Consider the following 71879-nt stretch of genomic DNA (forward strand, 5'->3'; position numbering starts at 1 on the left):
CAGAGATATTCCCAAAGATCTGTGCCGGCACCAGCTTAATGTTTTTAATGGTGACTCAAACTGCAAAGGTTGTGACTGCTCCCTCCAGCCCGCCTTTGAACGGACAGTCCCCAAGAGCAACTCCCCTCCTCTAAAGATGTTTCTATTAAACTGTAGATCTTTCTCAAAACACGCCACTGAACTGTATTTCTTAGTTTCAGATCTCAAACACGACGTTCTCTTTCTGACAGAGACATGGTTGCATACTGAATCGGACCCCAATCTTGCTCACACCCTCCCTCCCAGCTACTCAATCCATAGAGTAGACCGCAAGAGTGGCAGAGGTGGAGGTATAGCCATTTTAGCCAATAATAAACGTAACTGACGTATTACAGCAGACCCTCTACCAGATTGCGAAAGTCTCACCTTAGCCATTGATGTGTCCCCGACTAGTACCTTTTCAGGTCTCTTCATCTATCGCCCTCCTGGCAATCCCAGACAATTTCTTTAGGCACTCCCTACTACGGTAGCCAGTTTGACGGTTATCTCCTCCAACTTTACTGTACTGGGCAATCTTAATCTCCACCTAGATGATTCTTCGGACAAACTGGCCAATGAGCTGACTAAGAACCTTATGGCGCTTCAGCTCAGGGAGAAAGTACTGACTCCCACTCACTCCAAAGGCCATCTGTTGGACCCTGTCTTTAGTAACTGTAAGGAACTGAGGGTAGGCATTCCCAATCCCTCTCCCGTGGTCCGATCATTTTCTGATCCCTTTTTATCTAGGAAACACCTGGCTCTTTCTCCCCTCCCAATATAACCTCCGTACAGGAACGTAACTGGACGAAACTTCCTACGGACCTATGGAAGCAAGTCCTTGAAACCACCAAACCTGCTAATGAGCCCAATCCCATTCGGGCCTCTGAGAATTTTAACCTCTGGATCCAGGGATCACTGGACGCAGTACTCACTAAAAAATCAAAACATATAATCAGCAGGCAAAATACCGCCCCCTGGTTCTCCCCTAAATGAGATGAAACAATCCTGCAGAAGGCTTGAACGGAAATGGAGAAGAGACTACTCTGTTACCCTTAAAGCCGAATATAGAGGGGCTATTAGAAGCTATAAGGCCGAACTCAGGGCAGCCCAAGCTACTTTTTATGAAGACAAGATCACTCGTTCTGCAAACTTCCCCAAGGAAATCTTTCGTATTGCCAAGTCCCTTACCAAACTACCTGTTAAACAACCCTCGCCGGATGGCAATCTCACTCGCTGTAATAGTCTGGCTGACTTTTTTGCCCAGAAAATCCAAAACATTTATCGGTCCTTTCCTAACTCACTTAACCCCCTCCCGAGTGCACTTACGCCAGAGTCACAACCCTCAACCCAAATCTCCCTCGCTAAATTTCCCCCCATTGATATTACTATGCTGGATTCTACTATAACTAAACTCAAATCCGACTCCCCCACTGATCCCGCCCCTCCACAGATCCTCTTGTTAGCCACTGAAATCATCTCCCCTACTATCCTTGACCTGGTGAACTCCTCCATCTCCTCTGGCATAGTTCCTTTGACATGGAAAATGCGCCATGGTCAAAGCTCTGCTGAAAAAAACAAATTCAAATCCGGATGATTTTTCCAATTACCGCCATATTTCTCTACTTCCCTGGGTGAGCAAGATTGTGGAGAAGCACATAAATACCATCATGGTTGACTTCCTGGAATACAACCATCTTCTCCATCCCTCCCAGACAGGTCTCCGTCCCCAGTTCGGGACCGAAACCGCCCTGCTTGCAGCAGCGAAGGAAGCTAGGAGGATCCTGGATCAAGGGGGTAATGCTGCCATTATCCTCCTTGACCTCAGTGCCGCTTTTGACACTGTAAATCATAACACCTTGATCCGCAGACTAAAACGATCCAGGAGTGTCTGGTATAGCTCTTCACCTTTCTGACTGAACGATCATTCAGGGTCTTTGAAGGAGATGCGGTTTCTAACCAGCTGCCGCTTAACTGTGGGGTTCCCCATGGCTCCTCCCTGAGTCCCACTGTTTAACGTTTACATGAGATCATCCATCCATTTGGCGTAAAAATGGTCACCTACACTGATGACACTCAGCTAGTGGTGGCGCTAAACCACCCTGAGCGGTCACCCAGCACCCTAGGCTGTTGTCTAGAAGAGATTGCCAGATGGATGGACCTCTCCTGCCCTAAACTCAATGGGGACAAAACGGAGCTCATGCTACTGGGCAACGCCGCCATATTTAACTCGGCCTTGCTATGGCCCAATTGCCATGGGCCCGCTCCAGTCCCTAAAGAGATTAAGAGTCTGGGAGTATGGCTAGACCGCTCCCTCATCTTTAAACATCAAGCTGCAAAACTCTCTCCCTCCTGCTTTGGCTTACTGAGAATGCTATGAAAGATCCTCTCCCTCCTCCCTTTCCAGGCCAGAAGGATCATGGTCCAGGCGCTCATCCTCTCCTGCCTCGACTACGGCAACGTCCTTTATCTGGGTGCCCCCCATTCTACCATCAATAAGCTCCAGATTGTTCAAAACTGCGCTGCACGCCTCGTTTTACAGAGCCCGCTGCGGCAGCCAGCGAAACCGGCTATTAAGGCCCTGCACTGGCTTCCGATCAAAGAAAGGATTCAGTTCAAAGCCATGTGATTAGCCCAGAAGGCTTTTTGGAAGACCGGCCCTTCCATCATCCAATCTTTGATTATTCCCGACCAACCCAGAAGGGTCCTCCGCTCCACCACTGCCTTCCTCTTTCTTTCCCCCAGAATAAAGAGAGCTAGAAGTGACAGACGGTCCTTCACCTACAACGCATCAACTCTCTGGAATACTCTCCCTCTTTCCCTCAGACAGGAACCCAATCTGCTGGTCTTTCGGGAGGCTCTTAAAAACTTGGCTCTATAAGAACTGTCTCTAACTTTCATCTTACCGGTTCTGGCCGTGCTATCCGTAGCGCTCGGAGGCCTCAGGGTAGCCTTTGCGCTCTATAAATCCCATTTCATTCATTCATTCATTCATTCATTGTTCCCCCCCTCCCCGATCCATGTCCTTCGTGAAGCTTGTATTTGTTTTTTGTTTTTTTACGTATGCGGTGTCCACTTCATGGGTGTGTGCGTTTTTTTTGCCATGTTGGGGCAACCCTCACACTCCGTGAAACTGTCCTCCGAAGCACACACACTGCGCTGCCTCTCCGGTTCCAGCCAGTGCTCCTGCAGCTGCCCAACACCCGTCTTCGTCACTTTCATGTCAAGGGGGAGGAGGAGGAAGAATCGGTGCACCTCCCTGAGGCGCGGTCACATCGTGATCAATCTAAAAGTACACACGGAAGACTTTTGCATGCATAGCAGTTATTTTTTATTTATATTTAATTAACTTTGTTAAAAAATATTAGGTTCCTTTGAGCCTTTCACATGTTGAGGAAAAACACCTACTACGCAACAGACTTACACCTAGATTAACTGTAAGTAAATACATCTCCTGTTGTGTTACATACATCTGTATAGCGCACTTCTACACTTCTGTCCTCACATGGTTTCAGGCGATGAGACTGGTAACTCCTCCTCGATTTCTACCTCTGACTGAGCCCAACACTCTCACATTACTGACTACTTGTGGGCTCAAGGGACTGGCTATTACATGTTGTTCAATGCATACATAGTACGGAACTCAGCAGCCTGGTTGCTTCTTAGTCTTCCCCTGAGAACACATATCTCCTCTCATCTGAAGGCTCTCCATTGGCTTCCCATAAACAAGCATTTGCAATGCAATAGGTATTGAAATTGCGAGATTTTGAGCTATTGCCATTGTAAATGACAATGCCTTTTATTTATGTTTAAAAAACCTGCAATAAAAAAAGGCATTGTTATGTACAATACCAATAAGTCAAAGTTTTGAAAATGCGAGACCTATTGCATTGCAATTGCTTGTTTTTTTATTATGTCCACTACAGCAGTCATGTTTTCCTGTAAATATCAAAGAATGCAGTAGAGTGTACTTTTTTTCACATCACTATCAATATGCAAGCAAAGATCCTCACATTTCTTGCCTTTGGCATCATCACTAAGCAAAAATTCTGTAAACGATTACCACATGGATAATGTAGCATTCAAGGCCTCTAGGACTGAGAACCACTGGCTAAATGACACAGTTGGGATGACTCTTTCTTTGATGCCACACAAAGCAAAAAATTTGCAAATATTAGCGTTTTAGTTCCTGCACATAACAAAACAGGGCACCAGAATGGACTACAAAGTCAATAGCATTCTTCATTAACTCTGAAGATTTTAAAGATGCTTTCAGCGGGAAGGATCTCTTACAGGGAAGTACTTCAGTTCAGATATCGATTCTGACAGGTCACCACACAACATTTTCATATACCCAGCTAAATTACTGCAAATACAAACAATATCACTCCAATCTTTTTTGAACTTGGTAAGAACTTTTTGCAGCCGAATACCAATTGACACTGAGTTCCATGTTTTTCAAACATCTGTTGTCAAGTTTTCACCACTGTCTCAGATGCTTTGTGACAGCGCTCTTTTTACAAGTATCTGTCACTACACCTTGCGTTGAATGTTTAAAGCCTGGGGTGTTCGGCAATTCACCTACTATCAATACTGATTAACTAGAAAAAAGGGGTGATGTATCAAAGGGTTTCACCCATCCTCTGTCTTTGGGTAAATGTGATGATACATATTGGGAAGGATTCTTATGAAACCAGGCATTTTACCTATCAGTAAACAAATCAAACGTAGGCAAAATATCAAATATGATGTTGATTTTTCCAGATTCTCTATAGTTTATAAAATAATTAAATAAGACCTAAAGAACAAGTTACTCACCTTCGGTAACAATATATCTGTAAGAAACATTGGTTAGTTATAGATTCCTTACCTTAGAATTACCCCCAGGCGTCAGGCTGGATCCGGAAAGTTTTTTTCGTCAGCAGTACCTCTGCACGACGGAAGGTCACGTCGGTCGGCTCCGCGTCCGTCGTTGGCGTCGTGTCGCCAGGATGACGTTGTGGTAGCTACTTAGATGCCGCCCTCTCGCGTTGACGTCAGTTCTGTACACGACTTTCCGTGCCAGAAACACAGAGCCATGCAAGACACTGACCACTGGTGCACAAAACTAGGGCCCTGAGGGGATATCCTTAACCCTAGAAACCAGTTCACAGAACGGGGAGGATGGGTGGGGCGGATAAGGAATCTCTAACTAACTAACTAATGTTTCTTACAGATATATCGTTACCGAAGGTAGTAACTTGTTCATCTGAAAGAAACACGTTAGTTATAGAATCCTTACCTTGGAATAGATACCCCAGCAATACCAACCCCGGTGGTGGGTCTGAGAACCAATCTTACACCAGAAAGTCCTGGAGAACAGAACGGCCAAAGAAGCCGTCTCTCCGGACCTGACTGTCAAGACAGTAGTGTTTTGTAAACGTGTGCAGCGAGGCCCCTGACAGATGTTATTGAGAGGAACGCCATGTCCCAGAGCAGTAGTTGCTGCCGTCGCCCTGGTAAAATAGGCGCGCAGCCCCACTGGAGGCTCCTTCTTTGCCAGGCCTTGATACACAGAACGACCCATCGGGAGATAGTTTGTTTGTGTACAGCACAACTTTTCTTTGCACCCACGTATCCAACAAAGAGCTGGTCATCCACCCGGAACTGTTTTGTGCAATCCAGATAAAAGGAAAGCGCACGTTTTGGGTCAAGACAGTGGAGCCTCTCCTCTTTACAAGGATGCAGAGGTGGAAAGAAGTCTACCCGATGTGAAAAGCAGTGACAACCTTGGGCAAGGAGGATGGACGAGTCCTGAGGACCAATTTATTCGGATGGACGGACAAGAAAGGAGGCTTAGATGAAAGAGCCTGGAGCTCACTCACCCTCCTGGCAGAGGGGGAGGCAACCAGTCTTAAGCATGAGAAGCCTTAAAGGACAGTTGGGAAGCGGCTCAAAGGGAGCGCACATTAAATAGGTTAAAACTAGATTCAAGTCCCACTGAGGCATAACGAAAGGAATAGGAGGAAAGAGGTGAGTTATGCCTTTCAGGGACCGATTTACAACCGGGGACTTGAAAAGAGAAGGCTGATCTGGAAGCCGAAGGAAGGCAGAGATGGCTGAGAGATAGCCCTTGATAGTGCCCAGAGCAGAGCCCTGCTGGGCCAAAGAAAGGAGGAACAAGAGAACCTCAGAAAGAGGGGCAGAGAGGGGATCAAAAGCCTTTGCTGTGCACCATGCCACAAATTTGTTCCACCGACAGGCGTATACCGTCTTAGTGGAGGGGCGCCTGGCTGCCAAGATGACATTGCAGACTTTGGGAGGCAGGTCAAATGACATCAACAGCCGCCGCTCAATCTCCACACAAGGAGGTGGAGGCTGGACAGGGTCGGGTGGAGGACCGTCCCCTGTTGCTGTGTCAGAAGATCCTCACGAAGAGGTAGTCAGATAGGAGGATGGATGGCCATATTGAGCAGCTCGGGATATCAGACTCTTCATGTCCAATCCGGAGCCACAAGAATGACTTGGGCCCAGTCGCGCCTGATCTTCTTCAGCACTCTAGGCAGAAGTGGTATAGGCGGAGAGGCGTACAAAAGACTGCAACTCCACTTGCGACGAAAAGCGTTGCCTAGCGAGTGCCGCCTTGGAAATTCCAACGCTGACATTGCGGGTTCTCTTCGGTGGCAAATAGATCTAACCAAGGCTCTCCCCACTGATGAAAGAGACATTGCACCACCTTTGAGTGATACCATTTATGATCCATCATGCACCTGTGGCTGAGTTTGTCTGCCCTGGTGTTCAGGGAACCTGCCAGGTGTGGAACCACCAGGGATATTCCCTGATGTTCCAGCCATGTCCAGAGGCGCAGAGCCTCCTGACATAGGGTCCACGACCCCACCCGCTCTGTTTGCTGCAGTACCACATGGCGGTGGTGTTGTCGGTGAACACCTGCACTACTCTTCCCCAGACAGAGAGAAGGAATGCTTTTAGTGCAAGACGAATCACCCGAAGATCCAGAAGGTTGATGTGGAGCCCGGACTCCGCCGGAGACCAGATGCCTCTGATCTCCGCCTCTCCCATGTGGCCGCCCCATCCCAGAAGGGACGTGTGTGTCACCACTGTATGTTCTGGTTGGGTAAGGGAGAGGGATCTGCCGTTGACCCAATCCTGGTTCATGAGCCACCTCTGCAATTGTCGTGCAGTGCCCACCGAGATCTGGATGCAATCGGACAGATTCCCCTGATGCTGCGCCCCTGCAACTTCAGGTCCCACTGCAGATCCCGCATATGCCACCTGGCATGATCGACCAGCAGGATGCAGGAGGCCATGAGGCCCAGCAGCCTCAGGGTCATTCTGACTGAAACTCGGGATAGAGGCTGAAAGATCGGAATCATAGCCTGAATATCCCGGAATCGCTGTTCGGGAGAATAGACCCGAAACCGCGTTGTGTCCAGAACCGCACCGATGAAGAGGAGCTTCTGAGAGGGAATCAGGTGTGACTTCGGCACATGATGGAGAACCCCAGCGAATGCTATGTTATGTTATTCGGATTTCTATAGCGCACAGCTGCCCCAGCAAAGGGGCGTCCCGGCGCTGCCACCATCAGAGAGCGGACCTAAACACTAAGACATAGAACGTCAAGAATAGAAAGAGTGACCAAGAAGACTAAGTTGAGGGAAAATGGAAAGTTTTAATGAAGTCCAGCAAACATTCCATCCTACGGATCTGAACAGGCAAGGAGTTCCATAACTTGGCTGCCAGGCGGCGAAAGGACCGGCCCCCTGCGTGAAGACGTTTCACACGGGGAACAGTAACCAAGTGCTGCCCCAAGGAGCGCAGTTGACGCGGGGGAACATATGGAGTAAGCAAGTTACCAAGCAAGCTAGGCGTAGCCAGCTTCAGAATCTTAAAAGAAAAACACTACGTCTTAAATTGAATGCGCTCCGCCATGGGAAGCCAAACAGCAGTGAATCTTGTAAAACTACCTCATACAAGCATGCAAACACTCGCTCCAATGAGCACAATCAAAGATTGCCGACTCTTTTTTTCAATATGTGATGCTTTTAGTAAGCAGCGCAGCATGACGTGCTGCTTATTAAAAGCATCAAATATTGAAAACTACAGTTTGCCGAGCCAAAAAAAAAAAGTTCCCAGACTGTCACGCCGCCAGTGAAGCATCCAGTCCCCGCGTGCACATCTTCTGTCCCTCCGCGTGCACGCTTGGAATCCGTATCGATTCCAAAAGGCCCTCGTATGGGGAGAGCAGCGCATGCGCGCTGCTAACGCCAGGAGAGACCTAAAAACAAGAAAAGAAGGCCTGTGTGCATAGAAAGAAAAACGGTAGACATTTTCTGTAATATGCTATGTGCTTCAGTACTAAAATTATTAAACTTACTAACCATTAAAAGTCAGGGCCCGATTCACAGAACTAACTTAAGACAAAATCCTAAACTTACTACCATTTTGGTATTCACAGAAGGCACTTAATCATTTCGGTATTCACAGAAGGCACTTACTCATTTCGGTATTCACAGAAGTCATTTAGGAGTCCTAAAGTCAGGAGTCCTAACTTTACTACTCCTAAACTAAGAGAAATCCTAACTTTAAGACTTTCTGTATTCACAGAAGGCATTTAGGAGTCCTAAAGTTAGGACTCCTAAACTGAGAGAAATCCTAACTTTAAGACTTTCTGTATTCACAGAAGGCATTTAGGAGTCCTAAAGTTAGGACTCCTAACTTTAGGACTCCTAAATGCCTTCTGTGAATACCGAAAGTCTTAAAGTTAGGATTTTTCTCAGTTTAGGAGTAGTATAGTTAGGAGTCACATAATTCCAGTACACTCAATAACACATAATTACTATCCACATATTTCCACTGCACACCATGCAACATAATTCCACTCCACAAATCCACTCCACCACACACAATTCCACAGCTAACAATTTCAATCCAACCTGCATAATTCCACTCCACACCACCTACATGCACTACATTTGAATCCAGAACATCTGGGTAAAAGACATTGTCATTTACATCTCAACAAATGCGAGACCAATTTGCATTGCAGATGCTTGGTTAACTACAGCCATGATTAGTGTTGAATTGATGTCTTTAAGATCTGACTCTTCCTCAATCCTCAATCTCTCTTGGATGTCTTTATTCATTGTACACATTACTATATGATCTCTAATCAACTTGTCGTGTAAGTTGCCAAATCTGCACTTAATCGCTAGGTTCTTGAGGAAAGAGACATAGGGCCCGATTCACAGAACTAACTTAAGACAAAATCCTAAACTTACTACTTTTGGTATTCACAGAAGTTAGGATTTTGTCTTAAGTTTGTCTTAAGGCAAACTTAAGACAAACTTAAGACAAACTTAAGACAGACTTAAGACAGACTTAAGACAGACTTAAGACAGACTTAAGACAAACTTAAGACAGATTTAAGATAGATTTAAGTTAGGATTTTGTCTTAAGTTTGTCTTAAGTTTGTCTTAAGTCTGTCTTAAGTCTGTCTTAAGTCTGTCTTAAGTCTGTCTTAAGTTTGTCTTAAGTTTGTCTTAAGTTTGTCTTAAGACAAACTTAAGACAAAATCCTAACTTCTGTGAATACCAAAAGTAGTAAGTTTAGGATTTTGTCTTAAGATAGTTCTGTGAATCGGGCCCCTAGTCTTCAATGGATTACTGGTGCTCTTTCTTACGTCGAAAGAAAACATGTCTTGAGACAGTGAGACACACAATGGGTGAATAATGCCCTTCCAGATCCACAACAGGATTTTCAAACAAAGAGTTACCACTTCATTCAGGTTTCTGCATTTAATTGTACACTCTGAGACCTTCAGGGCCCAATCAATGTAAGAGGAATATTTTCTTCCCATCAGGTGATAGTGCACACCCATTATCCTCCAACATTGCAATGTAATTTACGAAATATTCCTTCCACTCTTGCCATTTAACTTTCGGCTCACTAGGATTCGTAAGAAATTCTTTGGGTGTATTTAAAGTTATACCCATATTCAATGTGCTGTTTGAACTTCCTTCCATGGTGGTGTGCAATAGAGTATACAGATAAATGGAGCAAATAAAGCACGAACACAAATAATACATGCAGTGTGGAGAAGTACTTTGGATGATTAATAACTGCGATGGCAAAAGTTACAAAAATTCCAGTCACACACCATATATAATGAAAACAAGTCAGCGGAAAAATAGAAGGAAAAGTAAAACATATAAAAAAAAATTATATACCGTTTCCTCAACTCGCTTCGCATATTTACTAATTTGACATTTCAGAAAATGAATGCGACAACGAAGGGTACCGATACGTGCAAAAACAAGGATGTGTTGCACACAGTAGAGTTCACACTGTACATATAGGAAACAAAATGGCGGTATTCCGGGTCATGTTGCATGACCTTTCGCGTAGGTGCGTACGCGTACCCAGCTTGCAGGAGACTCCGGCACTGGCTGCAGTGACGTGAAGACGCGTTGGCCAGGCTTGCACATGACGGTGTGAAGATGTGCTGGTAAGCTTGCATGAGAAATAACAGACCAATGCAGCGGGCACCAAAAACTTTTAAAAAAAATAAAGCGGTCGGCTTAAACTGAATACTGAGCAATTTAGCAAAAGTAATAATGAATAGCTGAAACTTAATGTACATCATCCACAATGATCTTTAGCTGGTCCAGCCTCTCAGCATCCATTGATGATTTTACAATTTCCTCTTTTATTTCCTTTTCCACAGCAGTACATGTGAATTGTAGAAACTCAACAGGTTTGTGCAGTTGAAACATCAATCGTCACCAAAATTGTGCAGTAATCCCTTGTAGTAATGATCCAGCGAAAGCGTTTTTCTGATTTTACTCACTACTCTAACCATACTGGGGCTTCTACAATTAGTCAGCTCCTCATCACTACACTTTACTACAGAGGCAATGGCCCTCTGATGGATATTTCTCCGCTGATAGAGAAGGGTGGGAATTAGGGTATCCAAATCCAGGTTGGCCACCCAATGACGACCATTAACTGGCAGTCAACTCACAAGTTTGAGATTAGGTTCAAATACACCACCCTTAGGGCCATACTATAGAAATAAAGTATTGCAATAGGTAGACCCAACCTATTGAAGACGTTCAGTCTAACCAGCATTATAAACATTAAAGAGTTATGCAGTTGCGACACAGAATAAGAGAAGCAGAACTTGATTGCCTGAAAACAATCTATGACTCTCTCTGTTACGCATCTAGAATCAATATTAATTAACACAGTTTTAAAGAAAGAACATCAGGACACAATAACAGACTCAGGCAAATTTCGATAAATTGGTTATTGTATTATTGATCCAACATCATTGTATATAAGTAAAATTGTAATCGATTCAGTCTAGAAACTTACAGCATGGAGTATGAAACCACAGATTTAGCCAAAGGTTCTAATCCAGAAGAGGATGGTTTAAATGGTTACAGATTCCTGACACTATTGAGGAAGAGGATGGTTTCTTTATAGAATAAACTCTCCTCGAACAGGAATAAATGATTCCTCCCACCATCAAGGGCACAGAATGTTTTTTAAGATTCACATCAAATAGAAATTACCGGTTCCCACTACCATCAAAGGCAAAAGGATGGCTTGTTAATAGCATTCAAAAAGGTTCTATGCAAATGGCAAAAGGATCAAGTTTAAAGTCCTCTAAGGGTGAGTCCATAAGCAAGAGCTAAAGAAAAAAGACAAAATCTGGTTTCTCACCGGAAAGTCCAAGAAAGTTCAGCAAACAAAGTCACTGACAAGGGCAAAAACATTTGGCATAGAAAAATCTGGCTTATTAGGCAAAGAAGGTTTTAGATCAGTCTGCCAAAAGTAACAACATCAGCAAAAGTAATCCAAAGCAGTAGGATGGTTCTTTAAAGCATAAGTCTCCGCACAAAATGGAAAATAAAGTGTGTCTCGCTGTCAAATTGCTGCCGATCTGCTCCTCATTTGAGGTCTCTCCTTTTATAAGAATTATGACGCTTCACGTGGTCAGTCATCACACCATAAGGGTCAGATAATCATGCGATTAGCCCTTAAGTCGTAAGGTACAATATTTTGATACTCCAGCATGGTTTCACCTACTTGTCATGAGAAACATCTCTTTCCATCCTCCCAGGTTAGTCGACAAGAAAAGGTTAAAACGTTGCAGAGCATGAGATATGTATAAAGTTTAGGTTCTCCCCAATTTACAATTCGGTTAATACTAAAAGAATGTCCTCAGTTAACGAAATGTTGCAAGTACAGAACAAATAAAGCAACATTTGGAGAGACCTAAAAAGAAGTTCCATTGTGTTTGGCTATGAAATAATGCATTCAGCAAAGAACGTGAAAAAAGGAATATATAAACTGACATTTCATTTGCAGTGAAGTAAACTCTTAATTAGAATCAAACATAATGAAATATCAAGCAAATCATATAAAGAAATAAAGGTAAAATTGTCAGTGATTATTATTCAGTAATGGTTATAGCTTTCTTCAAGATGCATACATACTGTAATTGTAAGTGCATTTATATAGTGCTTACTACCCCTGACGAGGCGTTGAAGCGCTTTTTCGGTGAGTAGCCTGCTACTCCGCAACCCATAAAGGATTAGTGTTGAATTAGTATAGTGAAATATGAAAGTAATTTGAGTGGTGGATAGGTTAGTCAGTTATTTGGATTCAGAAGGATAGTGGAGGGATAGAAGAGGGAAAAGGTTTGCATTTATATAGCGCTTGTTACCCCTGATGGGGCGTTGAAGCGCTTTTTTCGGCGAGTAGCACGCTTCTCCGGAACCCATAAAGGATTAGTGGTGAATTAGTATAGTGAAATATAAAAGTAATTTGAGTGGTGGATATTAATCTGTTATTTGGATTGAGAAGGATAGCGGAGGGATAGAAGAGGTCAAAAGGTTTGCATTTATATAGCGCTTGTTACCCCTGATGGGGTGTTGAAGCGCTTTTTTGGCGAGTAACACGCTACTCCGGAACCCATTAAAGGGTTAGTGTTGAATTAGTATAGTGAAATATGAAAGTAATTTGAGTGGTGGATGTACCCTACTCCGGAACCCATAAAGGATTAGTAGTGAATATACTGGAAGGCTGTATTTGTCTACCATGTTAGAGCACACTGTTGACCCTGACCGTCTACTATCACTCCTGGGGTATGTTAAGACGCTGAGCCCCGAGCACAGACGATTTACCACCATGGGCTTGCTGTTGGCCACGTGACACATAGCCCTCTTAAGGAGGAGCAGCAGCAAAATGCCCACCAGAGAGAAGTAAATGGTGGTAAAGCAATGCAAAGTACAATATTCCAGTTACACACCTACAGCGGACCCTTGGTAGGTTGTAACCAGAGCCTGCCTGTGCTAAGATTGTGCCCTGGCATGGGCGGAGAGAATTGTAGCGCCCTTGCTGATGGTGGTGAGTTAAACGAGGCAGCAGGGGATCCCTTTTGTGTTCACGGTTCAGTGCATGGATGAACAGGGAATGGCCCCTGAACACAAACATTCCCGGACCTCCTCCAGCTCATCTAAATCACTAATAGCTTACCTGCCTCACATAGATGATGGTTTTGTGGATGTTTGTCAGCAGGGGACCGAGGGTGAAAGGAGGGCAGGGAGGGGGCTGAAGGGGTGTTAAAGACATTTCCCGCTGAATGATAATGAAGGACACGGAAAAGGCTGGAGCGAGATGGCAGGGGTGCTGCTGTCCGCATAACCTTAATGCACACAGCTCCATGCACCCCTCGGAATACTAGCGCCCTGGGATCAGCTCGCCCATGCTAAAAGCTGGCCCCTGATGTAACTGTCCTGTAAAATACAGCACGGACAAAGCTCATTCTTGCCCTCAAAAAGCCCATCCTGCCTTCAAGGCTGTAAAGTCGGGCCTCAGGCCCACATTATGTTAATGACAGAGACGGACACCAGGATCTGTGGTACAGTAACTCGGCCACGAGCACCTGCACCCGGGCCTTTTTATTATCGGGGTCACGTCACTTGTGACACCCGTGATGGATGGGTGTCGGGTGCAGTGTGTCCAGCCCTCGAGGGAGTGGCTGGGGCTAGAGCTTCCTGTGAGACACTAGAGCGTGTCTCGCAGGACACTACATTCCTCCCCAACTTTATTGAAGGACAAAACATAGAGTCAAGTCCAACCTGTGGGGAAAAACACAGTTGATGAAATACCACAGGGTCCATCAGCTTCTCGAGTCAGGTGGCAGGACGACATCAGATGTTGGCTGGTGGTCTTGGCTTGCAGCAGAACCTTCTCCGCGGGCACTCGTAGTTTAACCTGAGGGACTCAGGGCACGACCGCTGGCTTGGAGACGTCTGCTGCCTACCGTCCGTTCGCTGACAATGACAGGTCTTGCATGGCTTCCTCTTGGCTGACGTCGGTGATGGTCTGTGGTGATATCTACTAGTTCTTTTGGTGGGCTGCGTCATGACCATGGACGGGGGCTGACGTGAGAGTTCACGTAGGTGTTGCTGGACCGACTGTCCCTGTGGAACGCTTGGCTGTGATCGGTACCCTGTCGGTGGGGCAATGTCTCTTCTCGCTCTCCCGCCTGGGGAGGCCCGTTGTCGGGGTTGCTGCGGGACTGTAGGAAGGCTGCGCTGGAGCCGCTGCTTGTGTGCCGCCTGGGGGCAGCTGCAGGACCGCCGAGGAGCCGTTGCTTGGTCGCACGCACAACCCTCACGGGTGGATGAGTCTTGGCTAAGACTTGCACTCGCTGCCGCGGTTCCGGTGTAGGCCAGGTTCACAGGAGGTTTTGGGTTCCATTTAGTCGGCTTGTGTAGCAACGGTTTCGGACTCCAGTCCATCGGTACTCAGGGAGTGGTGCTTGACGCATGTGTCGATGGCTGGCGTGGGTGACGGTTGCCAGCCATGTGGTGATTCGGAATGACAGGTGTTGGTGATTTGCTGGGAGAGTTCGGATGTTAGGATGGACCTGGGCAGCCACGTGCCTCCGCCTTGCTGATGTTGAGTGTCCATGGCGGCTTAACACGTAGAGTGTGTTGATCCTCTCTTGCCTGGCTTGGGGGCCCCTGCCGACTCCATCTTGAGGCGGTGTGAGGACGGACACTCAGGGCAGATCTTCACCCATGGCATCTGCGGACAGGAGCAGGGATGCCACTTGACTTGGACAGCCGACGTTTGGGGGAGTGGCCGTTCACCTGAAGACGTGTTTTGGAGAGACGCGGTTTGCGACTGCTGCGGCTTACGTTCGGTTCTCCTGTGAGGCTGTGTCCAGGGACGGTGGTCCGCCTTGGTGGCTGTCGGATGTGTCAGGGTGAGCTCTTGGCTTGCTGTGAGTCCCTGGTCTACTCCTTTTTCCTGGTCTGTTCAGTCTACCTGTGTCTTCCGGTTTTCCAGGGTGACAGGCTGTCACTCTCCGTTCTTCGAGGGCGTTGTGCTTGGACCTCGAGGCGGCGCTGTCATGGCGCCGGTTTCTGCCTTCGCTCCGGCGCACTCCTTGCTTGCTAGGCGACGTGACGTCCAGTCGCGTGTCGCTGGAGTTGGAGCGCCTGTTGCTGTGGCGGCCGCCACGTGGAGTGTGCGACTCCTTCCTTGCCTGTCGTGGGTCACCGCCGACTCCATCTTGAGGCCGTGTTGAGGAGGACACTGTGTCACGGACACTGTGACGCTTTCGGGCCGCTGCGGGTGCGACTCTTCTCTTTCTCTTGCCTGTTGTGGGTCACCGCCGACTCCATCTTGAGGCTGTGTTGAGGAGGACCCTGTGTTGCTTTCAGCCCACTGCGGGGCTTCGCTGGTGCAGTGGGGACGTGGTCGCTCACTGTGCTGCATTCAGCTGTGTTTCTTTGTTGAGATGTCTCGTTCTTGGATGCTTCCCTCTGGCACTTGGGGTGCCTGTGGTGTGGTTGGCGATTATGCCTGTTCGCCAGTAGGGGCGGGTGATGCGACCTCTTCCCTGGCGGTGGCGTTGGGCAGCCACGTGTGGTGCGTGCTCCGCATCAGTTTTCCTTGCGCTGTTGCTGGGAGCAGTTCCCTGGAGACGTTGCTGTCTTGCCTGGCCCTCCACTTCTTGATCGTGGTGGTGGTTGTCTGTGTGTAGCTCCAAGTTACTTGCCGCTCTTTGTGGGGTCTGTCAGCCTCTTCCCCTACTTTGCCGAGGCGGCAGGCTGTGCGCTGGCTTCGTTGATTCCGGGTTTCGCTGGTGTGGCTGGTGCCACTTTGGGGCTGGAGTGTGGCTCGCTTTCTTCACAAACCTCCTGGCTGTTCGCACGTGCAGGGCGCAGAGGGCCGCTCTCTGAGTATTCCTCTCTGAGGGCACGTCTTACTGTGTCTGGCGCAATCCGTCTCTGCTACTGGGCGTGAGCTGGCAGGTTTCCTGGTGACAGCGGTGCGTACTCTGGGATCTGCTGGCTGCTGTTGACGGTTGGTTCGCCAGGCGCTGGGCAGTGCCCTGGTGCGGCTGGTCTGTGGGGTGCAGCGCCGCTCCGCTCGTCGTAGGTCTGCAGCCGGCGGCCGCGGTGAGCAGGTAGTGTGCTGAACGCTCTTTGGATGCGCTGGTGCAGATCCTCCTGCTAGGATCCTGTTGCAGTCTCTTTTTGCTGATCCAGTCCCTTCCGGCAGGGTAGCGGGGTGTTAGGGCCTCTCCCCCGGTCTATGGTGCTGCCTGGGCTGACCATCGAGGGGCCTGGCTAGCTATCTGCTCCGGCCCGGCAGTAAGTCCGTCCTTCAGCGCGTTGTGCCTGGAGAGCCACCAGTTGGCGCTGTGGTCGTTTTTGATGGCTTGTCCTGGTTGTCGCAGGTTTTGAGCGCTGGAGCAGTGTGCGCAACGTTCTGTGTGTTGTCGACGCATGGCGCTACTTGCCTGTGTGCAGAGGTGGGTCTAGCGTGTACTGTTGGCCACCGGGTGGCGCTGACATCTATGCTGGTGGTAGCGACGGCTGAAACGGAGTCCTCGGTTAGTAGCGGCTCATGGATCGGCATCCGTCCCAGGACTCAGGGATGATGGGACAGCTCCAGCCAGGGCTTTATATACGGTTGTGCGCATAGATTGGGGCAGCGTTTTACCTTCTTGTGGTGGGCAACGCTAACGATGTCCTTCCTGGGTGTGCCCTCGGTGCTGTGATGGCAGCATTGGACTCTCCATTGTCCAGGGATGACCTCCTCCCTTGTTGAGTGCTGTGTTCCACTTGCCAGACGCCTCCGGCTTGTGCCACCCTGAGGTGGTGTGTGGTCTATCTATTCATGCCAGTGACTGTCCTGTCCTGGGGTCAACGGGTGCAGTCAGTGCTCTGCTGGCATATGTGCTTGCAGGGTGCCGATATGCAACCAAGTGTGATGTGGCACTTTGACCACCAGGTAGCGCTGTTGCTATTCGCTGGGCTATGGCACCTTCTTGCTGCATCGGGTCCGGGGGATGTCTGCTCAGAGACAGTAACTTCTGCGAGTGTTCCTTACTACATTTAGTTGGAGGTGCGGTGCCGCTCGTATCCACCAGGTGGCGCTGTTGGCACCTCGTAAGCCCGGGTTCTCCTCGCTGATGCCACGCTCACTTCGAGCTGTCAATGCGGGGCATATAGGGCTGGAAGGCTGCTCATCTCAGCCCCGATCCGGTTGATCTCTGGAATGGCCTCGGTGAGTGCTGGGTCTACCGCTTACATTCCTGTCGAGACAGCCGTGCTAGTACGGCGGGCTGCGCAGCAGATTGCGGGGAGCATGTCAATTTCCCCTGAGCACTGCCGATTGGCTTTAGGAGACGGCAGGGGTACCCTTGTTGTCTCTCACTGCTGCGGAGGTCGCTGCGGACACCCCTTGAAGCTGGAAGCAGGGTCGGCCTGTATTTCCCTACCGCAACGGAGGCCCCTCCGCTGGCAGTCTCGTCTGTAGCCTCGGTGCAGTCAGCACCGTCTCGCCGGCGCTCTTCTCACCTGCTCGCAGCTCCAGCGGCGCCTGTCATACCCCTCATCCCTCCGGCGGCAGTGACAGAGTGCGGTACCTTCAGCTCCGGTGAGTCCTCGTAGTGCCGGTTAATGCAGGGTGCAGCGTGGCATGCGGGGCCAAGGGTGTCGCGGCTCCTTCCCGTCGTGCAGCAGGCGCAGGGAGTGCAGTCTGAGGAACCGTGCTTGGCTCACAGGAGGTAGGGATGCTCCTGGGGCACTGCGTGGTGAGGGTCACGGGCTCTCACCTTCCGGCGGCGATTGCTTGAGTCTGGCGGCGGCACTATCGCCAGGATAGTAAGGGGCTTACGCTCTCTCGGGCATTCCGGTGGCTGCTGCGGGGTGTCCGCCCGCGTCCCCTTTCTTGCCAGCACCGCCGTGGGTGGATGGTATCCAGCCGTTGTGTCGCCCTCCTGACACCGTCCCAGCAGTCACGGATGGCAGCTCCTTTCCCCCTCACGAGGGACGACAGAGCACAGAGCGGCAGGTGTGCGGGGTCAGACCCGCCTCGTCGCCATTGTAAAGTCGGGCCTCAGGCCCACATTATGTTAATGACAGAGACGGACACCAGGATCTGTGGTACAGTAACTCGGCCACGAGCACCTGCACCCGGGCCTTTTTATTATCGGGGTCACGTCACTCGTGACACCCGTGATGGATGGGTGTCGGGTGCAGTGTGTCCAGCCCTCGAGGGAGTGGCTGGGGCTACAGCTTCCTGTGAGACACTAGAGCGTGTCTCGCGGGACACTACAAAGGCCATTACTTATCTTACCGCCCCTTGTGCATCCGGTCACTGGGAGGCAGGGAGTGCTGCGCAGCCTGGAAGAGAGAGGGCACAGCCGGAGTGTAGACGGCCCGGGCCCAGCCGGAGTGAGTCCGGCATTGAGGTCCAGACCTGTGAGGAGCGAGGCACGGGGGGTACACCTCCCGGGCCCAGCATGTGTGAGCACAACCTGTGAGGAGCGAGGCACGGAATGTACACGGCCCGGACTGCCGGAGCCCCGGCAGCCGGGACCGTAAACGCGGGAACTCCCCGGACTGAAGCACGTGCGCACGTTAAAAATAACACTCCGAATATACATATGAATCATTCTAGAATAAATGTTACTAAAATCGTTTTATTTCAATAATCTTTAAATGATCTAATATCACTACTGAAAATACCAGCTATATAAGGCAACAGAAATCCTAAGTCACATCCTTAGAATTTCATTATTTTGTCGCTAAAGGCATTTAAATTATTATTTCCTATAAGTAACCATTACACCTTAAAATTATTTTGCAATCATTTTACTCTTTTTCTACATATTTCAAGCACACTTTTACGGTGCTGGTTCTCATTTCTGTATCATTTTTTAGGTCCAGCCTAGGCAGTGTATGCGCTGCTCTGCAGCACACTGTATTGAGGTATGGCATACAAGCTCCGCCCAATTCCCCGCCCATCTTTTTAATTGACTTCTGTTACTGTCCCTGCTGAATGGTTGCTTTTCATTTATGAATAGGCTTGTTAGTCCGTCCTTGGTACCGCCGTGTCTGCATTTGTTACTTCCTGTAACGACTGGACCTTTTCCTTGTCTTGTTACATGGTCTGCTTTATAAGTCGGTGAGCACTATTTTGTTTAATGAATAATGGGGACAATGGCGGCTGCTTCTTGTATTTGCACCGCGCACACACAGCACTTGTGGGACAATGGTGGCTGCTTCTTTTATGGATCACTATGCGTGCTTTAACTTTAAAAGTGGCTACCCCATCCCCCAGCACTCAGGGTACAATGGTGGCCACTGCTTGTTTTTAAACTTTTTAAGCTGAGCGCGTTGCCCGCTTCAGGGACACCGCATTTTCTTTCAGCTTTTTTTTTGTAACTTTAATGCTGAAAACAGCGCCTGCTTCAGGGACACCGCACTCTTTCATTTTTGTTTTCTAACTTTGATGGTGAGCGCGGCGCCAACTTTTAGGACAGCGTGCTCTAAATCTTTCTTTTCTATTTTTTTTTTTACTTAAATGCTGAGCGCAACGCCCACTTCAGGGACGCCGCGCTCTCTTTAATGCAATAGGTCTAGCATTTTCAAAACGTTGACGTATTGGTATTGTAAATGAAACTGCCTTTAATTATTGCAGGTTTAACACATAAATAAAAGGCATTGTCATTTACAATGTCAATAGCTCAAAATCTCGCAAATGCGAGACCTATTGCATTGCAAATGGTTGTTCTCAATGTGTGCAAAGTGAACATTTAGGTTTATGCGTCTAAAACGATAATATGTCATGTATAGATAATCAGATATCCCAACACTCTCAATCCACCTAGAGGATGTGGCATAAAAGCTAGAACTCTGGGAGAGGATGTGGTCTCAGGCTAGACTGCCGACTTTGGAGCTGGGAAAGCAAGGTTCGAGCTTCGGGTCGACTCCACATCCTGTGATTCTGGGAAAATCACTTAATCTCCCGTACCTACCAAAATATGAATGTATTCTTGTGTAACGTAACTGGTGCTCATGTAAAGCGCTCCAAAACCTTCGGGTTGAGTTTGCGCTATCTAAATCTGAACACACACACACACACAAAACAAGCATTTGCAATGCAATAGGTCTCGCATTTACGCGAGTTTGAGCTATTGACATTACAAATAATGCCTTTTATTTTTGTTTTTAAAACATCAATAAAAGGCATTGTCATTTACAATGCCAATAGCTTAAACTCGCATAAATGCGAGACCTATTGCATTGCAAATGCTTGTCATTAGTTTGTTGGACTTTTCTCTGTTATTTAAGTTCTTCAACTTAGCGTAATCCAATCACTGATTAGTTAGTATGCTGGGGATCGAAATAGTAACTTAACTCGGATGTAAGGCACGATCTGCGCCCAGCCTATAGTAATATACATGCATTAGATCATGACATTGGAGACGAAAACATCTAACGGGAACATTGCACAAACTCAGGGCATATATTGTTGTCCCTGTCCTTCCTCCATTATCGATCAGGTCGGACAAGACATTCATGGAAAAAGCCCGTCCCTCTTAAACAGTCCCTCACAAGACAAGTCTGGGGCCGTCTTCAACCCACAAGGTAACCAGGAGCACAGATGAACGCAACAACCCAAATATGACACCCTCTAAGTTTCACAGCTGGACTCTTTCCCTGCGCAAGCCTTCAGCTCCATACGTGCAACCCGGCGTCTGTGAATAACATGCACACACAAGCCAGGTAACACTCAAAGACACGTATTGCTTACCCTGTAAAACACCGAGGCTCACACTAAGGAATGTCACTGTGCGCTAGGTGCATAAGATTTCGTGGGTAGCCACTAACAGACCCTGCTGATCACAAGCCTTCAATCCAGAGCACTGAATTTGGCAGTCCAATACCACCCCCGACGGACAACTAGCACGAGCCTACTCAGAGCCCTGTCACTACGGAAACACTTACCGCCCTCTTAGTGGTCCCAAGATGGACTTCAGAAAAGCTCAGCAGGCGGCCTAAGCACTAGCACGCAGGTGTCACCCCGCTGTTACAGTGCGAGCCCAGTGCTCAAGGGGGCGGGACGGAGCAGGGTGCAGGAAACGACAAAGTCTGGCGTAATAAAAGCCGGGTGGCTTTCCGCGCCGGAGTGCGCAACAGAAGCTGGTAATAGTCTGACCACCATGGCAAAGTTTCAAGTGCCCTGGTTCATCCAGTAATACATAAATCGTAGGAACGTAACATCAGTGTTGTTACCGAGGCACCTCAACCAATGAACATGTGGGAAATGCTACGCCAGCCAATCAGACCTAGTAAATACACCACGGCCCAATGAGCCTTTGAACTACTAACCAAACCCGCAGTTCACGTACACTAACCAATCGAAAACGTATGCGTTCCCATATCGTTTGCATTGCTTTTGCTTTGCAGTCGTTGAAATGTGCCGGGCCGGGCCCTGTCCCTTTCTTTTGCCACTTCATCCTCATAGTGCGTGAGGAAGCCTGATATCATGGACACCCGTAGTAAATTATCAAGACCTCAACCTATTGTATCTGGTACTCTGGACAATTTTATAATCAGGGCCAACTCTGTAATCCAGGGGGAATTGAATATGCTAGAAAGGCGCTTATCCGATGGGATTGCCAGCACGCGTAGGTCTTCCCTGGGCTTAATTGCTTCTGTAGGCTCCCCTTCGAACCTTGACGATTCACAGGCAGCATTAATGGATAGCATTGATCATACTATTGAATCTGTTTTACATGATCTCAGATCTAGCTCCCCCTCACGTAGAGACACTCTTCATTCTATTCCTGAGTGTACAGACCAAACCACGCACACCTTATCATCTGATTTGACGCCGACTTGTGCCCAGTATTTTAAGGAGGGCGCAGTCCCTAAAAGGAAACGCGTGGGGATTACTAAGAGAGGGAAGAAAGCCAGACTTGATAGATCTCATACTAGCATTGTCAATGCATCCACTTTAACACGTACTAGACCAGCCCAAGTTACCAGTGGTACTTCTAAATCACCATCGGTATTAACTTCAATGATATCTAATACCCCTATACTTGTCCCTGACCGCGATCTCGGACCTGATGAGGGGTATGCCCGACTTACCGATATTATAAATACTGCTTTTAAGGGATTTCTTACCCCACTGTTCGCTAGGTTTGATGTTATTGACGCAAGGCTTAAGGAAATAGAAAGGGCTTTAACACCCCCTGTAACCTCATCAGAGAGCAGAAGCAAATCACATGCTGCACGCGAAATAAGTAAGGCAGACTCACATTTCCCTTCCCTCCCCGTACCCTCTGGCCTAATAAACTCTTCTTCTAGGAAGGATATTTCTCCACCTAGTAATTCAGAACCCACACCTAACTCTTCTTTGCCCACATCTTCTGCTCCCCCAATTTCTACCCCTATACATGCTCAATGTCAATCAAAAACCTTAACTAATATTTCGACTGCAGTACCCGATCCGAGACATATAGTTGCGGGCCAAACTCTTCGGGATCCAGGTGCTCACATTCAAATAAACATGGCCCGAGCAAGTAGGAAAAATGTAATTAATCTCCCCCCGGAAGTTTCACCCTACGTTGTTATTTTAACTGGTGTCCCAGAACTTACTAATCCTGAGTCTGAATCTTATGCTTCCCTAAAAAATAAAGTCATTAATTGGCTTAATATGCATAGGCCTCTTCCCCCAAACATTAGGTCGGAGGTTCTGATGGTTAGGAGGGTTCCTTGGTTGGGAAGCACTACGAAGAATATCAAGGGTGACTGTATTTTGGTTCATTTTAGCAACTCGTTAACTGCTCCCTACATTCTTAACTGGACCGGCAGTATAGGTACCTCCCTCATTAACCCCTTACCACTATCCTCATTTTATCCCCCAATTAATACTTTGTCTCAGGTCGAGATGGATGGCAATTGGTTTAAAGTCGGTCCTAGTTTGCTGAGAGGTAGGCAGAGGCACACCCGCATTGGTGAGCCTCTTCGTGTTGATTATCAAACTTACAATAGGTATGCCTGTCTTGAAGATGTTGATTGACTCGGCCAGGTGGCTCCTACTTTTGCCCCCTCTGTTGATGTGCCACTACTCTCTAAACACCAGTCTTCTTGTTTTGCCCCTATTCTTGCTCCCACTATTATCCCTTCTTCGCTGAATTTTGGTGAGCCAATTGCCTGTAAAACCCCCGCTGCTGTTTCTAATTGTATAGCTAGACACAAAGTCCTTTCTTGGAATATAGCTGGTTTATCTAGTAAACTCGCTTGTCCAATATGGGGCTCCTTTATAGATCTCCATCAAATTTGTTGTTTCCAAGAAACTTGGGCAAGACAAGATTACCATCGAGAGGGTTTCGCCACTTTTTCAATTCCGGCTGTGTGGGGTGGCCGCGGCCGTCCCTCAGGTGGTTTAACTATCTGGGTTGCTACTCATTTGGGATGTAGTGTTACGAATTTCGAAACTGGCTCCGATGATATTTTATGTTTGATATTGGACTGGGGCTTAGATACTAAGCTAGCGGTGATTAATGTGTACGCTAGGCCCGTGAGTTCTTGTGCGGAATCCTGGGTGATTGATGCCCTGTCAAATGTCTTGACCAGGATCCCTGATCGCATAATGCTTCTTATAGCTGGTGATTTTAACTCCCATTTTGAACCACTTGAGGGGCTGGTGGACCAAATAAATTCAGAGGAGGATGAAATCTGGAACATCCCTCAGGTTGCAGGCCCAATGGCTAGGGCTTGGGCCCCACTGGCTATTCAGATTACTTCCCTGACAATGGTCCATTCAATTAGGGCTTGTAATGGACGAACCATCTCAGACAATCCTCCAAGGTCCACCTTTAATAAGTCAGGCAGGGAGGCCAGACTCGATTATATTTTTGTTCAAGCCAAGGAATGGAATAGAGTTCTTGACTTTCAAGTCATTTCAAGGGGGGAGAGCGATCACAACCCTTTGATACTGGATGTTTCTCTATCAGGTCTGAGCCCTCTCGATTTACTGCCACCAGCTAATACGGAGACACTGGGCTCTGCTACTCTTACAAATAACAAACGCAGAATTAAATGGAATAAATTGGTCGATAATCACCAAGAATTATCCCAAGTCTACGCAGTAGTGGCTTTTACACTAAATAATGTTGTAGAAATTGCAGAGCAGTATTCCTCTTTCATTTATTATAAAAAATTGGCTAGAGCCAATCAGGAATTATTTTCTACCCTCTCTGGTCTATTTAATCCAATTGCCACTTGTAAAAAAGGATCTGCAAATCGGCCCCACTGGTACAATAGGACCTGCAGATTGGCCAAGAGTGATTTGCTGGATGCAATAAAAAAGAAAGCTAGTAAGCTTGACATCCAACACAAGAGACAGACTTACAGATCCCTAATACATTATGCTAAATTGGAGTGGGCTTCTGAAAATTGGGATAATTTAACATCTGCTTTACAATCTAGAGATTCACAGAGATTTTGGTTGATTGTGTCTACTGGCACAACCGAACCTCCCGCAATTGTAAAAAATAATATTGCCCCTGAAGTATGGGAAAGCCACTTCAGTTCTCTTTATAAAGGGCTACCATCTGTCTCGGAGGCCCCTCTATATGCTGTACCTAGTCAGGATCAGGTTAATTTCACGTTAAGTGAGATTCAACTTGCAATTTCTCTGCTTCCTGCAGGTAAAGCACCAGGTTTGGATGGGGTACCAGGAGACCTATACAAACATGAACCTAGAGTTTGGGCACCATATTTTACATTATTATTCAATGCAATCCTTGATGGCTTGCCTATCCCTTCTACCTGGCTCGGTGCTGAAGTTGTGCCTATTTTCAAAAAAGGGTCCCCCTTGCTGCCTGGAAATTATAGGCCTATCAGTCTGATAGATGTTGCCCAGAAACTTTTTTCAAGGTTGATTCTTGACCGTATCATGGAATGGATAGAGACCTCTGGGATTCTGAGCAACTATCAGGCTGGTTTCAGAAAGAGCGTTTCCACAACTGACCAGATCTTTAGATTGTGTATGCTCTTCTGGAAAACAGTAAAGATTGAGGGGGGCTCTCTTTACACAGTCTTTGTTGACCTGCGTGCGGCCTTTGATTTAGTCCCACGCACGAAACTTTGGACTGTGTTACAAGATTTAGGTCTTCCGGGCCCTCTTCTGCATATACTAGTTCGCCTTCATACCAATAATTATGCGAGGGTAAGATGTGGTAGAGATGGTACACTATCAGCTAGTTTCCCCGTTGAAAGAGGGGTAAGGCAGGGATGTGTTTTGGCTCCTACTTTGTTTTGTTTGTATGTAAATGGTCTCATTTCTCATCTAAACGATGTGCCAAACAGAGATGCTCCACGGCTTGCGGGCATTGGCATTTCTGCCATTATGTTCGCCGACGACACCCTGCTTTTAGCTAAGACCCCTATGGGTCTCCAACGTGTCCTCGATGGTTTCGTCTCATTTTGCATTGATCGAGGGCTAGAGATTAATACGGCTAAGACAAAATTTATGATTTTTAATCCCCCCAGGTCTCTTCGTCCTAATCCCACCATAAACGGTATTAGCCTAGAGAGAGTCCACACCTTTGAGTACTTGGGTTTAACCCTGAATGAAAAAATGTCTTGGTCCCACCACCAGATAAAATCAAATTTAAAGTTAACCCAAAGGGTGGGGGGAATTCTGAAATTATGGAATCAATCCATGACTCATCCTATCGGTCCGTCTCTGGAAATCTATAAAATGCAGGCACGTGGGGCCTTAACATATGGCGGCGAACTCTGGGGCATTGATTGTGCCCCGGAAATTGCCGCTACAGAAAACAAATTCTTACGGAATTTCGCTGCCCTGCCATCTAGTACGCCGCTTTTCCCCCTAAGGCTCGACATGGGATTGAGACCGATAAAGGGGGAACTTGGTGTGAAGCCCCTAACTTTTTGGAGGCGTCTTTGGACAACCCCAGAACTCTTGAGCTATCGTTCCGAACTTACGGAACTTTACTTACACCCAGCTTTAGGCAACATTCCATGGCTTAAGTACATTAAATACGAACTTTCTAGGCTGGGCCTTCTGGCCCTGTGGACAAAACCTCTAGAGGCCTGTGCAACTATATCTCGTAAAGAATTGGTTGCATTATATTATAACTCTAATCTCTCTGTATCTTTTGCAAGTGATAAACTTGGACCAATGACCACCACCTTCCTAACTACGAAGGATTACTATAAATTGGAAACAGTGTTGAATGATATTAATCCTATTCCCTTGAGAAAATTATTTTTACAATGGAGATACAACGCGCTTCCAATTAGAGCCCTCACCAGCAAATGGCACCCCCCTACTCTAAAAAATTGTCCTGCTTGCTCTAGTGAGCTAGAGGACGATATTCATTTAATGTTTTTTTGTCCTGAATATACTAAATCTAGGAAAAAGTGGATTATTCCCATCTGCAGGAACTGGGGCTTCAGGCATTACTTAGATGCCTAAAGGCTGCTGAAAAGTGATTTATCTTCTCCCACTGTATTTGCCATTAGTAAGTATCTAGCAGCGGTATGGAATATTAGAAGAATCCATTTGCCGAAATGAAATTCAAAATTGCTTACTATGTGGTTTTTGGTTTATCCTGAAGCATTCCTGTAATTGCTGCTGTATCCACTCTTGACTATAGATGTTTTTTATTTTAAATCCTGTTTTTTTTTTCTGTTTTTTCTGATTGTAACTGTATGATTCTTTTATGATTCTCTGAGTCGAAATAAAGATTTAAGAAAGAAAGAAATGTGAAACCCCGAGCTGTGGTCCTTGCAGGACTTTAAGTGGGAAAAACAAGCGTGGTTGTCTTTTAATAACAAAAAAAAAGTGGACAAAAAAAGTAGTTACTGACGTGAACAAGCGCGACCCGGGCGGCCCGCGCTCACAATGACAAAGAAAGAGTGCATCCCAGCTAATGAAGGAGGCGGTGTAACGCCACAAGTGAGCGATTGGGGGACCAAAAGAGTGGACAGGGCGGTAACAAGGAGGGACTAGTAAGCCTCCTTTTCAATCGTGAGCCAGCCTTTAGCATGGAAGATGACGCCAGCGAATGAAAAAGATGGGTGGGGCTTCAAGTCCGCCTCTGAAAGGTTCGGAATAGTATTGATTCCAAGAAGCCATGGCCCTCGCAAGGCGAGACCTAAAAAACTGCCGACCTCGAAGGTGGGGAACCGGGTTTGAGTCTGGCAGTGACGCTTGACATCCTACTATTCTGGGAAAAACACTTACTCTCTGTTGTACGTGAAGTAACGTACCAGTTGTCTGACCAAACCCCGTAGTCCTATTTCCAGCTTGGACGCCGCCTGACGTCACTGGCCAATCCGATGTCGAGGATGGCTGTGACGTCAGGGGGCGGGTAGGGAGACGGAGAAGAGCGCGAGGACGCGAGCCGGCGGTTTTTACTCCCGCTGCTCCTCGTGGGCCGTAACTATACATGTAAAGAAATAAACGTTCCAGTAGTAACATAATCCTGTCTCGCCTCCCTCATTGTTACCACTACAAATGGCGACGAGGGTTACAACCATCGTTACGGCCCGCGAGTGATTCATTTGCTGCCTGATGTCCCCATGTGCTGAAACTGCACGCTGGTCTCGCCTCGCTGATTCCCATGCTCCAGATTCCTTGCTGGTGATTACTGCTGCCTGCCTTTGCCTCCTGCCTCGTGGCCCTGCTGGTGTGCTGCTGGGTGCTGCCTGCTGTACTGTGGTGCTGTTTTGCCCCGACGACTCCGTGAGCTGCACTGGTGAGCTGCTGTGGAGGGAGCGCTTTCTCTGCTGGTACTATATGCTTCCAATCTCCTGAGGCTGTGTTGATTGCTGCGGCGTCTGACCCCTGCCTCCCTGCGACCGGGGTGTCCTTCCGAGCTTGGTGGGGATTGTCCAGGATCTGCGCCGCTGTCCCACGTGTGCCTGCTCTCCTGCTATGGCGCAACCCATCAACATATGTGTGCCGCCCCTCTTTCTGGACTCCCCTGGTAAGCCGTGTATGAAGTGGAAGGGGTGGCTGCGCGCATTTGAGAATTACATCGTCTCCATTGACGGCGAGGGGTATAGCGCTGCACGCAAGAAGTCGCTTCTATTCGGACTGTTGGGGAAAGCAGGCCAGGAGGTTTTTGACAGCTTGCCCGTCTATACGGACCCTCCGGGGGCCCTTGCCCCTCTGGACGTGTACCAGGAGGCGGTTAAGCGGCTCGAACTACAATACTCTGAGGAGGGTAATATCATGGTGGGGCGCCATAAATTCGCATTGCGGAAGCAGGAGGAAGGTGAGACTATCGAGGAGTATATTGCCTGTCTACGTGTGTTGGCACAAGACTGTGAATTCGGGGAGATGACTGATACTTACCTCAGGGAACAGGTGGTGTTCTACTGCCATTCCAAAAAGGTGCAGGAACAGTTGCTTTCTTGCAGGAATCCGTCGCTGAAGGATGTGGTGGCCATTGCGAAGGCCGTTGAACGTTCCATGCTGTCCACGAAAGAACTTGCGAACACGAGCCAGGCTTCTAATGTGTTCTTTGTGCAGGACAAACATAGAGGTGCATCTAGAACCCCAGACAGGGTGGCGAGCGAGAAAGGGGGGGGGGGCAGGAAGCCACTCGCTTGTTTTAGATGTGGGTCAAGGGACCACCTGGCGGATAGCAGGACATGCCCGGCGCTGTCCAAAAGTTGTTCTAAGTGCAGGAAAGTGGGCCACTTCGCGGCAGTATGCAAAGCCAGGAGACCTGGTGGGGGCATGAAAGTGAGCTCGGTGAGCGACTGCGATGCTGATACAGATGCGGACATTGTATTGTCCATTGATGCTGAAGATGGGAGAGTGAAGGGGCCTATTGGCTCCGTTCTGATTGGTGCAGTTGAGCTGCCGTTTACGGCCGATTCTGGTTCCCCCATTACCCTGATTTCTGACACCACGTATGAGTTGAAGTGGCAAGGTGTGAAATTGCATGAGACGGATGTGAATCCGAAGGCTTTTGGGGAGCAAGACATAGAGATGATGGGGTACTTCTGGGACTTCCTCCCCTTCAGGGGGCGAACAGTGAGAACGAAGATCTATGTGGCTGAGAAAGGGAGGAGCCTGGTGGGGTGGAAGGATCTGGCCAAGCTGGGGGTGATGCTAGTCCCGGGGGCGGACGATCCCATAGTCCTGAGGGATGATTGGGTCAGCTACGTGCAGCCGGATGATTTGCCTGAGGGTTTAGCTGAGGTCATCGGCAAATTTGAGTCTGTTTTTGAAAACAAAGTAGGGTGTGTGAGAGGATTCGTGCACGCTATAAGATTGAAGGAGGATGCCGTGCCGATAAAACACAAGGTCAGGTCAGTTCCCCTCTCTGTCAGGGGGGAGCTAAAGGCTGTTCTAGATAGGTTGAAGTCGGAGGGAGTGATAGAGGAAGCAGGCGCATCAGAGTGGGTGTCCGCAATCGTGGTGTCCAAGAAGAAGAGGACAGGGGACATTCGGCTGTGTGTGGACCTGCGATCTTTGAACAGAAACATTCTGGTGAACTGCCACCCTCTACCCAACATCCAAGAGATCCTGTCTTCTACATCTGGGTCGCGGTTTTTCACCTTGATAGATCTGAAGTCCGCATACCACCAGGTATGCCTCACGGAGGAGTCCAAGGCACTTACCACCTTTGTTACCCCGTTCGGAGCCTACAGGTACGTCCGCCTTCCGTTCGGCCTCGCCTCAGCTTCCGGTGTCTTCCAAAGGTTGATGGATTTGCTCTTCGGCGACATGAAGGGTGTTGAAGCCTTCCAGGACGACATTCTAGTCCACACGGCGGGTGAAGAGGAGCACCTGGAGCTGCTGGGAGAAGTGCTGGGGGTACTGCGCGACAAAGGGATGATAGTCTCCAAGGACAAGTGCAAGTTCATGGAGGGCAGGATCGACTACTTGGGGCACATGCTGACCGCGGAGGGCATTGCGCCTAAAGATGATTTGGTGAAGGCCATACGTGATGCCCCGTGTCACGGAGACAAAGACGCCCTACGATCGTTCCTGGGGCTCAGCGAATACTACTCCAAATTCATGCAGGGATATGCGACCATCGTGGAGCCCCTAAGGAAGCTACTGAGGAAGAACGAAAAATTCACGTGGGCGCATGCCCAACAAGCTGCTTTTGATGCCGTCAAGCAGGCCATCGTGGCTGCTCCCGTGCTACAGCCATACAACAGGGCATTCCGGAATGTGATCACAGTCGACGCAAGCGCCAAGGGTATCGGTGCGGTGTTTTGCCAGCTCCATGGGAAGACGGAGAACACGGTCGCTTTCATTTCCCGGTCACTGAGTGACGCCGAGAAGCATTACAGCACCATCGAGAGAGAGACGCTTGCATGCGTATGGGCCGTGGAGAAACTGAGGAACTATCTGTGGGGCATGGAGTTCGAACTGGTCACGGACCACAAGCCCTTAATCTACATGATGGACGGCGAAGGCCGCGGCAACGGGAAGGCCAGCTCAAGGCTTTTGCGGCTGATGTCCAGGCTGCAGGAGTATCATTTCGTCATTAGACACATCAAGGGCGGCCTCAATTGCAGGGCGGATTGCTTGTCGCGCTTGCCGGTCAGCGGCGAGGGGGACGGATCCATGGATGACACGGAGTGCGTAGTGGCGCTGGTGGACGCTACGGCCATCTGCGAAGGATCCATTTCGGAGGAGGAATGGATGGCGGCCCAAGAGAACGACGTGACTATGCGTAGGGTGATGGATCATATAATGGCTCGCTGGCCCCCGATCCGGAACTTGAACGGTGCGCTCAGGAGTTTCCAGCAGGTTAGCCCCGAACTCTCCATCGAGGGCGGCTTCGTGAAAAGACATGAGCTGTTTGTGCCGCCGGAAGGGTTGAGAGATAAACTAATCCGGTTAGCTCACAAAGGTCACCCGGGCGCTACCGCCACAAGGAACCTACTCAAACAATACTACTGGTGGCCAGGGATATGCGGCGATGTCAGCAGTTTTATCGACCGATGCGGACAATGCTTGAGGGCCGACAAGCACTGGAAGACGGCGAAAAGTACGCTGCAGCTGGTGGACATTCCTGCCGGTCCATGGATCAAGGTCGCTATTGACTTCGCGGGCCCGTTTACCCTGCTGCCTGACGATTGCAGACATCTCATTGTTCTCACGGATTACTTTTCCAAATGGATCCACTACAAGTTCGTCAGGGAGGTTACCACTGAACGAGTGATCAAGGAGCTGAAGAGGGTCTTCGCTAGTGAAGGACAGCCGAAGATTTTGATGTCCGACAACGGCACACAGCTGGTCTCCAGGCAGATGAAGGACTTCCTGTCCAGATTGGGGATCAAGCAGGAGAAAACCCCGCTCTACAGCCCTAAGAGCAATGGACAGGTCGAGCGGATGAATAGGTTCCTGAAGGAGGGTGTGCAACAGGCAATTGCCTCCAACTTGGATGTAAAGGCATTTCTGGCGGACAAGGTGCACACATTTCACAACACGCCCAATGCTGTCACGGGGCACACTCCGTTCTACCTGATGAGAGGGAGAAGGTGTATGAGTGAGCTTACTCCCAAACTTGATAGGTGGTATGACATGAGGGAGGAACCTGAAGATGTATCCGATGAGAGGCTGAGGGTCAAAGAAAGAATTGTGGCCAAACAGGAAAGCAACAAGCGGTACGCTGATGTGGTGAATAGAGCCAAAGTCAAAGAGGTAGCGCAGGGGGATTGGGTGTTGGTGAAGAAACCAACCAAAGTGTTGAAGGGAGAGTCTGTTTTCCAGACCCCTGCACGTGTGCAAGGAGTGACTAAGGGAGCTGTCTGTTTGGAAGGAGGGGGATGGCGGAGCAAGGACGACATTGTCAGGCTCAAGGCAGGTCAAGAGGAAATCATCATGAGAGGCAGCCAGGTGCATGAGACTGAGAGCGATGATAGTATGTACGAGTGGCAGGTGCAAGAAGACAATGACGGGACCACTGAGGACGGTGTGAGTGCGTGCCACGGCCTAGGGGATGCCGAAGGCCATAGCGACAGCAGCCCCATTTCAGTGAGGAATGACAGTCATAATGTGATGAGTGCAAGCCAAGGCGGTACGGGCAACCGCAGCGGGGGGGCCAATCTGCAAATCACTCCCCGCAGACCTACAAGGCATATCAGGGCGCCAAAAAGGTTCGAAGATTTTGTTATGAGATGATTGTTATGTATAGTTCTATATTTTGTTAAGAAAGGGAGATGTTGTACGTGAAGTAACGTACCAGTTGTCTGACCAAACCCCGTAGTCCTATTTCCAGCTTGGACGCCGCCTGACGTCACTGGCCAATCCGATGTCGAGGATGGCTGTGACGTCAGGGGGCGGGTAGGGAGACGGAGAAGAGCGCGAGGACGCGAGCCGGCGGTTTTTACTCCCGCTGCTCCTCGTGGGCCGTAACTATACATGTAAAGAAATAAACGTTCCAGTAGTAACATAATCCTGTCTCGCCTCCCTCATTGTTACCACTACACTCTCCCATGGCTAACAAAATGAATGTGTCCTGTGTAACACAACTAATGCTCATGTAAAGCGTCTTGATATGTTCGGATGCAGTTCGCGCTATATAAAACTCAATATATATATATTAATATATGCTAGATAGAATCTAAAATGTGTATTTACCTAAAACGTTCTAGTTTACTTACACACACAATATTTGAGTGTCCAGAAAAAATAGGAGCTCAGTGGTAAACAGGCAGAATAGTGACGCTTTTCATCCTTATACTTTAAATGATGTGTCTCACATAAAGATAAGTTTTTAGGTATACCGCCCACCTCGGAAGCAGCCTCAATTCCAGCGCGTAGTACACTGCATCTGCCTGTAGGGCGCGCGCGCACAGAAGCCGCCATGACAGAGGCTCGGTTACGAGAGCACCCGCCATCTTCTCAAGGGACAAATAGGCAGCCCTTTGAGACATTACAATCACATTGTTCGTATATATTCTACTTATTAAGATTCTATATTCAAAATAGAATGTTGGGAGCATACATATACTTAAATTTTTGTAAAAAATAAAACGCTCTCAAATCGCATGAAGTAAAAAGTATGACGAATTATTAATTAAGTCTATATTTTGTATAATTCGTGTAGCTCACGGCAGTAGTTGCAAAATAATACGCAAAACCGCTTCACCCATATGCTGGTCCGCAACCAGAGTAAATTGTGAATACGCTTTTTTCGAATTCTGTTTTTCGCTCTGTAAAGTTTCTTTCCTGCCCAGGATGGTAACGTCACTATTCACGTCCTTTGATTGGCTACCAGCATCGCTGCTTACCATTGGTCGTATCATTTCATATCCCACAATTCCGTGTTTTGCTTCTTCCTTTCTGCCATTTTCCTTAACTAGGTTGGTTGTTTTTGCTCTGCGTTTCGATCTGTACAATCTATCGCCATCCTCTTCTCATGTCAGCCAGAGGGGCACAGAAACCCAGGAGAAGGTGTCATGGGGGATACTACGCATGTTTCCGCCACCTCATCGGACACCAATTGTCCTGTGGTCCCAGGGTTCCTGCGGGAGTGGTGGTGGGACAGAAGAACTGTAAATCCAGCGCTAGGGGAAGGCGGTGCTACCGGCCACGACTCCTGCAGGCACCGGCTGCTTGACGGGCAGCCGCTTGGATTCACAACGCTGGTTGTGAGTACGAGGGGACAGAGACTTTGTTCACCTTTAATTCGGTGTACTGTCGGTCGAAATGGTTCTGAGGAATATATAGTCTCCATTTTCCACGTGGCTGGCAGTCTTTGGTTTGCTTACATAAACACACGTTTTTTGCTGCCTGATTTAAAGCTATCGGTGCTCTTATGCTCCTTACGCGATGCGTTTCAAAATGCTTCCCATTTTGAAGTGTCAGCCTAATTTAAGGCCAACTGTGGGCTACCGCTGACAGCTCAACTGTTTTTGGGGGTTGTAAAGCTCAGTCCTGAATACCTCTCTAGCTCTTTATACAGGCTGGCGTCATCCCAAAGTGGTACATAGTATATGAAAGTATGTCTGCACGTTGAGGGCCCCAGTATTTGGAATCGACAAACTTCCGGGGCGAATACCAATGGTCCGGTGGTTCGTGCTTACCTCCCAATGTTATTTGCGTGCTTAAGTTCTGCGTAGTTTGAGAAGCGTCTTCTCTCGCCGAAAGTGATATTTGGTACATATGCTGAGCTCTTTACATGGTCTACAGTCAAATGATGACCACTCCGGAATCTCTGTACCTTATTGATGATCCTTTTTGAACCCTTTTCCAGCTGATGACTGTAGACCTTGTGGGTGAGAGTGCTTCGAGATTATTTCACTATAATAGCTGTTTTAACTTGGTTTGAAATTCCTTCCTCTTATTGTTTGTCTTCAGGAAAATAAGCAGCCATGGCGCCCAGTCGAAATGGAATGATATTGAAACCTCATTTCCACAAGGACTGGCAGCGACGAGTCGCAACCTGGTTCAACCAACCTGCCAGGAAAATACGGAGGTACTGAATAAATAAAATTGCTGACTTTGTTGTTGTGACGAGATCCCTTTTGGTTCTCGTTTGTTATGTTTTTATTTAAATCCGAATTCTTGCCGTCAAAGGCAGCCCTTGGCTCTTTTTTTACCGTGTGGTTGTGCGTAGGCGGTTGCATGATAAGCATTTGATTGTGGTTAGCCAGCGTGTTTAAGAGGAGATATTGATATTCGATTCTTTTGAACAGGCGGAAGGCCCGTCAGGCAAAGGCTCGGCTGATTGCGCCCCGTCCCATCTCTGGGCCCATTAGACCTATCGTGAGATGTCCCACCATCAGATATCACACCAAAGTCCGCGCTGGCAGGGGGTTCAGCTTGGAAGAGCTAAAGGTAAGAACCCGGTGGCAGTGGCTTTCACGTAGGCAACCTGTGGATTAATGTAACACTTGTTCTGAGGCCCAGATCAAAGTTAAGCAGTTTAATTTGAAATGTATAAGCGGTGCAATATTTCCGTTTGTGTGGCCATATTAAGTAAGTCTATACAGTCCTGCTTCAGATGAAAGTACCATGTGACTACGATGGTTCTTGAATTGTTTTGGGTTATTTATAGTTTTCTCAATAAGAGTTGGACTTGTTTTAACTTGCTTTGGGTTCACACCCGGTCTGCACACTGTCCGATTATCTATTCCATCTCACTACAGCTTTGACCTGTGCACGATTACATGTCCAGACTAGCCTTACCATGACACTAGTTGTCAATGCTTCATCTGTCGCCTTATAACTGGAAGCTTGGTTCGACCAAGGTTTACACTTAGCACGATCTTCTGACTCCCTTTACTTACACCATCACGCCCTCCCCGCACTGACCTCGTTCGGCGCCAGGCGTGTGTAGTACTCTTTGTAGACCATTCTTGATTAAGTACACATTCCTAGTTCAGGCCTCGTCAGACAGTAGCCCATGAGCTATTGGTAGCTTTCCAGCTACTTCCGAGTAGCTCTCCTTGCTTGGTTGAATTAATGTGTATACCACAATAGTAGTGTTTTCAAGACCTCATAATTTCCCAAATACACTTGCATCTAATATTTGACTGATTCTACAGCATTAGAGACCATTAATAATGTCTTGGTGCCAGTGGCGTTGAATACGTGGCAGTTTACCAAAGCCAAAGAACACTTATCTATTCTTGTCTGACCTAGTCACTATTGGCACTAATGATAATGGTAGCGCAGGATGTTTGAAACGTTGGAGATCCCCGTCCTAAAATGCCAAATAATGCTCACCTTGCAATAGCTGCTGCGCAGTCACGTGATGATCAACTCCGGAATCGCTGTATGTCAGTGATGATACCTTGAACCCTTTTATCTGATGACTGACTGGCAGTAAGGAGAGCGTCTGTCTAGGGTCCGCGCGGAGGAGATCCTGCTCATAACTTTCTCTTCTCTCCTCAGTTGGCTGGCATCAATAAGAAGGTGGCCCGCACCATCGGTATATCCGTGGACCCCCGTCGACGTAACCGAAGTGCCGAATCCCTCCAGTGCAACGTGCAAAGACTGAAGGAGTACCGCTCCAAACTGATCATCTTCCCAAGGAAGGCTTCGGTTCCGAAGAAGGGAGACAGCTCAGTAAGTAGTGCCATCTCGAAGTCTTGGCCCCTTATCGAATGGTTGACTTTTCGCCTCGCGCTGCTCTTGCGTTTACCGGATTTATTCTCATACTAGGAGGTATAGGAGAGGGGGGTGCTGTGGCTTGTCTCTAGCCCCCACCCCCACACACCCCACACACACACTTCTTGAGTGGCTAAATAATAATCAGTATTGGCAAAGCCAAAAGCTCTGGCCTTGGCGAGCACGAGCAGTGCCACAAAGTTGAAACGACAAACTGAAACAAACGCTTTCACCTAAATGTGACAGTCATGCTTGCAATAAAAATCACCCATCCCATTCAATTTTAACAGATAAGTGATTGCATGCAGGCAAGTGTATTTAGAAAGTTTTTTTATTGTAACGTATCTCAAGAAAACGTGTATCTCAAGAAAACGTGTAAAGCATTTGTAGGCTTTTGTTATCTAAGCACAATTTAAACGCTGATAATGCCAATAGTCTGTCTTACAATTGAAGTGCCTTTTCATTTACTGGTGAGTTTAATTACCAAATCTCTTTATGAGCATTCTTGCATCCTCGCGCATCAATGTATCCACACAATTGTTGCATTTCGTCAATCAAGCATTTATAGAGCGCACTACTCGCCCGTGAGGGTCTCAAGGCGCTGGGGGTGTGCTGCTACTGATAGAACAGCCAGGTCTTGAAGTCTTCTGAAGGTCAGCAGGTCCTGGGCCTGTCGCAGGTGGGTGGGGAGGGTGTTCCATGTCTTTGCGGCGAGATGGGAGAATGATCTGCCACCGGTGGTCCTTCGGTGGATGTGTGGAACGGTGGCATGGTCGGCAGAGTGAAGGTGAGTAGTTTGAGGTATGCTGGTCCAGCGTTGTGGAGTGCTTTGTGGGTGTGGAGCTTGAAGGTGATCCTCTTGTTGGCAGGGAGCCAGTGCAGGTCTCAGGTGGGCAGTGATGTGGCGGGGGATGTCAAGGACGAGGCGTGCGGAGGCGTTCTGTATGCATTGAAGTCTTTTCTGGAGTTTGGCCATGGTTTCCGGTAGAGGGCGTTTCCATAGTCCAGCCTGCTGCTGACAAGGGCTTGGGTGACAATCCCTCTGGTTCTAGTGGGGATCCGTCTGTAGATCTTGCGAAGCATTCTGAGGGTGATGAAGCAGCAGGAGGAGGAGACAGCGTTGACTTGCTGGGTCATAGATAGTGTTGAATCCAGGATGAACCCCAGGTTGCATGCGTGGTTGTTTGATGTAGATGCAGCTCCCAGCGTGGCCGGCCACCAGGAGTTGTCCCAGGCAGAGGGGGTGGAGTCGAGGATGAGGACCTCAGTCTTGTCAAGAGTTCGGTTTCAGACGACTGGTCTTCATCCATTCTGCGACTGCCTTCATTCCTTCGTGGAGGTTGGTTTTGGCAGTGGTCGATAATTAAACGCACACCAATTAAACAAGCTTCTGCAAGATAAAATAAAGGAAATAAAAAAAAAGCTACAGCGTGAACTTGGTGGACGTTTGTAAGCGAATACGTGTTAGAAATAATACACATTGTATAGTGATTAACAGCTATACTTCAAATTGTCAGACGTTTCGAAGTGTGCTGGTTATCTTGGAATGGTGATACACTAGGTGTACCCATCAAGATGGTTGCTCTGTTTAGAGTCCGTGACAACGTGAGATGCAGGGCACTTCAGAATAAAATAACAGCATAGTAGGATTTTCTACAAAGCGGCCAGCCTTTCTAAAAAATAGACCGGGCCAATAAAATTACTAAAGTGCCTGGCTAGCTCTAAAGCATATTTGCATGCGCAATTCTATCACGCGGGGGTGCTATAACGCTTACGATTTAAAATGGGCTGACCCATTCTGAAGAGGGTTCAGCCAAAGTCCGTGCATGCACTTTATAAAACAAATTGCTGCAAGAGCCTGGCAAATGGCTAAAGCTGCCTGGCCAGATTTAAACACTAATGCATACACCAGTAAATGCTGTGCATAAAATTGCAAACCTGTATTGAATTATTGTTGGCAAAAACAAAATGTAACTCCACCTAACAGATTCTCAAATTAAAATCTTCTAACCTCAGGCTAGCAAACCTAGAATTCGTAAGTACTACAGTAATTTGTCAGACCCATATAATAAAATGGCTCTGTACAGGTTTGATCCTTCAAGAATTATTGGTTAACTTTTTTTTTAACTGTAAATCTGTCCGGCCTACTTGCCTTTGTCGTACCTTTTCATAGGACCATAACATCTAACAGTTTTTACCCAATGAGCTTGTCGGGCCCATATACTTTCATTGCCCTCTTGTTATAACCAACGCTGACCTACTGCATCGACCATAAGCATTTACAAAATGCAGGCATACTTCATAACATTACAAATAAGTGAGCATAATCCTCCATATTTCCTTTTTATAACATTGGAAACTGCATTTTATACTGATTGTAACCGAGCAGAATTGCAATGATTTTAATGAATTGTGTGATAAAAACATACTCGAGTCCAAAATTTGGAGCTAAAGCACCTCTAGTACTGCTTCAAACTGTTTTCTGGTGAGCACATAAGGCATGGGAACAGCAGCGCTGTGAAGCCAGACTTTAAAATAAATAAATAAATAAATAAATAAAAAATAACAGAACATCAATTATACGATATTGGCCTCTCAATGGTACTGAATCGTTGGGTGGACATGCATATGCAATCATACTAAATGGTGTCACTCTATTAGAGTTGATTGCTCGCGTGGTCTGGCCTTATTTTGGGCCAAAGTGAAAGGACAAAATGAGGGCTGCCCTCCCCCTCTTTTTTAAATTTTATTTATAAATTAAGAGACGGGCATGCGAGTTCTATGGCGGCATTGTTAAAATATTTCAGTATGACTAACAGTTTATTTTTTTAGCCGCACGTGTGCCACCAGGGTGCATACCATGGTTTATGTACTACTGCTCTCTCGCCTTTTCTATTAATTGATAGTGCATGGTATCTTCACAGCACTTGCAGCAAGGGGAATGTAGAAGATAATCCACACTTAGATTTGTGGTGATGTGACTAGCCATTCACGCTGCTACTTGCGTCCGCTTCAGAAGTTAGATGCCCATTGGATGAGTTGTCAGCTGAATTGTGTATATGGATAGCTACCAGAATTTTATTGTAGGATCAGTTGGCTAGTTATGCTACCGTTGGCAAAATGCAGAGTTTACGGTCTAGAACAGTTCAGAACCTTTTCTGTCGACCCTCCCACTTAATCATAACTGGAACGTGGAGACCCCCAACTGAATCATTGGAATCTCCAGTGAGTCTTCACTTGAAGCCGCGGCACCCCGTTCCAGGCTTTTTTTATCATTTGAACCTCAAAAGTTCACATTAAGAATACCGATCAAGCATTAATTAAATCTAAAAATGGTGAAATATTCATAAATATTAAACTTTTTTAACTTGAATGGGAAGGTTTGAGCTTTTCTAAATGGCATTGAGGCCACTCATCGTCCGTACTATAATCAATTTGATACACCCACTTTGTTCCCATAAACCAATTTGGGGGGACGAACGTAATTTTTTACTTTCAAGTTTCAAATTCCTGCACTTTTACAAAACATTTTAAAATTTTAGTTTTTGCTTCTTTATTCTGTTAATGTTTAAATTTTCTAAGCTGTTGTGGTCCTCCCATGAGTAGGCTACACACACCCGGAGGACCCAGGTTAAGAACCACTGGTCTGGAAAATGAAATCTGGCTGTTATGGCATGAACCCTCCTTTCTCTGAACCACTGTAAGCTGTGGCTGTTTATTGGTCAAAAGGCTTGGTAGTCCCTTCTTAGTACCGCCTTGTCATATTCTAACCTACCATGGTGACACCCCCTGTTACGTGTGTTGCTTGATAAACTTTAGTTGCAGCCTTCGAGTACTAATTATTAAATTATAGCACAGATTTGCAATGCAATAGGTCTCGCATTTGCGAGAGTTTAAGCTATTGACATTGTAAATGACAATGCCTTTTTTGCAGCGTGAATCTTTCTGGATTCACTATGCTGTGCATTATTCCGCGATCTTGTGGTTGGGTCCGGATTCGTAGTCTTTTCTTTGTTTTTTTTTTTTTTTTTTTTTTTTTTTTTTTTTTTTTTTTTTTGTAGCCCAGGTGGGTGTCGACGTCCACCATTTGGTGCACCTCCCGTGACGTCGTCGTGCTTCCTGCGGAAGTCCCACCTTTGGGGCGCCATCTTCAGATTCTTTTTTCCGCCGTTGGGTCTGGATCGTCATCGGGAAGCTCCAGAATTACACTCGAAGGAAGAAGGAAGAAAAGTTTCGTCAATGAAATCTCTCGATCTTCTAGTGATTCTATCAGGAGCGCGAAGAAAAGAGGACCAGCGCCCCTTTTCTTCGACGGCCTTGGAGAATGCACGCTCAGAGACCCTGAGCGCAATGGACAAGACGCCATTCAAGTTCTGCCCAAACTGCCACCACAAGTTCGCGCAGAAAGACCAGCATCCGGTCTGCAACCTCTGCCTACCGGTCGATCACCAGAGTATCGACTGCAACGCCTGCTCAGCCTTCGCGCTGAAGACACTCAGGGTGAGAGGGCGGCAGAGAAGAGCCAACGCCAACATGGATGGCAAGGGGAAGCCCCCGACGCTCTACGATCTGGGCCTCCACGGACGACGAGGACAACGTCGCCGAAAACTTCACGGTCGTAGAGACCGACAAGAAAAAAGAAGCCGAGGTAAGAGAATCGTCGAGCGCAAAACAGAAAGTACCTCGACAACACGAGGGTGACTCGAGAAAAACTGAGTCAAAGTCCACGAAGGGAGCCCCGGCGCCGAAAACTTCGACGTCCAAAGGGGGAACCACGGACAAGAGGCCGAGCGGATCCTTAGAAAAGGACTCCCTGGTGCCGAAAGACGCCGAAAGGCAAGGGTCGTCAAACATCCCATGAAACGGGCCGATCGACGCAGAAAGAACGTTCGACGCAAGCTTCATCGAAAAGACCCGCGGTCGACGCCGAAAGCATCTCCGAGATGGAGAAAAAGAAGAGGCGGCTCGAGGCCGAAATGGAGAACATCCTTCAAAGGAAGAAGGAGTTCGACGCCGGGATGAAGGAATTCAAGATTCCAACGGTTTCATCGGCGGACGTCGGTGAGGTCGAAGACGAGTTCGACGCCGAAGGGCTGACAAGGGATCTCGAAGAGGAAGAAGAGCCCTATTATGAGGGAGAAGCCGAGGAAGAAGACCAACGGTCGTTCTACGAATCGGCGGCATCTACCAGCAACGACGTCGAATGGCACGATCTCGACACCGAAAACCCGGAGGAGCCCGTGGACACGTACCCTTCGAGGCCTTCGCCACCCGACGACATCGGGGTCTACAATATGGTGGTCAGGAGCGCAGCAATGGCCTTCGGCGTCAAACTCGACGAGGAGAAACCGAAAGCCGATTTTCTCGTCGAGACACTGCTCCCCATCCAGACAAGGAGCCAGTTCCTCACCATGCTACAAAGCGTGATGAATCAGGGGAGAGAAGCCTTCAAGGAACCTGCGACCTGCCGGTCGATCACGCCCAGGACAGAGAAGAAATATAAGCACTCCTCCCTGGACCCCCCTTACATCAAGGGTAGCGTGACCGCGGACTCCATCATAGCCTCCACGGCCAGGAGAAGGGCCAACGTACCAGCAACTTCGGGCCCACCTCCGGATAAGGAGAGCAGGAGGATTGACCTCACAGGAAGAAAGGTCGAGAGGAACGCCGCAATGCACTGGCGCATGGCGAATTCAAATGCACTCCTCAATAGACACCAATACCAGCACTGGGATGAGATGGGGGAGCTAGTAAAGCACCTCCCCGAAGAATACCGCCAGAGAGCCTCTCACCTGATAGACGAAGGCAAGAACATCGCCAACTCCTGTATAAAGACGGCGTTGGATGGGGCAGAGACTTCAGCAAGACTCATGGCCATAGGGGTCACAGAGAGGAGGCATGCATGGCTAAGAATCTCGGGATTCAAACCGGAAGTGCAGAACAACATCCTTGGTACCCCCTTCAATGGAGAGACACTGTTCGGAGCAACAGTGGACGAGAAGCTCACCCAGCTGAAAAAAGAAAACGAGACGGCGAGGTCCATGGGGGCCCTACAGCTGAGGGGAATGAGGCGAGGAAATCCCTCGGAGACCCTACGGTAGGGGAGGAAGCCAGCAGGGGACGTCGCACCAGGCGTTCCAACAAAGTCAGCAGGGTGAAGGTCACGGACAAAGTCAGCAGAAGCAAAACTGGCAATATCAACCTCGGGGCCAGTCCTTTCGCGGGGCCAGTCCTTTCGCGGGAGAGGGAACGGACGTGGCCAAAGGAGGAGAGGGGGCGAACAGCCCTCGTCGAAGTGACTCAGCACGCAAGAGGACGCCTACCCTCGTCAGGACCCCAAGGGTGAGGCGCAAAAAAGTGTCATCAGGGGGAAGAGAAGATTCAAGAGCCTACGAGCATACGACACCAGTAGGCGGAAGGCTGAGGTTCTACCTTCAGGAGTGGCGGCATATAACCACAGACAAGTGGATACGGAACATTGTGCAGTACGGATACTGCGTAGATTTGGAGTAAAGACCTCCAAACAGGAAACCAAAGGGAAGACTGAGATCGGCCCAAGAACTGGCAATACTCAGAGAAGAAACGCGGAAACTCCTACAAAAGGGAGCCATAGAGACAGTGCCGTTCAGAGAACGCAAGAAAGGGGTCTACTCAAACTACTTCGTGGTTCCGAAGGTAGACGGAGACCTCAGACCCATACTAGACCTCCGTTACCTAAACAAGTTCATCAGAACGCAAAGGTTCAAAATGACTTCACTGCAGGAGGTTCTGCCACAGATAAGAGAAGGGGACTTCATGGTCACCGTGGACCTCAAGGATGCCTACCTTCACATCCCAATAAACAGAAGGCACAAGGGCCTTCTAAGATTCAACATCGAACAGGAACACTACCAGTTCACAACCCTGGCCTTCGGATTAAAATCAGCACCAAGGGTCTTTACAAAATGCCTGTCGGCGGTACCGGCACACCTACGAAGGCAGGGAATACATGTCTACCCCTACTTGGACGACTGGCTGGTCAAGGCAAACTCACGCGAAAAGTGCGAGAGGCATGCAAAACGCGTAACACACCCTCACGAATCTGGGATTCTCGATCCACTGGGGAAAATCATCGATGGAACGGAACAGGTGAAGATTTTCATGGGGGCAAAGATCAACTCCCGCAACAGTACAGTAGTGCCCAGCGACAGGAGGACAGAGGCTCTACTGAAGGAGGCGAAGCTCTACCAGAAGGGGCGAGCTCTGACAGTGAGGGCTGTGAGCAAGATGATGGGGATGATGGCGTCCTGTATCCAGCTGGTGCCGAATGTACGCCTGCACATGAGACCATTCCAGGAATGGCTACAACAGCAATGGTCACAAGCAAACGGAAGTTGGGAGGATCTAGTGGTTGTTACGCACGCAGTGCAGGAGGAGATAACTTGGTGGAACAGAGACAACATAACAACAGGGAGAAGCCTGACACCACCAATCCCAACAGTGACCATTACCACAGACGCATCGCAGAAGGGATGGGGAGCGCACATGGACAACCTCAGAGTGAGGGGTCTATGGGCCCCAGCAGATGCGGTCCGCCATATCAACTACCTCGAGTTGAAAACAATCCTGCTAGCCCTGAAGGCATTCCAGAGACACCTGTTCAACAAGAGGGTGTTGGTCCAAACAGACAACACCACGGCGATGTTCTACATCAACAAACAAGGGGGGACACAGTCGTTCCCACTCTCATCCCTAGCTCAGGAGATTTGGAGATGGGCCATACCTCTCAGGATAGATCTACTGGCAATTCACCTACCGGGGAAGGACAATGTGGAGGCAGACTGGCTAAGCAGGCAGACCTCAGCATCACACGAGTGGGAGCTCAATGGCCAGGAAACGGAGAAACTCTTCCGGAGATGGGGGACTCCCACAATAGACCTATTTGCAACACGCCACAATGCAAAATGCCAAAGCTTCGCGTCCAGGCAACCAGATCAGCAATCCAAGGGAAATGCCCTATGGATAAGCTGGTCGAGGACATTTGCCTACGCCTTTCCACCGATACCCCTGTTGCACAGAGTGCTCGACAAGTGCAGAACCAGCAACATGACTCTGATCCTGGTGGCTCCGCAGTGGGCGAGGCAGACATGGTTCTCACAAATTCAAGAAATGGCACAAGGCGACCCATACAGGTTCGAGAGGAGGAAGGACCTGCTCTCAATGCAAAACGGAGAGGTCCTGCACCCAGAGCCAGAGACCCTCAACCTGGCGGCATGGCTCCTGAAGACCTAGAGTTCGCACACCTAAGATTGCCGCCGAGCACGATGCGAGTGCTACGGGAGGCGAGGAAATCAACTACACGAAAATGCTACAGCGCAAAATGGAAGAGGTTCACTGTGTGGTGCCGGAAAAAGGGCCTGCAAAACAGAATGACAAGAGACTCAACAGTACTGAGGTACCTCACACACCTTCTAAAGAGTAACCTCTGCTCGAGCTCACTAAGGGTACACCTAGCGGCAATCGTGGCCTACACCAGAGGTGAAAAAGGTGGAAGTTTCTTCAGCTCGCAGGTGGTGAGGAGATTCATGGAAGGAGCCAAAAGGATGGCCCCCCCGAAAAGGTTGCCGCCGCCGGCATGGAATCTGAATGTGGTCCTGACGGAGCTCATGAAGGCACCGTTTGAACCCATTCACAAGGCCACACTGCAGATGTTGACTATGAAAACTGCCTTTCTGGTGGCCATAACCTCACTACGCAGGGTGAGCGAGCTTCAAGCACTAACGCTGCAGGAACCCTACATTCAGATTCACAAGGATAGAATAGTCCTGAGAACGGACCCGCACTTCATGCCCAAGGTAGTGTCGGCGTTCCACATGAATCAGAGTATCCAGAACCAAGTTTCTTCCAAAACCCGACTACAAACGCAGAAAAGGCACTGCACACCCTCGATGCCAGAAAAGCGGTGATGCACTACATTGAGAGAACCAAGGAACTCAGGGAGTCGAAACAGCTGTTTGTGTCCTTTGCTACTAGCTTCATGGGTAGGCCAGTGACTAAGGGCACCATCGCAAGGTGGATTGCCCTCACTATTCAATTCTGCCACAAACAGGCTGGACAAGAGCTAGCGGAGGGGCCGCAGGCTCACTCCACAAGGAAGAAAGGGGCCACCGTGGCCTTCCTGGCGAACACGCCCATCCAGGACATATGCCTCGCGGCAACTTGGGCATCTGTGCACACGTTCACGAAACACTACTGCGTGGACATTCAGATGAACAAGGAAGCACAGGTTGGACAGAAGGTGCTTCAGCACATTTTCAACGACCAACGCTCATCTACCACCCAGCCGCCACAGAATTAGGAAAACCGCTACAAAGTCTATGCACAGCATAGTGAATCCAGAAAGATTCACGCTGCAAAACGAATAGTTTCTTACCTGTCGGTGTAGTTTTGCAGCTTGAAGATCTTTCTGGATTCACTAGCGAACCCACCCACCTCCGCCAGGAAGATGAGGCTGGAGGAAGAGGGGGTAAAATGGAAAAGATCAAAGAAATGAAAACATACAGAAAAATGGAGAAGAATCAATCCATCGCCTAGGGTTAAAAAAAAAAAAGAGAGGAAAAAAGAACCCGAAGATGGCGCCCCAAAGGTGGGACGACGTCACGGGAGGTGCACCAAATGTTGGACGTCGACGCCCACCTGGGCTACAGAAAAAAAAAAACAAAGAAAAGACTACGAATCCGGACCCAACCACAAGATCGCGGAATAATGCACAGCATAGTGAATCCAGAAAGATCTTCAAGCTGCAAAACTACACCGACAGGTAAACTATTCGTTATGTTTTAAAAACGCAAATAAAAGGCATTGTCCTTTACAATGCAAATAGTTCTAACTCTAAATCTCGAGACCTATTGCATTGAAAATTGTTTAAAAAATTTTTTTAGGTGGCTTGTGATAGCTTTCCTAAACCCACAATGCACTTGGTCAGACTCCACCTGAGTCTCCCCTCCTCGAGCAGATATGTTTCTTTAACCTGTGACAGCTACGCAACACGAAGCAAACTGCACCAGATAGTTCTAGAACATTTGATACAAGATCTCACCATAGTATCACTGCATCTCAGCCAGCTGTGACAAACCTGGAGCCAGTTGTATAAAAATTACTCTGATGGAGGAAATTATGGAGAATACTTAATTTGCACCCCCCAGGGAAACTAGTTGCATTACTCAATGCATCGCCTGGTTTCGACAGTCTTCTTTTTCTCTAGTCTCGGAAGGTCTGAACAAAGAGCTGTTCTATTTGTGTCGTCGTGCAACTCCTGAATTGATACCAAAGCCTTAGATGGCTCCTTGGATTTCAAGTACCGTCATCCAGAATGGAGCACAATGTCCTGGAAAGGGCACACAAGGATCTCTTCCCCAATATATCTCACCGTCCCTAAGCCTCTCTGTAAAAGTTGTTACCAACCACATCTTTAGTAAATGTCTGTGCTGCGTGGAGGAGATCCTCAGATGCAACATGGAGACTCCTCCATCTCTAGTAAAAGAAAATAACTGGGCTGCAGATAACTCCTCACACCAGGGCCCCAGTTCTCTCTTCACACCAGGACTCTAGTATGACCACCAGCTGCACTGGCCACTGGGGATACTTATATACTCAAGTTGTAGATTCAGCAGCGCTGACTTGCCCTTGTGTCCCTTACGCCCATCCCAGCTTTTGAGCCACAATCTCAGTGCTTGCTGAAACTGTAAGCGCAGATGTGAGTACCGTTGTAGGCTGAAAAAGCAAAGGCTGGAAGCCCCCCTAATGACTAGGAGCCACTGCACAATCCTGTAGATTTTCATTCTGTAGATGCTGCGATTTGCCAAGCTTAATTGAGATCACTGACATAACCTCTTACTGCAGCCAAATACAACTTCTTCCGGGCAGAAAGAAAAGCAGGGGGCAGGGGTGACAGAAAATCACAGGATATGGAAGGGGCCTGTCGGACTATACCATAAAAACACGAGAACCACCCTAAAATACCATTGAAGACTTTTTATTCCGTTTTATATAGCGCAAACTCGACCCGGATGTATTAGCGCGTTTGATATGAGCACCAGTTAGTTGCGTGTTACAGGGACACATTCATTTTTGGTAGGCGGGGAGATTACGTGATTTGCCCAGAATCACACTATGTTGAGCTGATGCCGAGGCTAGAACCTAGTTTCCCAGCCCCAAAGTCAGCTATGGCCGTTATGCCACATCCTCCCCCTGAGACACCGTGCTGTGGGTGAAAATCACATTAGTTCAGAAAAGTTACCCGTTTTCTCTAGCAGAGGCAGGCGCCACTTTAATACACTACTAATTTCAGCCGATGCAGAGCCCCAGGGTGATAAACAACTTTGTATGGGATCACAATGAAGGTGGGGAGCTTAATTAAGGGAATGGGAGGGAGTTAATAAGGGCGGAGAGAAGAAAAAACGGAGTGTTGGCAGGGAGCAACACAGAGGGCATGGGGAGGAAAGCAAACGGAGAGGAGTAAGAACAAGGAGTAGAGTGCAATGTGGTGTTGGGGAATAGAAGCACACTAGGGTGGAAAAACGGGCAAAAGCACAGGAAGGTGAGCGCATCGGAGGGAGTCAGATGCTCACAAGCAACAGGGACATAGCAACACTAACACAGCAGTGGAGGCAGCACACGAGGGAGACTGATAAAAACCACGTACTTTTGTCGAGTGCTTAAGCAAACAGACGAGACAAAAGGAAAAGAAAAGTGAAGAACCGGCAAAGCAAGCACGATGCATTAAACAAGCATTGGCATAGACAATAGGTCTCGCTTTTGGGACCTTTTAAGTGTTTAGCCATGCAACAGTTGCATAACTAAATACTTATAAGGTCCCAAAAGCGAGACCTATCGTCTATGCCAATGCTTGTTTGTTTATTACTGCTCTGTAGTAATGGCGGCGCACGGGTGCCACCATTACTACATAAAAGTAATAAACGGGGGAAAAAAGCGAAGAGAACATCAAAGCGGCCGTGCGGCCACGAAAGTGAGGCGCACATGCACTGTAGCTCTAGGCTACAGTGGCAGCACTTTTTTGAGCCCTCACAAAGTCTCGCCAGACTAGCGCATGAGCTGGGTCAGGCGAGACCTAAAAAAAAGTGGGAGGGGTGGTGAAGTGCAGCCGAGAGCAGCGACACACAACGTTTACCTTGCAGGAGCGAGACAATAATTGCTTAACACATGGCGCCACTCGCTCCCGCAAGGGAATCGTTAAACGTGCACTGGTTGGCATATTACAGTGATTGTTAGGGCCGCATAGCACCTTATTGACCCCATTCTTACTGTGACATTCATTGTTCACTTCAGAAACCCTGGATTCTAGGTTAGACCATTTCTCCTTAAGCCTTTGAATGGTGGCATTAGTGTCTATAACAAAAGGCTTCATAAGTTTTAGTTCTTCCATAAGGCCCTCCATAGTGATCGGAACTGGTGATTTAGTAGACTTAGATTCCTTCTTCTGGCGTTTGGAAGAGGCAGCCGTAGTAGTCTTTGCGCAGGGATGACATTGTTGTAGATGTATTCTTCGGAGCAAGGGAAGGAAAAGGATCCATGGAGATATAAATAAACCAAAAATACACTGGCAAAAAGGAGGATGGAATTATAGAAGTTGTCCATACAACCAACCAGATGGAGAGGAACAATAAGGCCGTGCCGCAGAAACAATAGCGACAGCAGAACCTCAGGAGAATAAATCAAACCAGACAGGTAAAGAGGACATCAAATGCAAAAATGCCCAGTCATTAAAGAAATGAGCTTGCGTTGTAGGATGGTTGACAAAGACAGAAAATTTCTCCCCAAGTTCTCTATGAAGCAGTCAGCGACTGCTTTCCAAATAGCAAAAAAGGAAGCAAATCCATGACAAATAATGTTACTCTAAAGAGAAATTACAGTGATAGATGCAGGGGGAAAAAAGGTGGCAGTCAATCTTTCAAAGTAGTAGAAATAATTTTCTTTAGAAATGGCATTTGTGAGAATTACAGCATCAACTAAATACCCTAAAGAACCACAAGATGGCAGTCATACCTCAGTCAAAGGATTCACTGTATGCTGGAGCAAGTTGCAAAAAAGCCACATAGAATAGTTGCTGTAAAAGAGAAGATATCGTTCCAAATATGCCATCTTTCTCAGAAGCAAATACTAATGAAACCCCACTTCTGAGAAGCAATTATGAAGAGACAAAAGTCAGTCACTGAGCGCTCCACAAAGCAGAGAGAAAAACATCAGGAAAATGGTATTACCTTCGTGGCGTTAAGTGAACTTTAGGGACAAACTCTGAAAGAAAGAAGCGCCTCGATAAAAGTGGCATTTCCATGAAGACGACCGCTGTGTGAGGCGAAGGTCACGAGAGGCACCAAATGACGGTTGCTCGCTGCATAACTAAGGCACAGTTCCAAAGGAAAGCGGGCTCACCACGGCCCAACAAAGGCATCCTTGGATGCAGCAGAGATTCCGACACTCAAAACGTCCATCGAAGTCCCCCTCAGAGCACCTCCATAGATGGAACACTATCGACTCCTTCGAGGTCGGCCCGGAGCGATATCGGCTAGCCGCCATCTTCGTTGCTTAAGCCACGCACCCCCTCATTAGTGTCTGTATTCAGGCCAGTAGTTTACCATCTTATCTCTCAGCCCTTTGAAGGGAAATCTGAGAAAACCAAGACGCAACGGGCAAAGTAATATAGGTTTAATCTAATGCAGCTGGGTGGATCAGCCCTCTCCTTGGAGATGAAACATGTCAAAGTGCTACAAGTAGGTCGATATTTATACGCCCAAATCACAAAGGATCGATTTGAAACGTATTGGCCGTTGAGCAGTTTCCATGCATAAGTCTAATCCTCCCCCATGTGGGTTTCAGTTCTCGGAATTTGAAGCTAGGCAAGAATGTGACCGCACAGTGAGTAGTTGGATCATGCTAAATGCTAATTGGGTCCGGCTATCTGACCTTAACGTGGCTCCTGCAGCAGCATGCACATGTTCGTCAGTATGTATACTCTAAGGCAGGATGATGCGAGTTCTCAAGCAGGGATGTGATGAACCGTAGCACTTGGAGGGGAAGCAGGCCCCCCATATATTATTGGTGCATCTCTGCTCATTCCCCTTGCAGATAAAGATTGTGGTGACCCATTTGATATAATGGTTCATCTGAACTAACCGCAGATGTTCTGTCGCGTTTCCTGAAACTGAAGTGTGATGTGACTTGTTTGTTCTGTACCCACGGTCTTTCATCACATGGTTTCCATGTATGGGTCGGTCAATGCTTGCATAGGCTTAATGCTAGCCCTAACTTGAAAGTTCAGCATAGGGGTCTTAGGTTCTCCACATAATGTTTCTGATACTGCCTATAGGTAGATGTGATGTTGATAGAAAATCGGGCATTAATACTGCCGTAGGCATTTTGCAACAAAGGGGCATTTTTTCAGGCCACTTGGGCACTTTGCTGCAGAAATAGTATCCTCAAGTACAAGTCTGCAGTATCGACCGTCCTTGCATGGCTGTCGCAACCGCCTGGTCGGGACAATGGAAGGGGCACATCTACCACAAATGACCATACCAGTGTCCACACAACTATCCCACATCTTTGTATTGAGTGAGGTACTGAGGTCTTGTTCCATTGCCAGTAAAGAAAATATCAGTTCAAGGAGTGCTTTTCGCTGTCGACCTGGGGATAGCATAGAATTCCACACTACCCCTCCCAGCAGTCTGCCGTGCCCAGTAAGCATCAAGTAACATTATATTCAATCACTGCTCTCGAGGAGCGCAAACACCCGTTCACTACCACAGGGGCATCTGTTCACTGGCATTTCCAACAAGCATTTGCAATGCAATAGGTCTCGCAGTTACACAAGTTAAAGCTATTGGCATTGTAAATGACAATGCCAATAGGCATTGTTATTTGCAATGTCAATAGCTCAAACTCGCGTAAATGCGAAACCTAATGCATTGCAAATGCTTGTTTACTTTCCTGGCTTATCAGAGTTGTATGTGATGCACACCTCTGACAAACCAAAACGACCAACTTCACATGTATTCTGCCCAGTGCATCACATATTTACAAGGTTGTTTACTAAGTTCTGTTACTGAAAGGATAATGGAAGTAACTGGCTGCAGTAACCAAAAGTGGAAATATCTATTTTACATGGAAATTTCCGATAGTACTTTGTAATCACAAACGTACATAACATTGACGATAGTAAGTTTGCAATTGTAGATATAAAAAGGTGAAGAGTATAGAATCTCGAGACACTGGTTCGGAGAAAATTAATTCAGAGGTATGGTTAAAGGTACACAAGCAGGAAGCGGGATAAGGGAGGGGGTGGCACATGGTGTGCACTTTCGCGGCCGCTTTGATGTTCTCAGTGGCCGCGCGGCTCACTGAGAACATCAAAGCGGCCGCAAAATGATCACGTAGGCTGCCAAATGGTGCGCGCGCCCGGCGCACATGCACTGTAGTTGGCGGCCTGAAAGCACTAGTTTGCACTTTCAAATCCCCCGTTTACAAAAGCTCTCGCGAGAGCAGCACTAAAGCGCTGGCTCAGGCGAGACCTAAAAATGGAACTTTGCAACAAATGTATTCCAAGTACTAATCTTTAGGATGACAACAGCCCCCAGAGTGTTCACCAAATGTTGAGCTGTAATGGCAGTACATTTACTCCAGTCATGTTTGATAAATGGGAAAAATGAGGGGTTGGAACCAATAGCTAGGATGTGGGATGAAGTTTACAAACTTAACTTTTGTGCGTTAAGAGGTGCCAATTGGCGTCGGGTGATCTTCAGTAAATGGCTATTATACAGAACCCCACAACTTCTTTCACAAGTTAATCTCAACTTGCAGAGTTCTTGTTTTAGGAGCCTAGATGGGCTGGTAGCCAGTTGGGTTCACATCGTTTATCAGTGCCTTTTTATTCAGGGGTTCTGGAATGATTTATTCCTATATTTGGAGACAATGACAAATTGGATTGGTATTCAGCACTTGGTTGAAAGTATTGGGATATGATCCATCTCTCGGCCTAGCTATCAAGTGTGCCAGATTAGTTTATATCACAATGGCTGTAGCCAGATCCCTTCTGCTTCAGAAATGGCGATCATGACCTGTCCCAACAATTCGAGATTGGGTAAGAAAGTCAAACAGCGATGGTTATATGCAAATGCGCAATGGAGGGATTAAGTTTGAAAAACTATAGGAACAGTATTTTGAATAAAATTAAGGGTTAGAGCTGATTGTTTAATGGCAATTTTGCTATTTTGCACATCTCGCTTTGCATGTACTTTAGTTACTTAACTCTGCCTATCCTAATACTACTTATTTCTGACTTTTAGCCTTTGGTTTTTTTTAGCTATTCCTCATAATCTGGGCTATGATTTTGATTTAACGACTGTTGTGTTTATGGATGACTAGTGCATGTATAATATCTATGAAATTTGATGCGTCCATATAACTTCTGGATCTCAATAAAAAGCTGAAAAGTTTAGTTATGTGGGCTGGATCACTCGGGTGCAAGTTGTTACTAGTGTGTGTTGTGTGGATACACACAAAGTTGTTACTGGATTCTTTAATTTGCATTGCATATCCAGTACTATCCTGCTATTCTATAGGAGCAGTCATTAACATCTGAGAACATTTTAAGAGTTGGTAAATTCCCATTTAATATGTTGCCACCCCTTTGAACGTTTTCATGCAGTAGGTCTCGTCTGCATCTGGAAGCTGCTTTGATTAGGGTCCTGTAGCTCAAAGAATTTTGAGAAATTAGATTGGTTTAGCCTTCCACTAGTGCCATCTAGCGGACCATTCTGAGCGCACTAGTTGGGATCTGACAAGCGCTACGCACAACCATGTTGGAAAGGTTACTAAAATGTGAATCGAAATGGAATTTGCTGGTATTTAAAATTTTGCATGGCAGCAGTATTTCTGCCTGATTAGTTACCTCTCTTCCCACCCCCCCGTGAAAAAAATTCCAGAAGTAGGTATAAGGGTTACTCTAATCTTTGGCAGGCATGCTAAGAGGTAACTTTGTATAGACAGGGAAGCTAGAGCTAACTTCAGAAGCGTTTGGGTAATTGGCCCACTGTGTAATCTTTGGCAGGCATGCTAAGAGGTAGCTTTGTAAAGACCGGAAGCTAGGGCCTATGCAAGTCCAAGATGAGCTCGTGAAAGAAATATTTAATCTTTAAATGCTTGCTTGTCTGGTCTGCAGTCAAATGATATTTCTCCGGAATCTCTGTACTACATTGATGACTGATCGAACCCTTTTCCAGCTGATGACTGTAGACCTGTGCAAAGCATTATGTGGGAATAGCTTGCTTCTTGGGTTTGCCCATTAGCGCCGAAAATGAAAGCCAAGCAATCTTTTAATTATCTAATGTCTGTTTACACACTTAATTGCTGTTAAACAATGCTAATTGAAATATTTCTTTTAGGCTGAAGAGCTCAAATTGGCCACCCAGTTGACTGGACCAGTCATGCCCATTAGAAATGTAAGTAACATGTGTTTACGTTTTGTTGGTGTGGTACCTGATGTGAAAATGAATCTCTGGATCCCAGTTAACTTGTAGATCGCTTTGGCCATCTTTCAGCACCTTAAATGAGAACAGTCTAGCATAAGATGTTTAATACGGGGATTATGTGGACCTTCCAAGTGCCAATGAGTTGTAATAAGGTTAAATAGGCTGTCTTATTTGCTTCTTTCAAAAGTTATAGAAAAAAGTCATGAGTATTATCACCATTATAACACTGAGAATGGATATTTGAGTTCATCCAAGTGATGTAAAAAGCAGATATTAAAAGTAAATACACAAATGTGTTGAAGCCAGTCCTCCGGGGCTCAACTATAAAGTATAGCCTCTTTCATTCTCCTTCAGTGTCGTCAACCAACATTTTTAGAGGCTCTGCGCCGTTCAGGATTCTCAGATTGTGAAAATTTGAGGGCGCTGATAATTTTAGCTGTGAGTGCCTTAGACTTGTAACACTGTGGCCTATTGGGAAACTGCACTCAAACATTGTTTTTGCAGGTACGATTCCCAAGGGTAGAAGTACAGGGAAGGAAAGGATAACCCTGGACTTTTACATTAAATGGAAATATACATACTTGAACTATTTTGGATTGCCACAGTCGCATTACAAACCCGAATGGCCTAATAAGACAAGACATTAGAATCCGAGATGGCAAAGAGTAATAGTGACTGTAAAGTATTTTAACTGCTTTATCTGAAACTGGTGCAAATTACCTAAAATATTATAAGAAGCAACATTGGTCCCAATCAATTCTTAAACTGCCATAAAGCCAAACGGCTGCTGTCTTAGCAGTAAAAACACGTTTGTCCACGACCTAACCACGCAATAACAGGTTGTTTGACTCAGATACTCTAAACCGCTCAACATCTCAACAAATGGGCCTTTAGCAGAGTAAATGATATACAACTTAAACTCTTGAATGATGCTTCACAAGTATCTAGTGATGGCTAGCTACTATCTGATGAAAGATCCCACTAAAATGTAAACATTCCTTACCTGATTATGTACACGTTAACTCCAAATAACCGCTTCATGTCTTTAGTGTTTCATGTTCTATTACAGCTGCTGAAGTACTTGTTTTGTTGTGGTTGATGGATGTTCCATGAATGTGCCAGATCTGGCTAACAAGTACCTGCTTTTACACTAACAAACTTCAGTTGCCATCGCAGATACTTGTCCCGCCTTTGGGACCTTGTAAGTAAAAAAAAAAAAACGGAAGTATAAGACTTCACGTTTACATTTATTGCATCCTAAATAAGTAAATGTAAACGTGTTTAGGATGCAATAAATGTAAACGTAAAGTCTTACACTTCAGTTTTCTTATTTTACTTACAAGGTCCCAAAGGTGACCTTTTGCTATGCCAATGCTTGTTATCTGAGGTAGTTCTGTATGGGAAAGGTTGATTTATAGTTTTTGTCAGTGGCAAAATACTATTGTGTAGCTTGTAACCTTTCCCACCTTGTGAAAATCTGCTCATGATCTGGCAATTTGGTCAAGAGGGGAACCTTTATTTGAACTGTTCTCTAGATTCCATCACACCGCACTATTTCTTAACTACATTCTCACACTGGTATACCATAATATACATAGTCTAAAAAGGTCAAGCCATTGTTAATCCTGACTCCTATTGATCTATCTCCATCCTCTTCATTACATGCCAAATGCGAGTTAGACAAAGCTAATTATAAGCATTAGCATATTCTGGGTTTTCTAATGTTCGTGATTTACTGATTAAATGCATGGTTGAGTGGTACATAAGCACATTAATCAAACCATCTATTTATCCATCTATTGGCTCATTGCTGCATTTGTCCATTCAGAACACAACCCACGCCAAAATAGTGTGCGTTTATACTCCTAGGTCTGTTGGCTTTGCTGATGTTTTTTTATGCACCGCATAGGCACAAATGCAGCAGCTTTACAAGGGACTAATTTGTTTTCGAAAATGCTAGAACTGTTGACAGTAAGCCAGTTATTATAGTTTAGTTTGTAAAACATAGAATATTCAAGGTATTTCTAAACAAACTTGACTTAACTAAGCCTCGCCTGCTTTCCTTTCCACAGGTATACAAGAAAGAGAAGGCACGGGTGATCTCGGAGGACGAGAAGAACTTCAAAGCTTTTGCAAGTCTGCGTATGGCACGGGCAAATGCCCGTCTCTTTGGAATCAGAGCTAAGAGAGCCAAGGAAGCTGCAGATCAGGATGTGGAGAAAAAGAAATAAACTGTTCATATGAACTTTCAGTAAAACAAACAATCAAAAGGAATCTGGTCCTGATGTTTTTCTTCATTAAACACCACTTTTTTTGGCAGCTGAAGCGTGCACTTGCCTTGCATGCCAACAATTGTGGCAGAGCAGTAGATCCTTTACTAATACATAATGTAAACTGTTGCATCTAGGGCAAATGATTCAATACAACATGTTAAGTATATGGATGATTTGAGACTTATCCACATTTGAAGTTGTAATGCAGAAAATGGGTGACCAAGTAATTAGTGAAATGACTAAAGAAGTAAAATAACTTTGGATGTACTGCAAAGGGCTGAGAAATAAAGGCCCGAAATGGACATATAGCCAGGTGTCCCAAGATCAAAATGAGGCCCAGCTTTTAGACCATTACCAGAGGCAGTGCTTCGAGGTTGTGCAGTCGTGGAAAAGGCACAGCTAGAGTCTAGCCAGCTGACAAAACAGGAGTATAAAGGAGGCTACCCAGAAAAGGTGGCAACCAACTGGGTGGATGCACCAAAATGAATACTTGGTAGGGGAAACAAAAATACTGTTTAGGTGCAGAGGAGTACCACAGCAAAGGAGCCCGTGATAGACCTAGCATGGCACTGCACCGTGTGGGATATAACTGTCAGGGTGGTTGAGAAACCAGCCACACAGTAAGAGCACAGGAGCTGTGCTGAGCCCAGTACAAAAACCACTATGATGGAGTGCACGTAGAAAGTGGGTTCATGAAGAGTGACCGTCTGAGCAGTGCCACTTCTGTGTATCCTCCCCTTTCACCTACTTCACATTGCAAAGTACTATGTGCTCAAACCGAGCCTTGGTCCTCTGCCAACACCAGACAGATGAGCTGGTCTGTGCCCACACGGTGAAAGTTTAATTTTATTTATGTATGACTTGCTAGTCCACAAGCGTGGCTTGCACTAGTTCTTGGTATACCCTCCTCTCCTAACCTGTACTTGGGTTTGAGAAACTACTCTATTCTGTTTGTTTGCGTGCTGTGCTGTCTGTATATTGCTGGCTTGCCCCTTGTTGGCGATTCTTTTGTCTATCATCTAATTGGGATACTGTGTTTTCCTTACTTACTGTAGCTCTTTCCAGTCTTGGACAGCAGATATTGAAGCACACCCACACTTGATATCTGTATATGGGCTGGGTTTCATTTGGCCCTACCACAGGTTCACATTTAAGGCCTCCTTCATTTCTGAAGGGGCTCGTCCTATGGATCCAATCCTCATTCACTTGACCTGTAGGAACCTGTTTTTGATCAATTCCTGGCAGCGTTGAAAGTTAAATTCCGCTCCGTACGACCCAAGACACTCTTAAAGCCTATATTTAACTTTGTTCGCATAGTACCCTACCAGTGTTATGGGACTCACTTGAGCACAGTGTTATTTCATCAATAACCTTACTGTCCCTCGTATGCATTCACCTTTGTATTGCAACTCATTGGAAATAAGTGGCTCATAGTATCATGCATATTTTGTTATGAAACAATGAGCTAAATTCTCCTAGATGTAATTAATACTTCATTTATAAATTCAGGAACATTTGCCTACTTAAGATTCCTTGTTGAAGTATAAGGTGTGAATAATACAACATAGAAATTGACAGTGGGCCAGAGAACACTTAACGCAGCACCAATTTAGAAAATTTTGACCAATAAAATCACAGAAGTTATATCAACAAACTGAATGTGTGCAGATTTCCGAAAGCACCTCCTGTCCAAGGGTGCTTCCTGTAAACCGGAACAGCAAGAGAAAACAATGGATCAGAACTGCACCACCTTCCTTGGTATATATGTACAGAAACGAAAATGTCCATAAAATCCTGGTCAAATCAATTCGGCATGAGAAGTCACTGGTCCCAATGGTTGGCTAATAATTTCTTTATTTTCAATCCAGAACCACCAGCCAACGCGTTTCGTCCTAATCTAGTAGGACTTCTTCAGGGCAATTATAATTTTCTTGCAACGTAAGTAGCCGCAAAGATGGCCATCCATTGACAGAAAACCACAATTTCTTTAAATGCAACTTCTCATCAGAGTTAAGGACCGATGCCATTTGATTTTTTTTTCATAGTTGGAACCGTGGGTATTTTTCTACTTGTTCCCAACGTGATGAACTGCAAAAGGGAAAGTACTACATGTACCCCAATGAACTATCCACCCAGGCAAAGATCCTGCAGCAGTAGCGTCTTCAGCTACTCCTACAAAATTGTGGAGTACCTGAAGACTACGCTATTGCTGCCGGATCTTTGCCTGGGTGGATAATATCCACAGACACGTGTTTTCTCTTCATTGGGGGACACGTACTTTCCCTTTTGCAGTTCTGGAACAAAATCACGGGAACTAGTAGAAAATACCCACGGTTCTAACTATGAAAAAAATCAAATAGCATCAGTCCTTTACTCAGAGAAGTCTCATTTAAAGAAATTTCGTGGTCATTGGATGCTCATCTTTTCGGTTACTTACGTTACAAGGAAATTATAATTGCCTTGAAGTCCTACTAAATTAGGACGAAACTCGTTGGCTGGTGGTTCTTGATTGAAAATAAATTATTAACCAACTATTGAGACCAGTGACTTCTCATGCTAAATTGATTTGACCAGGATTTTATGGACATTAGTCTCTGTACATATACCAAGGAAGGTGGTGCAGTTCTGATCCATTGTTTGCTATAAGGTGTGAATGCATTGAAAATTCCTCTTATCTGTTTTGACTCAACTTGCTTTTTAGGTCTCGCCTAGACAGTGTTTGCACAGTCTCTGACATGCAGTATACACTTTGGTGTGGAAGCTCCGCCCACTCGCCGCCCATCTTTGTCATTGGCTTAGGTCAGTAAATGCTGCTTTCCGATTTGTTTAAGGCTTGCTAGTCCCTCATGACGCTTGTCATTTGTAACCTTCCAAGGCTACTGGCCCCTTTACTTGCTGCACTTTCTTCTGGCACCAGCTTGATCACAATGGTGTGCACGTGATGACGTGCTCTCTTCCTGGCCGGGTTTTTGTGTTTAGCTCCCCGTCTGTAAGCGCTCCCCCTGCGTGTGCGTGCATGCCCATCGAACCGCATCGGCGTGTTTTCACTCCATAAAACAGTTGACTTGTATTGATTTATATAGCACGGACTTGCCCCGATGGTATTGAAGTGCTTCACATGAGCACTGATTACATTACACAAGGACTTGATTACATTACACAAGGACACATTCAGGCACGGAGAGATGTGATTTGCCCAAAATCACAATGTGGACGCAACCCCTAGGCTCGAACCCTGGTCTCCAGCACCAAAGGTGGCAATCTAGCCGTCGGACCACATCTGCTCACTTCGTCTAATGAGTGAAAAAGAATATAGTCAAAAACATAAACGAAAGCACCACTGAACCTTTGTCCGTTTGGTTTAAAATAGTTTCCAAGTTAAGTAAAACATTTTTTTCTAATTATAACGATTTTGTATTCTTTTCATACACGTTTGAATTCAAAATTATATTATCACCTACACGTAAACCCTTACGACTTACTTTTAAAACCAAATTGTTTAATTTTAACAGCCATCACGTTAACGATGCCTTTTAGGAAAATGCACTACTTTTTCGAATCAAACCACGTATAGGAGGCATTTGCATATCAACATGTCTGCCGGATTCCATTGACTAAATCGATTGACTCCCTTGTCCTATGCCGTTGAACTGTTCATTGTCTCACGCTTCTTGTATAATAGTATGGTTTTATTGTCTGGGTTAAACGGGCATATGAGGATAGTAAGTATGCCCTGTGCCCCCGGTACCTTTGGTGTTTGGCTTGCTTAAATCGGGGTTTTTTTAAAACTGGTTTTCTTGATAAATGCATGTATCTGCATGATTTATAGCGCTTCAACTTAGTTTGTTGTAATGTAATCAGATGCACTACTGCGGTAAGTATTCCCGGTGCCCTGAGTATTTCCTGCATGCGCGTGTGATTTCTGTAACGCATTAGGGCAACCGGGTAGTAAGTATCCCAGGTTCCGATGCCTGCTCTGAGTTGAAAATGGTCATCCAGCCGCCCTGAATTTGCCGGGACAGTCCATTTTTCACCAGCTGTTCTGGCTGATTTCAGGAAATGTGAGTCATGTCCCGGTTTTTTTATTGACAGCCGACTGAAAGCTGTGTGGTGTTTAAACAAAAGCAATTTAACAGGTATGATACTGGCTTTAATAATTGCTGTTTATTTCTGTGCCTCTTCTGTAGTTCTCTGCTGAAGAGCATTGTCATTCAGTGTGCTCGTTTGATGTAAAATCGTAGTGCTCCTGCCAACACTGCCCAGGAAATTTCACCCAAACAGTCGAAATAAGCGAGTTGGAGTCCTAGCTTCTCTCGCTCCCGAAGCAAGCAGCACACCAGCTGCAGGAGCAGACGGTGCTCACCTGAGGAAGCAGACAGTATGAACAGTGAAGATACGCATTCAGTGGGAGCTGTCAGAGCAGGACGTGCAGGATTGATCATACAATTGGAGCAGTCAGTGGTGTATGGATGAGGTTTTAGGAGCTGGCAGGAAAGCATGGAGTAGGTGGCGAAGGCGAAAGAACAAGCAGGGTGTACAGTCAATCGGAACACCGTGTGAAAAAAGGTCTATAAGGAGGACAGGGAGTAGGAGCAGGCAGTACTTAAATCGCTGGCGACAGTCCGTAGGAGTGCGCAGTAGCCAATTAGTGCTGGGCACGAGCGCACAGTGTAAGCAGCCAGCTGGAGCAGTCAGAATTCAGTGTGTGTAGTCCGAGTGAGTGGAACGTATGAGCAGCTCCTAGTTATGTAGTAGGGAGCACTAGGCACAGTATGCGTGAGGAGGCAGCGTGAGCTGGCAGTGAGTTAGGACAGTAAGAACAGTTAGTAGGGAGCGCGAGTAGTCCGTAGGACCTGGTAGTGTGCGGAGTAGTAAGCACTCCGCAGCAGTAGGCAGAGTGAGAAGTCACTAGTGTGAGCAATCGGTTGTAGCAGAAAGAGTGAGTCGTCATTAGGAGCTGTCTATTAGGCGCAGGCAGAGTGAACTGTTAGTTGGGGGGGGGGGGGGGGGGGACTGATCAGGCAGGGCGAACAGTCAACCGGAGCAGACAGTGACTGGTCAGTAGGAACAGGCAGAATGAACAGTTGGTAGGAGCAGGTGGAGTGACTGGTCAGCAGAAGCAGGCAGAGTGAACAGTTGGGAGCAAACGGGGCGATCCGGCAGAGTTGCTACAGGTAGGAGTGATTTGGGACATCCTCACTGGTCTCGGGTTAGGTGAGCAGAAAGTCACGGGGTTTTCTGAATTGAACTCAGTTTCCTGGCCGCAACATCTTTTATCCTACTTAATGTCTGCAAGTTTATATTCCACAACACCTTCAGTATACATTGTAGGAAGATGGTGTTTGTTTAGGTGGCCTTGGCTTGGTATTTCTTCCTTAGGTTTTTCTTCCCTCTGTATTGTGCATACATTCATTTTCACACAAAATGTCCCTAGTTTTAATTGTTTCGTTTGAGGAGATGACTCTTACCGGAGCGTATACGATTGGAAATTTGTATCCTGCAGATTCTTGATATTTTTGTCTCAAACATAACTTAAACACCTTGGCAGTGCCAATAGCTCAGGCTAAACACTTACAAGGTCCCAAAGGCGAGACCGATGCATTGCAAATGATTGTTTAAATTGGATTTCTGATATTTTTCCACTGCGCGTACAGATCTATTTAAAATATATATATTTTTATTGGCATTTTGTGAAACAAACATAAATAACATTGGTTAGTCATCTAGCCTTCAGTGCAATTAGTCATACAAAACAGTCGATTTTCGTATGTCTTACATATCCTTCTGCAGCGCAAGCAGGCAGTAATTGATTGAAAACAATTCCTTGGAACCATTCCCAATCCTATGTCCCCTAGGTTTCTTGGGCTATTGATGTGTCTGGGGGGAGCCCACCCAGTAGGATCTGGTTGGGCATCGTCCCCTATTACATCGAAACCATAGTACCATCTCCATTAGCCCCATACCTACCTAAATTTTCTGGGGCACCCCTTCGCCTTGTAGGTGACCCTTTCAGCTGCCATATACATGTCCATCCCCACCCTCCATTCTTGCAGCTGTGGTGTATCTACAGCTCCCCATTTCCTCGCCACGTCTTAGCTACTACCAGTGCTAGTGCAAGGAAAATTGATTAAGGTCTGCCTAGGTCAACATCATATGAAATACCCAACAGTATAAGTTTGTGATCTAGGGGGATGGTGGTGTTTAGTATTTTGCCTAATTCCCTCTTTATCTTTTCCCAATAGGCTTGTATCTGCGCATTCCCAAATGGTATGGTAGAAGTGGCCTGCACTATGCCCACATCTCTGGCATCTAGGGTCCTCTGCTCGCCCCATCCTGTGCAATTGAACTGTCATAGTATATTCTATGCAATATTTTATATTGTATGAGGCAAAGTCGTGATTTGATCGCCACCTCCCTGGGGAACATTAGGGCTGCCTCCCAGTCTACATTTTCAAGCACGCCCAGGTTACCCTCCCAGATCAACCTCAACTTGCGCAGTCTACCTGGAGTGTTATCCAGGGTTTTATATGTTAACTAAAAGGCTTTAGTCGTGATACATTCTTGGAGCAGTCTCCCCTCTAACGGTGCATATTCTGGTAACCGGGAATTGTCTTTTATCGGCCAGCCAAGCGTGTCTAAGCTGTGCGTACTTCAGGAACTGAGATGGGTGTAACAAGTATTCATCCTTTAGAGCATCAAAGCTTTTCTTTGTCCCCTTACGAAGGATGTCCCTTAACTTGGAAATACCTATAGCATCCCAGCCTCCGAAGCCCTTCAATTTATAGAGTTTCTTAAGCCAGGTGCAGTGCCACAAGCGTGTCTGGATGGTTTACAGTCCCACCCAGTTGCCCTCGTGGCCCTCCCCCTGGACTCAACTGTGACTTGAGACTGGGAGGAGATTCCCTTTGCCTCTGCCACCGTATAGATGGTGCAACGATGTGGGTCTGCTCAAGGTTGCCCTTTCTAGCTTGTACGTAGGGTGTGTCCCTGGTGTATGTATCCACTCGTTGATTGGAGTTGGGTGCTCCGCCCAGTAGTAGGCTTCTATATCCGGCTGTGAGATTCCTCCATTGTATTGATTGTGCTGTAGAGTATGTAGTGCAATCCTGGGCTGTTTCCCCAACCAGAGAAAAGAGAGTATTTCTGCCACTATCTCCCGGAAAAGTGCTTGTGGTAGGGGAAAGTGTGTGTTCTAAAGGGCGTATAAAAATTGTGGTAGCGTGATCATCTTAAACATGGACGCTTTGCCCAGTATTGTGAGTGAGGAGTTTCCATCGCAGTATATCCTTAAAGTTCGTGAATGTGTTTGATGTTTCTCTTGTAGCAGAGGTTTTTGTCTGTTGTGAGATTCCCAAATAAGTAAACCCGGTGTCTGCCATCTGGAGATCTCCCGGGAGAGTGGGCCATGTTTAACGTGCCTGGGCTGTAGATCAGATTTATGCCAGTTGATGATGTATCATGAATGTTGTCTATAATAATCTATAGTGTGGTACAAGTTGGGTATCGTATCTCGGTGTGTGATATATAGAAGTATGTAACCTGCATACAAGGAAATCTCAACCGTATCGTCTTCTGGGGTGATTAAAAATCCCTGGGTGTTGGTGCACCATGCAGGCCAGAATCTATCGTGAGAGCAAATAGTAGTGGTGCGAGCGGGCAGCCCTGTCTCGTCTCGCGTCGTATGGGAAAATCCTCCGATGTCCTTCCGTTTACCCGGACTCTGGCCCTGGGGTCTGTATGCGTTTATTTCACCCATTTCCTGAAATTAGGACCTAGGCCAAATTTAAGCAGGGTGGTCTCCAGAAAGGGCCAATGGACTACATCAAATGCTTTTTCTACGTCCAAACAACAGCTGATGCGGGGTGTCACGCCTCTTAACATCCATCATCCAATTCTGTGTCCTCCGCAGCTTAAGCTCTTAACCTCCATCATCCAATTCTGTGTCCTCCGCAGGTTAAGCCTGGTCGCCCGGCCAGGTAAGAAACCGGATTGATCCTGGTGTACCCGGATCATGATTACTTGGCGCAGTCTGGTAGCCAAAATAGTGAACAGAATCTTTACCTCTGTATTAAGCAAGGATATCTGCCGGTAGGAGTCGCATATATCCTTAGGTTTCCCTGGCTTATGGATAGATGTAATTGTAGCCATTCACAAGTCTAACGGAAGGACCCCATCTTCAGCCGGAGTCCTTCCATAAGTTAGGAGGTGCGGACTGAACTTCTATGCCCTTTTTATAGAGTTCGGCCTATATACCGGTTGGGCCTGGTGTCTTTCCGGGGCGTAACTGGGCTATACTGCTTTGAGTTCTTCAATTGTGATCTGAGTCAAGCCCCTGCCTGTCCACTTCATTCAGTTCTGGGGTATCTACTGCCTGTAAATGGGCAGCTATGTCTCAGTGGGTCCGTAGGTGGCAGGCCTTATGGAAGTCCGCGTAATAAAAACGCGAAACTGCAGAATCTGCTTATCCCAGTCTTGTGGTACTCCCTGTGGGTCCACTAGGCAGTCTACCCATTGGGCCTCTATTTCCTTGCGGCTAAACCATGCCATGAGCTTACCGGATTTATCACCCATATCATAGTTTGTGGAGGGTCGCCTGGGCCGGTGCTTTAGCCACCTGGGCTGCTAAATCTTTATACTGATGAGTATCGCTCAGTTGCCTAGAAAGCTGGGGATTGGGGTGCACTATATTTCGGTCTTCCAGGGTTAAAATCTGGGCTTCTAGCCGTGTCTGCTCCTCTGTCTTTTTCCCTGCCCCATGCTATGCAATTCTGGGCCTGATCACGTAGTCCAGTCTTGTAGGCCTCCCTCAGTACAACCCCGGATTGCACCTACCCCACGTTTTCCGCGAAGAAAACCACGGCTCTGATGCCTTTCATTATAGTCATAGTGGAGATCCCACGCATTTAAGCGCCGACTAGTTACGGTCCCGATGTCTGTCACCTATCCGTATGTGCAGAGGGGAGTGGTCCAATAGGCCCCATGCTAAGTATTGTGCTTCATATGTGTCCTGTATTTCTCCTTTCGGTAGGAACACAGTCTAGTCTGGAGTAAACCTTGTGTGCTCCATAGTAGTAAGAAGACTGTCTCACTACCGGATGCAGGTGTCTCCAGAGGTCCACCAGCCCTAGAGTGTCAGTGAGGTGTGTAATCAGTGAGGCATGGGGTGCCTGGGCATGGTCTCCCTTCCGGTCTATGGTAGCATGCATTACTTCATTGAAGTCCCCCCCCCCCCTTATAACATGTAGGGAGCCTGACGTCTCCAGCAAGATCAGTCAATTTGTTTAGTGTGCGAGATTGGAGTTTTGGTGGTGCGTAGATTGAAACAAAAGTTACCGTCCTGCTGTCCCATTGCCTGGTTACTCCGGCATATGTACCCTGGGGGTCTACACAAAATAGGTGGGATGTTTCAATGAGGATCGCCGCTCCCCTGTAGCTGGAGGTGTACCCTACGTGTGCCAGAACCGTATAGGCCCCCGTGCCAGAAACCCACACTTGGTACCCCTGAGGTAAGTTTCCTGCAACATCACCACGTTGGGGTGTCTGCGTTTAATGAAGGATGACACTAGCCCTCTCGATTTTGTCCCCGAGGCCATTCACATTCCAGGTTAGTACCATAAAGGGAGTTTTCAGAATCTAAAATTTGTGTCCGGTACCAATGAGCAGTGCAAGTCTGTCGCTGCAGGAGGTCATAATTTGACTAGATATCTGGATATGTTTTGCATGTAAAACCACTAGTTAGGCCGAGACTGATACCTGAACAACAACAAATTGGTAACCAATTGAAACCCGCCTCTCCAGAGTCTTTGTGTTGTGGACAGGGGTGGGAAAGGTCTGTTGCCCACCCAATAGATACTAAATAGGATCCGTCACCTACAACACGGCAAAGGACCTTAGGAGAAACAACAAATTAAAGGGATATCTGGAAAGGAGGAGGGTAAGAAAGGGTCGGGGCGAGAGGAGGAAAGGAAAGACAGGCATATTGCAATTAGTGTCTCAGGCCTGGAGTGGCTTATCACCTGCTCTTGGATTCGGGATATCTGTCTCTATGCAGAGCCAAGAGGGTGCTGTAGTTGAAGGCGTGAGTGTGCTCATGCCTGGAGCCCCAAGCCGGAAAGTTGCGGTAGGCCCTTGGATTTCTTGATCATGAATTGGAGTCAGGCACTTCATCCTGCATGGCAGGTTTCCCTGTCTGTCTTGTTCCATAGCCACTATCTTAGCCAGCAAAGGGTGTTGCATCTTTTCCACGTCTTCCCTGCCAGAGGTGCTTTCTCTAGTATCGGTTTCAGTGCCAGGGTCAGTCTGACCAAAGAGGAGGGGGGGCGTGTTGTCTACTGTTCTCTGGGAGTCCTGCGACCGCGGGATTTTTCTTCGTAGGCGTCCTGTGCCCCTCAAAGCATAAGTTGTTGCCCCCTGTACTCGTAACCGTTGGTGACTTTGGGTCGGGAAAGTTTTCTGGGGGCCAGTTGTTCTCTGTATCGTTCCGTTCCGATTTTGGGTTATCTGCTGGGGGTCCTCTGATTGTTTTGTGATAGGGCGTTCTAGCCAGACCTCTTCAGGTTTCTGGAAGAAGTGGGTTTTTACCATAAAGACCATCTTTAACTTCGCTTGGAATAACAGCATATATGGTAGCTTAAGAGTTCGAAGTTTGGCTTTGACAGAGTCAAAGGTATGTTGCTATTTCTGGACCTCCCTGCTATAGTCTGGAAAGATTATGTGCACATTTTCATGATGAATGTCTCCCAATTGCCTGGCTTCTCTGAAAATCAAGTCTGTCTAAAGTTCAGGAATTTTGCTATAATGGGTCTAGGTGGTGCGCCCGGTGGGGGTCTAGCTGATGGAGCTCTATGTGCGCGCTCAATGACAAAGCACGTTGAAAATTTGTCCGCGGGGAAGGTCTGTTTGAGCCAGGTGTATAGGAAGTCTGCTGTGTTTTCTCCTTTGACACCCTCTCTAAAACCCACAAGATGGAGGTTGTTGCGTTGCGCTTGTTTTTCTGCATCGACACCCCTTTGATGGTCTTTATTAGAGGCCTGTAAGTCCGCCAGTCCCTTACGGAGATCTTGGATCTGGTCCTCTGATTCCCCTATTCTTGTCGCAGACTCTGTGACCCTAGCAGACAAGTTACTGAGATCTTGCCGCAGGAGTATTGCTTCCGAACCAACCCTCACTATTTTGTCCTCCAATGCCAACCTGGAGGCCTGCAGTAGGGTGTCCATATCAGTGTGGGGGGGTGGTGGTGGTTGTTCCGGGGGTGGGGTGACCACTTTGGTTTAACGGTCCATTTTCCCCTGCATGAAAGTTTTGTGGTCTTTATCTTTGCCCATTGTGTTACTGCGATAGAGTGTGGCAGCCAGTGTCTTCTCCGTCCCGGGGGAAGGGGATAGGGTGAGGATACCCCCACAGCCTGGAGAGCGCCTCCCAATGGGTCCTTCACCCCCGGGGGTGCTCCAGGCGGTGTTATATAGTCTTGGCCGGAGGTGCCCCGTGACAGTGGCGAACGGGGGGTTCCCTTCCTGGAGGAACTGCTGATTCCAGATGCTCCGTGGGGGTTCTCAGGGGGCAGTCTCCTCACTACAGTGTAGGGCCCTGTGCCCTGTTCAGGGCCGTCCTCCCTCTCGCAGCCAGGCTCAGGCCCACCTACTCCTCCAGTGGGGGGTCTCACAGAATCAACTCCACCCCTGAAGGCCGCCAGGTCACCTTACTGCTGATTGGGGGGTGTTGTTGCGCTCCATGTCTCCCCAGTGGTGCCCTGCAGCTCCCCTTAGGCATGTGGGCCTGTGTGTGAGCTATCCCCAGGTGTGCACTGTAGGAGCGAGCAAGGGGTGCCGCATTGATGGTCTTCCAGTGTGGTGGGGTCAATCAGGAGGAAGGGTCTGGATGCCTGGGATCTCACCCTCCCTCGTGCAGGAGTTACCTCCATGATGTCGGTGAGCCTCAGGGGGTGCGGTGTCTATGGTCGCCACTGCTGTCACCCAGTGACCGAGCCGCCGTGATCGTGCTCCGCAGATGGGGGGCACCAGCCGTCTGCTGTGCCCACTGCCTCTGGGACTGCTTCTCGCTTCCCTCTGCCGGTAAGGGTTTGCCGCCACCTTGCTATTGTGCCCTGGGGGGGATACGGCGTTGGTGCTCCCCAGTGCGGTTTCCTTGGAGGGGGGCTACCACAGCGATGGCACCGCCATGGTGTTGCGATGAAGCTGATGAGGCAGCTCACTCGCTCGGGCCATTTTGGTGAGTGCGCCGCAGGTCCAGGTCGCTCCGGAGCCATACCGGCTGCTTTTCGGGCAGTGCCGGTATGGTTCCACACCCCACAGTGCAGTTGTGGGTGCTGCTGGAGCACAGGATCATATGTTTTAGGCCTTAAAACTGCCGGATTCATGTACGGATTCTTTATCGGTCGTAGCTCCGTGAAGATGCGCCCTAGTCGGCCATGCTGCTAGCCACGCCCACATACAGATCTATTCTAAAGCAGAAGTCACTAGATTTCTTCAGTGACAAACTACAGCTAGGGTACAGACCTACAATGGGCACTGTTTTAGATGTTTAACTTTCTCCCTTTAATGGTATGTTTTATAAACCTGTTCTTGCATGAATGACAAGCCCTAGCTAGTGGCAGACGAGCATATGGTTGTATTCATTTTTCACTTCAGGTGGAATAAGAATTAAATGATTAATGGGAGAAAAAGTGGTCCCTATAAAGCAGCTTATTTGTATGCAAACCTAACCAGTAGCCGGCTAAGCCTTGGCAGTGGAGCTCGGGTCTTTCTTGTGTAATGCCAAAAGGAACTTGGACTAGGAAATTTTACGGCCTGTAGTAACTATTCTACACAACTTTGTAATTACTCTTCACAAAAGTTATGGTCTGCCTTTTCCTCATTTGTCGAATGGAAACATCCACCTTGTTGGATGACGTCTGGCAGGTTTTACATCTTGGTAAGCAGGTCACCCGCACAGTTCAAATTCCATGCCAATTGGTCTGTGATAGACCAATCTTTATCTACTGCTGCCTTAGAAATGCTACATGTTTCTGCAGTGGGCTAGTGAAAAAAGAAATGTTACAAACTTAGTTCTGTATCATATGTGCCCATGCCTCCTCTCAGTTGTCAGTTTTAATCCTGCTCACTGTCATGCTGCAATTGCCTGATCCTCAATTTCATATATCACAACTTCTTGTCTTTTAAACCCTATCCCTGTTGTGAAAGCTGAAATAAAGAATAGAGAAATAATACCACAAGTCCACCTCTTTAAGCACATAAGATGAACAGAATTTATTGGAAACAAGCAAGATAATGCGAGGATGTGCAGCACGGAGACAGTCAGCATAGACGCCGTGTGTCTGAAGATGTGATGTTTCTGACTGCTTTTATTGACAAATCACAGAGGAAACGGCATCATAATGCACGTAACACAAATTAAGCATCAGATATTTGTCCAATCAGGAAAGGCCTAGGCTGCATTATACCATGTATGGTCTCAACTATACTGTTGCTGATCACGTGTCCGAAGTATGTGGCAGCATTTGGGACTTTCCATTGTAATGCAATGTATTAGTAGCTGGTACTTTTCCATAGAAATAATTGCAATATCCTAGCACGTACCAGAAATATTTCAAAATGTGATATGCTGAAATACTTGCGGCTAAGCTAGCATCCTGCTCTGTTCTCGTATCTTTCTTGGGCAAGCCTTGTGTTACAAAAGCAGCTTTACTTCTAAATCCTAGAAAAGTACAATTGTCCATATGATTCTTATGTCAACTTAACAGGGCCTTAGGCATTTGGTATCACTAATGAAAGATGGTTTCCACATTACCCCATGTGATATCAAATCACTAATTCGCATGCTGTCTCAGCATCATCTCTTGTCCTTCATAGCTTGGATCATCTCTGTGCTTGTGATGTTCATGCCTCTTATATTTTGGGGGCACAGCTGGTGGCAAAGGCTGCGCAGCATGCAGGACAAACTTGGATCATTATGCACATGGTGATCAATGCTGTTATTACTAAGATAACCCCCAATATCCATGATCCCCAAATTCCTAGCCATAGTATTACGTTTTCCCACATGCTTCCTGTGTCGTGTGCTTCGTCTTTAATTTTGTTTATTTTATGTATTGCATTGTCTTGTGGCTGTTGCTGGGTATGTACGAACAGCACACCTGTTTGATGACGTGGCTGACTGCATCCTCTTTGGCCAAGATGTCTCATGCAGCCCTGTTCTGTATCACTATGGCCCTCATGACAGTTAGTGCCTCTGATGTTTCCTAGGCCTGCTGCTGTCGAGTCTGCTAGATCCTCAATCGTCCTCGCTAGCTGGTGTATCCTTATTGTGCTTTATACTATTCCTGCATTAGGCACCATTGCCCTGAATCCTGTTATTAGGTCATCCGCCCATTCTGCTGTTCTAGCTCTTACTGGCCGATGCCCTTGGTGATCATTCTGAACTAGATCATTGAAATGGGTCATTCGGGGCAGGGCGGAGGCAAGGTAGCAACTGCCATACCATCCCCGGGCAAAATAGAAGTACGCCCATTGGCCACAGACCAAGAAAAGTCCCTTGTGATCAGGGTTGAGGACCCCCCTGATCACCTTTCCTAACCATTGATAGTCTTGTGTGTGAAGTTACTTTCACCAAAGAATATTGGTGTAATCTCTTTTGGTGCTGAGATTCCCAGTATTTTGTTTAGCCATTCTTCACATTAGTCCTTCCCAGCCCCATGCCATCTCCTGTATAGTACACCCAAATGCTACTCATTTCTTCCATTCTCCTTGTAACAGCTGTTGTGCACTTCCCCTCCGGCTGCACCGGTAATCTCCCATGCACTGTCTGCTTGGGTGGTGCTGCCTTGTCATTCTGGATCCATGATGGTGCAGTAAGCTGTTGCTTTATCCTCAATCTTGGTACTTTTAGCTCACCTCCCTTTGTCTGTTCTGTGTTCCCAACCAGCCCTATCTTTCCACTCTTCGTTTCTGGATGTTCTGTCGAATGTGTAAAAGGGTATCACATTGTGACTCGTGCAGTTTTCTGTGTCTGTTGGCAAGTGTGTGCAATTATATCATTCTGATATGTTCATAATGCGAACACAAGGAGATGATGGACGGAGCACTGAAACGTTTCAGACACTCACCCCCCAGTCACAGATCTGGGCTGAATCCATCATCATTTTTTAGCTCACTTTGCCACTCCTGTTCAGACCCAGCCATATGCATGGGACCAGTCCAGTCCAGCCCAAACTGCCAAGCCATGTCTTCCCTGGAGCAGAAACAAGCATCCTGCAACCAGCAAGGCTAGCTTAAATCCAGTGGCAAAGTGAGCAAGGGACCCACTTCTGGGCATAACCAGCCAACTTAGGGCGAACAAAGCAAACACAATGAGAGGATGGACGGAGCACTGAAACTTTCCAACTCTCACCCCCAGTTGAATGTGAGCTAAAGAATGATGATGGATTCAACCCAGATCTGTCTGGGAGTGAGTGTCTGAAAAGTTTCAGCGCTCTGTCCATCTCTGTGTGTTTGCTTTGTTCGCCCTAAGTTGGCAGCGTATGCCCAGACGTGGGTCACTTGCTCACTTCGTCACTGGATTCAAGCTAGCCTGGCTGTTGAGGGTGTTACCC

At 47.1% G+C, this 71879-nt stretch overlaps 1 protein-coding gene and 3 non-coding genes across 7 annotated transcripts; all 4 read left to right on the plus strand.

Moving 5' to 3' along the window:
• Window positions 1-33680: 33680 nt before the first annotated feature.
• On the plus strand, window positions 33681-56273 carry RPL13 (ribosomal protein L13). Of its 4 annotated transcripts, none has more exons than XM_085613160.1 (6): window positions 33681-33725; window positions 34723-34840; window positions 35061-35202; window positions 36262-36435; window positions 53913-53969; window positions 56072-56273. In XM_085613160.1, exons 2-6 carry the CDS (start codon window positions 34737-34739, stop codon window positions 56228-56230), a joined length of 636 nt encoding a protein of 211 aa, XP_085469286.1. In that variant the 5' UTR covers window positions 33681-33725; window positions 34723-34736; the 3' UTR covers window positions 56231-56273. The 4 variants fall into 4 exon arrangements, with proteins under 4 accessions (XP_085469286.1, XP_085469289.1, XP_085469288.1 ...); XM_085613163.1 differs by having other exon boundaries at window positions 33701-34636; XM_085613162.1 differs by having other exon boundaries at window positions 33701-34013.
• Window positions 34563-34642, plus strand: LOC146822047 (small nucleolar RNA MBII-202). Its single transcript, XR_014965186.1, has one exon. It is a non-coding gene; the product is annotated as a small nucleolar RNA MBII-202 (small nucleolar RNA).
• On the plus strand, window positions 36120-36191 carry LOC146822048 (small nucleolar RNA MBII-202). The gene has a single exon (XR_014965188.1). It is a non-coding gene; the product is annotated as a small nucleolar RNA MBII-202 (small nucleolar RNA).
• On the plus strand, window positions 53693-53778 carry LOC146822049 (small nucleolar RNA MBII-202). The gene has a single exon (XR_014965185.1). It is a non-coding gene; the product is annotated as a small nucleolar RNA MBII-202 (small nucleolar RNA).
• Window positions 56274-71879: the final 15606 nt, after the last annotated feature.

The sequence above is a fragment of the Triturus cristatus genome, chromosome 6 (genome assembly GCF_964204655.1).
Source record: "Triturus cristatus chromosome 6, aTriCri1.1, whole genome shotgun sequence".
In the NCBI taxonomy this organism is placed as follows: Eukaryota; Metazoa; Chordata; class Amphibia; order Caudata; family Salamandridae; genus Triturus; species Triturus cristatus.

Excerpts from the sequence above, each read along its gene's own strand:
- RPL13 (XM_085613160.1), top strand. The coding sequence starts at position 34,737 with ATGGCGCCCAGTCGAAATGGAATGATATTGAAACCTCATTTCCACAAG. Across the intron at positions 34,841-35,060 it reads CCTGCCAGGAAAATACGGAG|GCGGAAGGCCCGTCAGGCAA; the intron begins GTACTGAATAAA and ends TCTTTTGAACAG. Across the intron at positions 53,970-56,071 it reads CAGTCATGCCCATTAGAAAT|GTATACAAGAAAGAGAAGGC; the intron begins GTAAGTAACATG and ends TCCTTTCCACAG.